Consider the following 64157-nt stretch of genomic DNA (forward strand, 5'->3'; position numbering starts at 1 on the left):
GGATGGTGGGAGGATGGGTGAGGGCAGACATGGATGAAATGGAAGAGATGCAGTTCAGGATAGCATTGATGGTAGAGGAAGGAAAGCTCCTTTCTTTGAAGAAGATGGTATCTCATTAGTTCAGGACTGAGAAGCTTCTCTTGTTCAAGAAAAGGAAATAGCGTTTTTACAGGAGACAGTGTGGAAAGAGCTGCTTGTCTTTTATTAAATAGCACTTTCTTTTGTTCTGGCTTGTTGATGCAAGAAAATCTCCACCACTGTTGTTAGGTTTTCGTGGTAGTTGTTTCTAGTTTCCACCTCTTTAAATAGTGTAACATTTTCAGTGTTTTAGATCTTCCCATTTTGAGGAGAATTTAGGAGCATAACCAGAGCCTCAAACTTGTGCAGTCTAATTTTCCTCAGTGATTTTATGTATCCTATCTGGATGGAGTGGCTTTCTACTTTGGGGACTGACAACCAGTTAAGACATTTTTCTATCTAAGTTCATCTGCCCTGATATTCCTACTGACCTTTTACTGCTACATCAAGAGCACCCCCTTTCCAGCAGAGACAAAAGCTGCAACTCTCTGGGAAACCTCGATTCAAGATTCAACATTCAAGACTGTTTATTGTTATTCTTCAGTACATGAGTGTAAAGGAGAATGAAATGATTATTACTCTGGATCTGACATAGAATCCAGTAAGAATCATGTTCAGAATCAGGTTTATAATCACCGGCATGTGTCGTGAAATTTGTTAACTTAGCAGCAGCAGTTCATTGCAATATGTAATACAGAAGAAGAAGAAAAATAAATAAATAAATTACAGTATATGTATATTGAATAGATTAAAATTATGCAAAAACATGAATAATATATATTTAAAAGGTGAGGTAATGTTCACGGGTTCAACGTCCATTTAGGAAACGGATGGCAGAGGGGAAGAAGCTGTTCCTGAATCGCTGAGTGTGTGTCTTCAGGCTTCTGTCCCTCCTACCTGATGGTAACAGTGAGAAAAGGACATTCCCCGGGTGCTGGGGGTCCTTAATAATGGACGCAGCTTTTCTGAGTCACTGCTCCTTGAAGATGTCCAGGGTACTTTGTAGGCTAGTACCCAAGATGGAGCCAACTAAATTTACGGCCCTCTGCAGCGTCTTGTAGCCCTCCCCATACCAGACAGTGATGCAGCCTGTCTGAATGCTCTCTACAGTACATCTATAGAAGTTTTTGAGTGTTTTTCTTGTCATACCAAATCTCTTCAAACTCTGAATGAAGCATAGTTACTGTCTTGCCTTCTCTATTGCTGTATTGATATGTTAGGACCAGGTTAGGTCCTCAGAAATCTTGACACCCATGAACATGAAATTGCTCACTCTCTCCACTTCTGATCCCTCTACAGGGATTGCTATGTGTTCTTTTATCTTACCCTTCCTGAAGTTCACAATTAGCTCTTTTGTCTTACTGACCATTGAGTGCAAGGTTGTTGCTGCGACAGCACTCGATTAGTTGGCATATCTTGCTCCTGTACACCCTCTTGTCTCCATCTGAGACTCTACTAACAATGGTTGTATCATCAGCAAATTTATAGATGGTATTTGGGATAAAAAACATAAGAATAAAAAACAATAATTATAGTACAAATATAAAAACAATCCTATAAAACACAATGTACTAGTAACCGTTAAACCATTACATACATAGACTAATTGTATGTACAATGAAATAACACTAGATGATGTGTATGTAATGGTGCTAGGGGTGGTGGGGTGGGTTAATGAGTGGAGGTGTTGGTTTGTCTGATGGCTTGGGGGAAGTGACTGCTTTTGAATCTAGTGGTCTTGGTGTGGATGCTGTGTAGCCTCTTCCCTGATGGGAATGGAAATGAAACTCGTGAATTAAACAGAAGCCCCTTAATCCACTGGGACCTCAACGGTCACCACTCAGCACCATTGAAGTTGTGTAAGTCCTCCTGGACCAGTTCAGAAATATGGACCTCAACAATGATGAATCTAAACCGGGTTCACAAAAAATCAGAAGAATATCCACAAAGGGTACAGATGTAGAAGATCCTTGGATTATAACCATATAACAATTATAGCACAGGAACAGGCTATCTCGGCCCTTCTAGTCCGTGCCGAACGCTTAGTTTCAACTCGTCCCACCGACCTGCACTCAGCCCGTAACCGTCCATTCCTTTCCTGTCGATATAGCTATCCAATTTTACTTTAAATGACAATATCGAACCTGCCTCTACCACTTCTGCTGGAAGCTCGTTCCGCACAGCTACCACTCTCTGAGTAAAGAAGATCCCCCTCATGTTACTACTAAACTTTTGCCCTTTAACTCACAACTCATGTCCTCTTGTTTGAATCTCCCCTACTCTCAATGGAAAAAGCCTATCCATGTCAACTCTATCTATCCTCCTCATAATTTTAAATACCTCTATCAAGTCCCCCCTCAACCTTCTACGCTCCAAAGAATAAAGACCCAACTTGTTCAACCTTTCTCTGTAACCTAGGTGCTGAAACCCAGATAACATTCTAGTAAATCTTCTCCATACTCTCTTTGTTTTGTTGAAATCTTTCCTATAATTCAGTGACCAGAACTGTACACAATACTCCAACTTTGGCCTTACCAATGCCTTGTACAATTTTAACATTACATCCCAACTCCTATACTCAATGCTCTGATTTATAAAAGCCAGCATACCAAAAGCTTTCTTCACCACTCTATCCACCTGAGATTCCACCTTCAGGGAACTATACACAATTATTCCTAGATCCCTCTATTCTACTGCATTCTCCAATGCCCTACCATTTACCATGTATGTCCTACCAAAATGTAGCACCTCACATTTATCAGCATTAGACTCCATCTGCCATCTTTCAGCCCACTCTTCTAACTGGCCTAAATCTCTCTGCAAGCTTTGAAAGCCTACTTCATTATCTACAACGCCACCTACCTTCGTATCATCTGCATACTTAATAATCCAATTTACCACCCCATCATCCAGATCATTAATGTATATGACAAACAATATTGGACCCAGTACAGATCCCTGAGGCACACCACTAGTCACTGGCCTCCAATCTGACAAACAGTTATCCACCACTACTCTTTGGCATCTCCCATCCAGACACTGCTGAATCCATTTTACTACTTCAATATTAATACCTAACGATTGAACATTCCTAACTAACCTTCCATGTGGAACCTTGTCAAAGGCCTTACTGAAGTCCATATAGACAACATCCACCGCTTTACCCTCGTCAACTTTCCTAGTAACCTCTTTAAAAAATTCAATAAGATTCGTCAAACGTGACCTTCCACGTACAAATCTATGTTGACTGTTCCTAATCAGACCCTGTCTATCCAGATAATTATATATACCGTCTCTAAGAATACTTTCCATCAATTTACCCACCACTGACGTCAAAATCACAGGCCAATAATTGTTAGGTTTACTCTTAGAACCCTTTTTAAACAATGGAACGACATGAGCAATACGCCAATCCTCCGACACCATCCCCGTTTCTAATGATGTTTGAAATATTTCTGTCAGAGCCCCTGCTATGTCTGCACTAACTTCCCTAAAGGTCCTAGGGAATATCCTGTCAGGACCCGGAGAATATTCCTCTTTTATATTCCTTAAAAGCGCCAGTACTTCCTCTTCTTTAATCATCATAGTTTCCATAAATTCCCTACCTGTTTCCCGTACCTTACACAATTCAATATCCTTCTCTTTAGAGAATACCGAAGAAAAGAAATTTTTCAAAATCTCCCCGCATAGGTTCCACACATAGCTGTCCACTCTTATTCTCCAAGGGACCAATTTTATCCCTCACTATCCTTTTGTTATTAATATAACTGTAGAAACCCTTTGGATTTATTTTCACCTTACTTGCCAAAGCAACCTCATATCTTCTTTTAGCTTTACTAATTTCTTTCTTAAGATTCTTTTTACATTCTTTATATTCCTCGAACACCTCATTTACTCCATGCTGCCTATATTTATTGTAGATGTCTCTCTTTTTCTGAACCAAGTTTCCAATATCCCTTGAAAACCATGGCTCTCTCAAACTTTTAATCTTTCCTTTCAACCTAACAGAAACATAAAGACTCTGTACTCTCAAAATTTCACCTTTAAATGACCTCCATTTCTCTATTACATCCTTCCCATAAAACAAATTGCCCCAATCCACTCCTTCTAAATCCTTTTGCATCTCCTCAAAGTTAGCCTTTCTCCAATCAAAAATCTCAACCCTGGGTCCGGACCTATCCTTCTCCATAATTATATTGAAACTAATGGCATTGTGATCACTGGACCCGAAGTGCTCCCCAACACATACCTTCGTCACCTGACCTATCTCATTCCCTAATAGGAGATCCAACACTGCCCCTTCTCTAGTTGGTACCTCTATGTATTGCTGCAAAAAACTATCCTGCACACATTTTACAAACTCCAAACCATCCATGCTCTTTTACAGGATGGGCTTCCCAGTCTATGTGTGGAAAATTAAAATCTCCCACAATCACAACCCTGTGCTTACTATAAATATCTGCTATCTCCTTACAAATTTGATCCTCCAATTCTCGCTCCCCACTAGGTGGTCTATAATATACCCCTATAAGTGTTACTACACCTTTCCCATTCTTCAATTCCACCCAAATAGCCCCCCTAAACAAGCCCTCTAATCTATCCTGCCAGAGCACTGCTGTAATATTTTCTCTGACAAGCAATGCAACACCTCCCCCTCTTGTCCCTCCGATTCTATCACACCTGAAGCAACAAAATCCAGGAATATTTAGTTGCCAATCACACCCCTCCTGCAACTATGTTTCACTAATAGCTACCATATCATACTTCCAGGTATCAATCCATACTTTAAGCTCATCCACCTTTCTTATAATGCTCCTAGCATTAAAATAAATGCATTTAAGATGCACTTATGCATTGCATTAAACTAATAGTCTCATGCTCTGTCTGTCTGTTTGTGACCTTCAATTAGTGCAAAAGGTGCATCCAAGCCCACAAGATTATGATAAGTTCATTCAAGCAGAAATGCTAAACCCAAATGAAGATCCAGAGCTGCATGAATTGGTATGGAAGCACATGATACATGGTCCGTATTGCACCACTAAATCACCATGTTGGCAAAATGGTACATGCAGTAAGAGGAACCCGAAGCCATTTACTGAGCACACAAGGTGTGGGGTGATCATATCCTGTGTGTAGGAGACGGTCTGTGCAAATGGGAGGATTTGAAGGTCATCAACTAGGACGACAAAGTCAAAATATAACTTCTGAATTGATGGTTCCCTATAATGCCCAATGATTAAAGCTGTTCAATTGTCATCTAAATGTAGAAATATGCTCATCTGTCAAGTCCATCAAATACGTGATCAGGTGTACCATGAAGGGGAGTGATCGGGCAATTTCTGGAGTGGATATAGAAGACGAAATCACACAGTATTTGACAGACAGATATATCGGGCCCTCTGAAGCTGTCGGATTGATACTTGGATTTCCAAATCACGAGAGGGAACCAGCTGTTGTTCGCCTTCAAGTGCACCTTCCCCAACAGCATCAAGTATTCTTTCGAGATAGTGCTGCTGTACAACTGAATAATGATATGTCAAGAAGCACTTTCACGGAATTCATGGATCTTTGCACTCACAATCCATTTGCAAGAACCCTGTACTATGCGGATATTCCCAGATTCTACACGTGCACTAATAAGAGATGGGAAAGAAGGAGAATGGGCAAAAGAGTGGAGGGGTACTTTGGCATTTTTGAAGCAAATGTTCTGGGTCGAGTGTATACTGTTTCTCCATGAAGTGGTGACCTCTACTATTTGAAACTTCTTCATCACACAAAGGGAACAGTGTCTTTCCAATCATTGAAAACACATGCTGGAGATATACTTCCATCATTCAAAGAGGTCTGCAGAGAGAGAGGAGTGTTGCAAGCTGACGATCATTGGCAGCAAACTATGGAAGAAGCAGCGAGAACAAGAATGCACAGAGCAATGAGAGATTTGTTTGTTGTCTTGCTAACAAACACTGAAATCAACAATCCACGGCAATTATGGAACGGGTTCAAGAATGCAATGTCTGAAGATTGCTTACAAATCGACGACAGTGCGCGCGGCCTCTTGGGTGATGAATATCTGTTATCTGTCAAGTAGGGGACTGTGCACAATCCTGATTTGATGGAGACAGACGTGAGAGCACAGCGGAACATCTGGAAAACTTTTGAAACGGCTGCTTTGCGACCACTGCTACTGTGTGTCGGCTTTGCGTGTTTTAGCAGCCCGGGAGAGGTCGAAGGCGCTTGGAAGAGGATGGCTCTCGGGAGGTTGTTTCGGGAGAGGCTGCTCGGAAGCTCGGAGTTTTCGGACAGATGGACTCAGTGTCGACTGTGGTCGGCTGCTTCCAAGGTATCGGCAAGTTGACGGTGCCCGGAGGTTTATGGCAGGGAGTTTCTCCCTTTTGCCGCCGCTATCAGGGACTCGGAAGTCGATTGACTCGGGACTTTGAGACTATTTTTTTTACTGTGCGTATGGACTGTTCTTCATCAAATTATGGTATTGCTTTGCACTGCTGTAACTATATGTTATAATTACGTGGTTTTGTCAGTGTTAGTCTTTGGTCTGTTCGTTTTCTGTGATATCACGCTGGAGAAACATTGTATCATTTCTTAATGCATGTATGCATTTCTAGGACAATGAAAGAGGACTGAGTGTTCTCATAATCTAAATGGAGAGGAGAACTGTCAATGATCCTAACATCATGATGGATGAGAGGCATCATGAACAAGCTCTTCTGTATTTCCAAGAGAAGCTTGAGAATTTGGGCAAAACACTTGAAGAATATAACTTGCCGACACCAAAAAACTATACAATTCCTCAAAGTGCTGGCAATCTGGAATTATTGCGTGAACTGCAATACAACAGAGATGAACGGCAGGAATTTGTTTCACAGAAGGAGCCCCTATTGAATAATGAGCAAAGAGAGGTATATGAATATGTGTGTGACTGCTTGGAAAGGAATCTTTCTTCAATGGTTTTCATTGATGCACCAGGAGGAACGGGCAAGACATTTATCATCAACTTGATCCTCGCTAACGTTAGGGGAGATGGAGGTGTTGCTATTGCTGTAGCATCATCAGGTATTGCAGCAACATTGATGCCTGGTGGTAGGACAGTGCATTCATGATTCAAAATACCCCTCAAAGTCAATGAGGATGCCCTTTGTAACATCGATAAAAACACTGCAAATTTACTCCAAAATGCAAAGCTTATTGTCTGGGATGAGTGCTGCATGATTAGGAGGGAGAGCTTTGAAGCCGTGGACCGCACTGTTCGTGATGTATGCAGCAAGAATAAGGCCTTCGGGGGTATTTTAACCATTTGCTGTGGTGATTTCCGTCTGCTTCTAGCAGTTGTGAAACGCGGGAATGATGCTGATGGGGAGAATTCATGCATAAAAAATCCTACTTATAGGGAAGCTTCATCAAGTTTCAATTGAAAAGAAAGATGCGATTGAGTGAGGGGGAAGGATGGTATTCTCAGTTCTTATTGGATGTTGGAGAAGACAAGATTGAGAAAAATGAAAACAATGAAATCAAATTACCTGAAAATATGATTCTGCTAGCAACAACTATGGAAGAATGCATTGATTTCATCTACCCGACATTCGACAATCCTGCAGAACTCTTCTCAAGGAATTCTATCTTGGTTCCTCTTATATGAATGATGTGAAAAATAAACTTCACATGTATTAGACACTTCCCTGGAATCATGAAAGAATACTGCTCCTTCAATGCTGTAAGTGAAGGAGCTAATGCCGCGCATTTTCCTACAGAATTCCTTGATTCCATCGAACCCTCTGGATTGCCACCACATAATCTGGAATTGAAGAGGGGATCTCCCATCATTTCAATGAGGAACTTGGATCCACCAAGGCTTTGCAATGGAACGTGAATGATGGTGAAAGAACTGCACGACAATCACATCGTAGCAAAGATAAACATTGGTGCGTTCAAAAATGACATTGTTATGATCCCAGGAATTACTCTCAGTTTATCAGAAGGGGAAGATGTCCCTCTTCGGCGGAGCCAGTTCCGGATACCGTCATGCTTTGCTATGACTATACATAAGGTGCAAGGCCAAACCATGGAGAATGTGTTGATTTATCTGGAGCAACCGGTATTCCCGCATGGTCAGCTGTATGTGGCTTTAAGCCGGGGAAAAAGAAATGAAAATGTTCGCATATTCCTGAAGGGTGGCAGATCAACCAGAAATGTGGTCATAAAAAGTGTCCTTCGTTAAACGAGGAGGAGCAATATTTGTCTTGTTACACGTCTTTCTTCTTTAATACACTGAGTTCTTCTTCGTTAATTTGCAAAGCACATCACATCAGACTGCACTACCTTTCTCTCAAAATGTGCCCCAATGGGTCACCCGTTGTCTAGTAGTCAACTGTAATTGGTATCAGCAAGATCCATATGAGATACAAATATAGAAAATTCAAGAAAATCTCTTATCCATCAGAACATATGCACGACAGGAAAATATGAAGGGAGAATTACAGTGAAATCTGGTGCATTGGGCATTTTCTGCCTCAGCTATCTATATATAACTTTATGGTTTTGCTCTACAATCCCCATCACTGATAAGAAAAAAAACACACACAGTTGTCATTTAATACCTCAATTTCATTCTAATGTTTAATTATTATTTCTTTTCCTTTCAATAGATTGTTACTATAAGCAAGTTTGAGTTTGCTCTTCTGGGAACTATTCTCATACTCTCTGTTCATTTGTAGCTCTCCTCTTAATTATGTTTTGATTTGATTCACACTGCTTTATGAAGATTGCAATTGTCGTAAACCTTATTTAGCTATTTTATTTTAACCTCTGTGAATGTTGTCATTCAAGGGGTGCTGACCCTGGATTTTCATCCTTCCTATCTCTCATAATGTGTCATCTCTGCACTGAAAACATCTCTTTAAAGGCTTCCATTGGTTTGGCTACTAGTGTTTGATTTCAATCTACCTTCAGCTGTCACATGAATTTTACCCTCGTCTAATTATCTACTTTAATTTTAGTTGGAAACATTTCTGTTTTCTTAACTACTTTGATATTTTAAAAGACAGAGATGAATTTAAAACAGCTTTTCATGAGTCAATCATGATTCTAAGTATATTGTTAAGTGTAGAGAGAGCACCAAATTTTGGAAAGGTGCAAGAGAAAATATTTTGCCTTTGAGGATGAAACACTGAGAGAAAGCAGTATTGGAAATGAATGAGAGAGAAAGTGAGGGATGAAGAAACTGGCAGGAGAGCGGGAAGGAGATTTAAGGAGGAGTTTGGATCAATAAAAAGGGGAGGGAAAAGGAAGAGTTGATCAGAGAGAATTGGAGAGTGGGCTCATAATGAGAAAGCATAATCTGATTCAGTAGCCAGATAGAGGGTAGAGATTCAAATCCATCCCCAGCTTTCAACTGAGGAATTGCCTTCGGGTGTCTCCTGTCTCCATGCCTGGGAGAGGTGTGTCTGATCCTTACTGCACATCTCCTTCCTTTTTACGGGACATTGCATTTGGTAACCTGTATCATGATAAGGCACGTTATTGCATGTTACATCAGAAAAATGTTTTCTTTTTCTTTATTTTGTGTCACAAACCATAAGAGGCACATGAGGCAATGACGGCAGATTACCATATACTGTATAAACATGCAAACAAGCATTTTAGAGATTCGTTAACTGTTTCATGACTCCCTCGCTTTTTTAAAATACAGTATTTCTGGTTTTTGCACATTTTAAAACTCTATTCAATATACACATCTGTAATTAATTTACTTATTTATTGTTATTATTTTAATTTTATTTATCATTTCTTTCTCTTCTATACTATGCATTGCTTTGAACTGCTGCTGCTAAGTTAATGAATTTCACGTCACATGCCAGTGATAATAAACCTGATTCTGATGAATCTTCTGCTGCCTGGGATCTCAAGTTTGTGGCCACAGTCCCGACTTGCAAGCTACCCGGGTCGCAAATAGCTCACAGGAATTAAGCACCATTCTAAGCTGGGAGCACCTGATCTGGGGAGCAGTTACACATTGTTTGCTATTTGAAGATGCTTCTCCACAATTCCTGGCTTTACTTCACTGTCTTAGTGGATATTGGATGTAAGAGTGGGGATGGGGCTGCAGGCCAGAAGAAGCCTGAATGGCTTCCTGGTGGATTTACTCAGGTTTAGCCAAGGTATTAATGTACTGCCCAAAGGTGGGTGTTAAGAGAGGGATTGAGCATTCCTTGCCTCTCTTTATGAAGGTATGGAGGAGATCAGAAATGGAAGTTACTTGCAGCCTTTGTCACCATCTATAGAAACAATACTAACCAAATTTACTGTTACCTTCCTTAAATATAATTTGGGTTTTATCGACAATGAGCCTCATTCAGGACTTGCTTTATTAAGTCACAATAAACGCAATATTTCAGGTTGATATATCCTGGACTTTTTTTTTTGAGTAATACATTAAAGTCAAGATTCTTTCTGACCCTTCAGAAGGAAGTAAGCCCTTGGCCCGATGTCTATTAAAGTAAAAAAAGGAATTGCTTTTGTCTCCTGGTCAACATTTATTTCTCCATCAACAGGACAGAAATTGATTATCTGGCCATTGTCACATGAATGTTAATGGGAGCTCATTGTGTACAAAATGATTTTCACTTTCCTCACGTTCACTCAGTACAGTAAATACCCTTCGGAGAAAGACGAACAAAACAATAAATAAAACACCCTGTGCTGCTGGAAGATCTTAAGACATGTGGAACTCACACTTTAACTGCCCCAATCTTCCTGTGCACATTCCAGCTTAAAGGATACACTGAAGCTTGGTGCAGACAATTCAAAGACTTAGCGACGAGGATCTGCGGGCCAAGGTCTTACCAAAGGCTGAGTTCTGTGCATCAACTTTTTAAACACTTTTCAAAAAGGCCACCCGATGCTTTGTAAATAGAATTCATTGACTTGATGACACCACGGACTACTGACTGGATGGCTCAATGAACGCAGACATCCCACCTCTCCCAGATGTTCCGTTAGACTCCCGCATATCGATAGCAGCTCCCTGATGCCTGCATATTATATACAATATCCCGGAAATCGATTTTTTTGAGAGCCAGCTAGTGAGAGGGGGTGGGGGGTGAGAGAGAGAGAGAGAGAGAGAGAGAAAGAAAATCCTGATCCTGATTGGTCTCTCTTTGTGCTAAGTAGACTTATCAGTTTTCTCTGTGGGCAGGCTTTACAGTCGACATCTCTCTCTCTTTCATTGTCCATCAGTTCAGTTTAGTGTCCTGCAGCGCCATGACAGACTATTCCAAAAAAAGAAAATAGAAATCGTACTTCACCCCAGACTAAATTAAAGTGTTCCCCTGCCTAACAGGGGTCAAAAATAATTACAGTGTTGCTCACTGCACTGTTTACAACAGTGACTTTTCCATTGCCCATGGTGGGTTAAATGACTGTAAAAGATATGTTGAGGTGAGTTTAACAGGTGTCATTCGTTTATTAGCATAGCTAACGTTATTTAAACTAGCAAGCGAGCTGCTAAGGAGCTGCTCTATTGATGTCTTACGTGATGAGGCCAAGATCCCTGTAGACTTGCTTACAGTTGTAATAGAATAGAATTAAAAAAACCGACTCCATGATAATATAATATAATTATGTATTATGTCCTGTACATACACCCTTGGAGGTCGACGGGGGGGGGGCGGGGGTGAAATGAATTTCTGCAGGGTGGGGTGGATGTCTGTGAACGTAACTAAAGGCATGAGGTATTTTATTGCATTTTAAATATATCTCCACTAATAAAGTTGAAACAAAACATTATTATATGTAAAACGCCGAGGTTTGTATTGAAATGAGCAAAATAAATCGAGCGCGCTTCCTTGCATTGCAAACTGGACCGGATGGATGCAGCCCATTCCATGACAAGCGAAGTCTTATGGTGTTCCTTTTAAATCTATTGTAGTTCTTTATTTTCCTGTAAATGCCGGCAAGAAAATGACTCTCAAAGTATTACGTGGCTGTATGTTTGTACTTTGATAATAAATGTACAGGTATTTGTATTTTGCAACTGCTGATGTCAGCCCTCGCGTCGAATCACGTTCCATTTTGGTAGTTATAAAAGGCAGAAGTCCCGCCTCTTGTTTGGTTTGCCGTCAACAACATTCGCGGAGCGCGTTCGTGTATTCAGCCATCGATCCCCGAAACTTGCGAGATGCCCGTGTTCTCGGAGTGCTTGGGGACTATCGGGGCCACTCTGTCCTCACCGACGTGGGTCCTCCTCGTCACTTTCCTCGTCCTGCTGAGCTGGTAAGTGACTGACCAAGTCATTCTTCCAAATCAAAGGAGGAAGTTTGCTGCAGTTGGAACTAAGAGTGAAAAGTCTAACTTTCTCTGGATGTTTTGTTATTGATCTAGTGTATATTAGTGTGGAACCAAAGTAATCAGCGGGAAGGAAAGTGCCTTTGCAATTTAGTTCGAGATACTGTTGAGCCAATAGGGTCTAGTTCAGTTATTTGAAATCGAGTTGATCTGATGGGTTGGGGTTCAATGTGTAGGGACTGAGCTGATCTGAGAAGGATGAGTTCAGTGTGGGGGAATGGGGTTGGGTTTCAATGTGTAGAAATTGAGCTAATCTGATAGGGTTAAGTTCAGTGTGAGGGTATGGGGTTGGATTTCAATGTGTGGGGAAGGGGTTGCGTTTCAATGTGTGGGGAAGGAATTGGGTTTCAATGTGTGGGGAAGGGTTGGGGTTCAATGTGTGGGGAAGGAGTTGGGGTTCAAGGTATGAGGAAGAAGTTGGGTTTCAATGTGTGGGGACAGGGTTGGGGTTCGATGTGTGGGGAAGGAGTTGGGGTTCGATGTTGGGGACGGGGTTGTGGTTCAATGTATGGGGACAGGGTTGGGGTTCAATGTGTGGGGACGGGGCTGGGTTTCAATGTGTTGTAACTGAGCGGATCTGATGGGGTTGAGTTCAGTGTATGGGAACTGAGCTGAATGTATTGGGGATTCCAGTTTCAGCTTGAGAGAATTGTACTTCTTGTGACTGAATGCACTTCCTACAGGGTCTTCTCACATCCTAAAGATATGCAGATTAGTTGGCTAATTGACCTTTGTAAATGATCCCCAAGTGTGTTGGAGGCCCTCTGTTGGTCAAGGTTGACCATAGATGTCTGTCACAGCTGTCCGCCTACATGATACACAAGCCAGGGCAGTGCGATTTGGAGAGTAAGCACATGCAAAAGCCCTTCCCCCATCTTCATGCAGCTGATGAATCCAGAAGGATGGCAGAGACCAATACAGTTTGGCACCAGCTGCGCCTCAGGAGTTGCCAGTCAGTGTTGAATTTAAGATAGGGCTGTGTTGGGGGCTCGATCTCCAGATTGTTTTTCAGGGATTACTCACAAAGCCTTCCCCATGAGTAGGTAAAACCACAAGCAGTGAAGGTTTGAGATCAGTTTTGCTTCCAGATGAGCTGCCAACCATCTGCCAGAACTGACTGCTTTTGGAGCTGCAGTAACCCGCCCTTGCCCCTTCACCTGTCAGTAGAAATAGTTCCACAGGGCTAAGCCTCACACAAAGGCCAGGAGTTGGACTTGGTTGTCAGAGGCTATTTGTGATTCATGTCCTCGGGAGCATTTCACCACAACCCCCAACGCAGTATAATAACCTTCAAGAACCTGGTGTGTAAGTGGATGTTAAAACCCTGGGGAGAGTTGAATAGATTGTGGGGAGAAATCTTTAAAAAAGAATTAATATAGAATCCATACAAAAGAATTGTTGATGGTCTGTATAGACTCAATGGGCTAAAGTGCTTGTCTCTTTGTGACGAATGAAGTTTAGATTCAGTGAGTTGGGATCAAGCTGATTCCAGTGGGGTCGGTTTTGGTTGTGCTGGAAAAGGGATGTATTTCTGGATGAGATAAAAACTAATTTTAATGGGAGGCATTTGAAGAAATTACACATGGACTTCACCTTTCAGTTTGCAAAGTACTACTTTGTCTTTTAGCAAGCTGACATTTAAATCTTACTACTTTATTGTTGCTTGCAATAAAGTCCAATGGTTATAAAATGATTAGATAGAGCCAAGAACAGAAAGTATTTTGAGCTGTGTGAGTAGTTGGAGATGCCTGTTGAGGCTGGTGATCTAAACCTGCTTACAGCTTCTTTGTTTTCTTAATTTACTGCTTCATATTTTTTCTGCATGATGCTCTCAATATTCTTTTCAGATGTGAACTATTGGAGCATTCCTTCATTTTAATGCTTCAGTCTGTCTTTGTAAATCACTTTTCATTAAAAACAGATCATCAAATTTGGATGTTATTGTTTTTTCTTCTGATCCCATTCATAGACCAATAAGAATAGCCATTGAGCAGGAAGTACACATGTTGAAGGCAGTGCTATTTTCTTCCAAACAAGTAATGCGGAATTATATACCAAACAACTACCAATTATCTAGTCCCTTTCACAGTTATGTCCCAATATACTCGAATTACGATCATTGGAAAATCGGGTGATCACTATGCACCACAAAAAAACTCTCATAGACAGCATGGTGATAATGAGAAAACTTCCCTGTGGTGTTGACTGAGAGATAAATATTGGGTGTTAAATTTCCGAAATAGTGCCAGGGATCTTTATATTTCTATATTAGGAGTTGTGGAGAGAAAGATGATACATATTTTCAAAAAACACTTTATTCATAAAATTTGCAAATATAACTGTATTTTTGTGCCACCATTCAAAAAATACTGATTTCACTTACAACATTCATGATATTTGCATTACATCAATTTTTCTTTTGCTTATATTCTATGAGGAAGACCTTGCATTGATTTCAGTGTCTCTGTGCAAAATCAAGAGATTTGTTCTTTGTTTGGAAGTTCTGGTGATGAGCATTCTACCAAAGGAATTTGACAGACTCTTCCAAAACCATCCGTCAGAATCCAGTTTTTCTCCCGCAGAGCTCTCAATGTTCAATGCAAACCATTACCTATTTGACTTTTGCTCTGAGGTGTTTGTGCATTTCTTTGTCAGGGACAGGTGGTATGACATAGTTCAACAGTATGGGAAGTTTTGCAACAATGTGACCAGAATCCTCCTCTGTAGTACTGATGATAGACACAGCCTCTGTGGTAATAATACTTGATATTTGTGTCCTTAATATCTTTGCACAGTTTATGCAGCTAGGCAATGATACCCGTCACAATTAGAGTCACAGTTGGTACATTCTTCCTCTTTGTGCATGATGTCTTTGAGGAAACAATCAATTTTCAATCTCCAAATAAGATGGAATATGACCTTGAATGTTGCAGCACAGAAGTTGGGTATTGACTACGTCTATGGCATGTATAGCAACATCGAGAGCATCTAGTAGCTGATGAGTAGGTTCTTTTCTGATAACAACAGAGATACCAATAGAGACAATGTTTACACAGTGCCAATTTCTGTTTCCCCCGGCTATACATTCCTCCTAGCTCTTTGTTCCTGAGCTGTTACCCTTGATTCCAGTTTGAATTTCAAATTCCACATAAAGTGACCAGAGCAGCATTTCAACAGTAGAGAACTATTGCAAAGGTACATCTGTTTCTGTCACATAATAATGCTGAATTAACAAATTCATGCCTTTATGTTGAATAGACTAAATTACTGCAATGCACTTTTTACCGGCCTTCCAAAGCAATCTGTTGACAAACTTCAACTCATTCAGAACAATGCTAGACTTTGAACTTAAACCAGAATGATGGAGCATATCACATCTCTGCATCAGCTTCATGTATCTTTTAGAATTAATTTTAAGGTTCTCTTAGTTGTTTTTAAAACTCTCAATGGTTTGAGATTGGAGTACATCACAGAATCGCTTTCTTTTTATAATCATGCTCGAAGTTTCAGGTCTTCTTCTGCTGGTCTCTTCAATTTAAATAATCTCCCTCAAAAGATGATTGGTAGGTCAGCGGTTTTGAACTATGGAACTCAGTTGATTTTGACACTTTTAAAAGGGAGCTCAAAGCCTATTTACTTAACCTTGCTTTTAGCTAACACCATTTTTATTTTCACATTTGCACTATATCTCACTGTAAAGCACTATGAACTACACCCATTTCTACAAAGAGTGCTCTATAGATAAGTTACATTATAATTATTATGCCATCTGAACCGTATCTGCAGTACATTAGATTTGTAATCAGGCCTACCTGTGAAGAGGATAAATGATCCATTTGCCCAAAAAAATTGGTTCATATTTGCTGCCATACATATTGGCCCCCAGGGCCCTTTGAAACTGATGGCAGATGGCCAGTGATCTGCAGACTGACAGTGAACTTGAGTAGAAAATGGCAATATTACCCATGTGTTGTAAGGGCTTAAGTTGCCCTTGTCAAGACAGAGCACCCTTCTGCAAGCAATCAAGAAAGTATGGGGCAATTTATGTTAGGACCGGTGGACTAACTGCTTCTAGATTCATTGTTTTCTTAATTTCATTCTTGGTATTTTTCTGTAAGACTCTCTCAGCATTCTTTTCAGATGTGAACTATTGGAGCATTCCTATCTTTGCACACAGGAAGAAACCATAACTTTCTGTATCAATAGAAGATCGAAGTTTGAAGATCTGAATTTATTGAAAAGTGATATGCAAAGATAGGTTAAAGCATTAAAATAAAGGAATGTTCCAATAGTTCACATCCAAAAAGAATACTGGGACACAGTTACAGAAAAATACCAAGAATGAAATTAAGAAAACAACAAGAGGAGCCTTCCTGAGCCTGCTCAGAGACAGTCCAAGTATGCTACAAGATGTAAACTCATTATCTACTCAGCAGTGGCCTGAGAAATAGAATCGACCTCCTGGTTACTGGTTTAAAAAAAATCCAGCATAGGATAGTAATGAATTTTCTTTCCAGAAGAGTGGAAATGCGTTTTCGTGTCGTAGATGCAGTTCCCTGTGGTTCCCCCGCAACCCCCACCCTCCCATTTTTGTGACCAACTGCTCTTGTTGAGCTCAAAAACATGGTTTCAAAGAATCTGCTGGCACCGAGCTTAGGCATACAGTAAACAATGAGCATGATTGTCATATATTTGAGGAAGTTAACTGATGTGAATCCTTCACGTAGAAAGAACAGGGAGAGAAAATGCAGATGAAATGGTGCAGTGTTAATAAGCGTGCAAGAACCCACGGACGTCGGAGAACAAGTATCAGAGATTTTAACTGTTGGGAAAGGAGACTGGATAGGTGGGGCGGGGAGGAGTGCTGAGAGCACTCAGCACCCCAGGCATTTCCAGTGGAGAGAACAGTAAAGCTGATCTTTTCAGGTCAAGAGCCCTTCATCAGAACTGAAACGATGAAAAGACAAGCATGTTCAAGCTGCTTGGAGGCTGAGGAATAGAGAGAAAGGGCGCAGAACAGAGTTAATGAGATTACAATTACTTTAAAAATCAGAAATTAGAAGCAGAACAAAACCAAAATATCAGCTTTCCTCATTAGAGAGTGAAGGGAAAAATGGGTAGTTAATTAAAATGATTAAGTTTAGTATAAATTCCCAAGGCCTCTAACATGCCCAGAGGGAAGAATGGATGTTGTTCCCATGATGAAGTTGAAGGCAGAGAGGTCAGCGAAGGTGTGGGATGGAGATTAATGGATGGGTGGCTGGAAGTTCTGAGTCAACCTTGCAGACTGAACTGAGGCGTTCGGTCAAGCAGTCACCCAATGTGCTCCTAATTTCCCCAAGGGAACCACATTGGGCAAGTCAAATACTATGTACTTTGTGTAAAGGAACACAATACGCAAGTATATTTGATAATGTTTGTGCTAACCAGTTTTAGATTTTTATAAGACTATAACCATTTAACTTAAACTTGCAGGTACAGTGTTTCATCATTTGGGACTTTTAAACGGCTTGGAATTCCAGGGCCAAGGCCAGTACCATTCTTCGGAACATTCTTGCATTACAGAAAAGTATGATTTTTTTTATTGTGTCAGCAGTACTTCCTGTTAGTGCTTCATCTGTTATCAAACAATTCTTTAATTGGTTAAAAGAAGGTACAATATAAGATCTGAGAGGGACTTTTCTGAAATTCTTTGCTATATTTGAGTGAGAGAAGATGTGGGAGTGTTGACTTTCCATATGCTCCAGTGTAAACATTTCATTCAGTGTTGTCAAGCATTCAGAAAGTTTGGTGATTGAATATCTGCCCCTGTGAATAGCACAATCAAAGCTTCATCTTGGAGTAAATACATTAGAGCAAAATTAACATAACAACTTAGTTGAGAATTATTATTTTTTTAAATTAAATTTAAAAAAACCTTTCTATGGGAAAGGATTCAAAACAAAAGTTATTACGTCACTGTATGCACCAGCCTACCACGAGGGAGCTTTTCAAAGGCCAAAATAGATTCCAAATAGATAATATCCACCATCCTACCCTTGTCACTCATCTTTGTGGTTTCCTCAACAATCTTAACTGAATTTCCCCAGGACTTCCCAAAAAAGCCAAGCCAACTGTATCTAATCTGTCCATGCTTATTCAAACATGATAAATCCTGTTCCTAAGAATCTTTTCCAATAATTTCCATACCACTGATGTAAGATTCACTGAATTATAATATCCTGATTTGTTCCTGTTGCCCTTAAATAAAGGGGAAAGGTTGGATATTTTCCAGTCTTCTGGGATCTCACCTGTGGCTAAAGAGGGTACAAAGATCTCAATTAAAGTCCCAACAAAGTTCCTTGCCTCCCTCAGTGTCCTGGGGTAGATTCCATCAGGCTCTGGGGATTTAACCACCTCAAAGTTTTTCAATAAACCAAATATCGATTCCCTAATATCGATATGTCATAGAGTAGAACATCAGCAAACCCCTCCTTGATCTCACGATCATCAATGTCCTTGATTTTGGTGAATACTGATGCAAAATGCTCAGTTGGGACCTCAGTCACTCCCTGCCTCACGGTGTCCTTTGTTCTTCAGTGGACCTACATTTTCCCTAGCTACACTCTTTCAATACCTTGGGATTCTCCTTAATCCTACTTGCCAAGGACATTTCATGGCCCCTTTTAGCCCTGTAAATACTTTCTTCAAGTTATTTCCTGTTTCTTTTGTGGTTCCTCAACGTCTTTGTCTGATTTGAGCTGATGGATTGGTGTGTTGCTGCACAACACTTTAGTCAAAGAAAATAGTTTACTTAACTGCAAGCACTGCAGGTTTTCTTTAGTGCAGAATGAAATAGGGTGATTTCTAAATGACTTGCTGTATGCCAGAAAGACTTCTGCCCATGCAAACTTTACCCTTCAGATAAAAATAGCAGAGACCTTCAGCAGCAGAGCTTTTCAGACAGGTGTATGTAGTGGATGGTTCACCTGCAGGAGGTCCTAGGCTTGTCATCATTGACATGGTCTCTGGATATATTGTTCAATGAAGAGGAATTGGGTACTTATCACTCTTGGGGCATAGGCTCTCCTTCAGCTTCTTTTATGCTGATCTATCATTGACTGTCTTGTACCAATAGATGCAACATATTTACCAAAGGAATGCTCAGAGCAAGATATAATAATTCCTGTATATTTTAGCTGCTTGTGTGCCCACATCATGACTCAATAGTATTATATGAATATCGTTTGTTTTCTTCTTGGCAAGGGTTTTTTTAACTTTGATCAAGAATGCTACAAAAAGTATGGAAAATTCTGGGGGTGAGTACATCCTTCTTTTGCAAGCTACAGTAAATTAGTTTGGCTCAACACTGGGCTGAAGGGCCTGTTTGTTTGCTGTACCTTTCTGTGTTCTCTATTCTATACCACAATGCTAAACACCACTGTTCATGTTGACATTATTCATTCATCTATTTGTTTGGATTGTTATTTAACTTTGATTTATCTGTTTCTTTTGCATTTATGCAATCAAACTGTGGAAATGTCTCCATTTTGCATTCATTCTATGGTCCTGAAGATGTCCTTCATTGGACTGAGATGCAAGAGGGGAGTTCATTTATGGGACAATAGATCTTTGCAATGAATAATGAAGTACTGAATGTTTTCCTTTCCTGGGATTCGGTGCATTTTATCCATTCTTGGGTTGTTGTGAGGATAGGCTGAATCTACTATCCATTAAGGACTATCTACTAAGGAATTTCCAAAGCTATTGTCCAGAATTTGACCATTTGACAACTTCCTACGAGTTGGATGAGTCTGGGGTAAATGTACTCAAATAGTGCAAAGACAATTGATCCTGGAAGTGATATTGTTAGGTGGGGAACTCTTGAATGTCTAGAATCTTCCTTTATTTTTGACATTGGGAAAACAATGGGAAACCTGCCAAGTTAATAGGGTTTTATTGTAATTGATGCAAATCTAGAAGTCAAATGCACTCAGAGTATGTCATTAAGTTTAGATCTGCACGACCTCTCCAAATCAATCCACAGGCAGATAACTAGATGTTAGAACAAAGGGATCTGGAAATATGGGTCCATAATTCATTGAAAGTGACATCACAGATAGATAAGGGTTGTAAAGAATACCTTTGACACATTGGGCTTCATAAATCAAAGTACTGAGTACAGGAGGTGAGATGTAATGTTGAAGTTTTATAAGATGTTTATGGGTTGGAGTATTGTGTGCAGTTTCGATCACCTAACTACGTGAAAGATGTAAAGATGCAAAGGTTGAAAGAGTACAGAGATTTACAAGGATATTGCCAGGATTGGAGGACCTGAGCTATAAAGAAAGCTTGAATAGGTTAGGACTTTATTCCCCAGAACGTAGAAGATTAGGGTGAGATTTCATTGTGCTCATTAATGAGGGATAGTGCAGGCATACACCAGGAGGCCAGCATGTAGGATCGTCAACTAAGCTTTATTCATAAAGTTGCTTGTACAATATGTGAACTCCTCCCACTTGGCACAGGAATACCACAACATCTCCCTTCTCGGAAAAAAAGGAGAACTAGGTATGTACTTCTTGTCCAGAGAACTGCATTGAAATTAATAGGCACTGAAATTGAGCGATTCAGTTCACTTTACCCATAGCTTGTAACTTGTGCTCCTTACATAAACATAAAAAACAATTGCCAAGAATTATAACTGTCTTTCTCTTTGTTTTTAACACTCTCAATCACTTGTTTTCCTCAACCAACACACATCAAAGTTGCTGGTGAACGCAGCAGGCCAAGCAGCATCTATAGGAAGAGGCGCAGTCGACGTTTCAGGCCGAGACCCTTGTTTTCCTCCTTTTTTTCCTACCAATTTCTTTTTTTAAAACTCTTTTTCTGAAATGTTTTCAGCATTAAATCTCTTTATATTAAAAAAGCAGGAAAGCTAATGGAGATCAGGGTAGACAACTTGAACACTCTGAGAAACCGGGAGGATTATCCTGACTCTGCAGTTACTTTCCCTAAGCTATTAGGCTATGGAGAAAATCTCTGTGGTGGAACAGATAAACAAGCATATCTGGTAGATAGGTTCCCGGAAGTGTTGGAGTGGATGGAGGTCCTTGAACAGGTGTATCCACTTCAGGTAAGTGGTTCTCTTCATGAGGATCAGGACACTCTATTTCTTCCTTTACCTTTCGTGGACTTTAAAGGCACAGGAGTGCCTGATTTCACCTTGTGATGTTCTGATCACAAGTGATCGTGGTGCATGCTGCTGGACAATTGTTCATATTTTGAATTGGTCTGAAACCCTAACAGCTTCACTACTCCTGAGCGGCGGCAAAGACTTTGCTCTGTGTCTGAGACCATGCATGACGTTCATTTTCTCACGCCATGTTGTCTCAAAATGTGGTAAGTGAGGTTGGAGAAAGGAAGGAAGAACGGGCAGGCTTCTTCTCAGTCTCTGGCCCATTGACAGCTCTGATAGACCATAGCCATTCGTAAGAGGAGTGGAACGATCAGCTAGCAGTGCTTTGCTGGCGTCTTTTTGCCTTCAGTAGGACACTTTTAACGGTTTGCACTGCTCCATTTGCCTGTGGGTACCATGAACTACTTGTCTGGTGGTTGAACTCTTGGTCCCTAGCAAAGGCCTTGAATTATGGACTGTTTTCTGACACACATTCTCTGGTATTCCATGTTGAGCGAATACAGCTTTCAATTGCTGTATAACTGTGGGTGAGGATGTAGAGGATGGCTTGGACACCATAAGACATAGGAGCTGAATTAGGCCATCTGGCCCATCGAGTCTGTTCCACCACTCAATCATGGCTGATATATTTTTTTTATCTCCTCTTGAACTTAACTCCCTGGCCTTCTCCCTGTAACCTTTGATGCCATGTCCAATCAAGAACCGATCAGTCTCAGCCTTAGGTACACCCAGTGACCTGCCCCTCCCCCCATAGCTGCATGTGGCAACAAATTCCACAAATTCACCACCCTTTGGCTAAAGAAATTTCTCCGTGTCTCTGTTTTGAAAGGGCGCCTCTCTATCCTGAGGCTGTGCTGTCTTTTCCTGGACTCTCCCACCATGGGAAACGACCTTTTCCACATCTACTTTGTCCAGGTCTTTCAACACTCGAAAGGTTTCAATGAGTTCCCCCCTCATCCTTTTGAATTCCAGTGAGTACAGATCCATCAAACGTTTGTCGTATGATAACCCCTTCATTCCTGGATTCATCAGGACACCTCAACATTCCATGAGTAGTAATCTACAGTGAGAACATATTTATCTCTTTTCAGCTCAACAATGTCTGTGCCTGCAATTTTCCATGAGAAGTCTGGGAATTCTGTGGGACAGAGAGGTTCAGCATGATTTTTGTGCTGTTTTCTGCATGCTTCACATTGCTTTATGTAATCTCCCAGCTGTGTGCTCAGACCATGATACCACATGGATTACCTTGCTCTTAAGAGACATTTTTCGATGCCTTGATGTCCCTGGTAGATTTGACTCATAATTTTGGCATGCAGAGAAGCAGGAATGATGAGCCTGGAGCCCTTTAGCAACAAACTGTTAAGAACGGTGAGTATGTCTCTTTCAGGCCAGTAAGGTCTGAGTTTGTGAGCTCCTTTTGGGAAAAGCTGGCCATCCATGCTCACAGTTTTGCATTACCTTGCTGTAGATTTGGTCCTTTTCAACTCAGCACAAATTTCATCCAGTTTGCTCTGTGATGTAGAAAAGCTTTCACGTACCTAAGCTGAGTAGATGTTGAATATTCCTTGAGGGAGGAGTCAGCTTTCATCCACTCACATTTGCATGTTTTGCATGAGCACTCCTCCAGGCCAAAGGAAAAGGCATCTGCTGAGACCTTGGTTGCTTTGTTGGGTTCAGAGATCACCAATGTTGGAGGAGAGAGAAACTTTGCTTTAAGTGATGAGAATGACTCTCCCGTGGTCTGTCCCAGGTCCAAACGTCTCTCTGAGAGAGAACATCACATAGTGACTTTATTTTCTCTGCCAAATCTGGAATGAACTTTCCCAGCTGGTTTACCATGCCCAGGAAACTGTGAATCTCCAATATATTCATAGGTTGTTCCATGTTCTGAACTTCTGCCAGTTTGTCCGAGTCTGGTTGCACTCCCTCTAAGGACATTTGGTGGCCTGAGAATTCACCTCCAACTTTGCAAATTCACATTTCTTTTTGTTCAGGGCAATTCCAGCCTGTTTCTGCCACAACCACGGATACAGCAGCGCAGTGGATACGACAATTATGCTTGTGTACAATACACGTGTCAGCTAATTATTATTTAATCGTGATAGTATCTAACTCCATACTTGTTGTCGTAGTGCTTGTCAAGACTTGGACAGAGCATGGCAACGCTTCACTGCCTGTTTGCGTTCAGCCTTCTCTGAGAAATTGGACTGTCAAGTCAACTGACTCTGCGACTAGCGGTATTCGTTTAATGTTTAGATGTTGTTTTCAGCCGTAGTGTTTTCTATTTCAGAGTTTTAGTTAATGGCTCTGTTTGGCCTAGTGTTTATTGTTTTATTTTCCCTTTTGACATTGTTCACATTGACGTCTGTGAACTATCAGCGTGCTTCAGCATCTCTCACTCCGCACTCGGGCCATATCGGAACCAGGTAACAGCAAGTCTCGAACACACAGAGATGCGCCCAGCAGAGAGAGAGCAGCTGACCTTGGCCGTGAGATTCATTGATCAGGTAGGAGACAAGCTACAGGCAATGGAATATGTTCTCAGTGAAGTTACGGAGGGCAGTGAAGCAGTTAATTTCATACCGACAAGCCCAGTCTCACTTGAAGGAACAGGTATTGTCCCTAGCCACAACTGTTCAACAGCTCACCACAGATGACCAGACTCAGGTGTCTGCGATTTCCACACTCATGGCTGCCTTTCACGAACTTGCTGTGAACAGCCAGCATTGGCTGACAGTCATTAACGTTCTCACAAACTCAATTCAGCAGCTTCAGGCCACCTCAGTCCCACTCCCAGCATCTAGCAGGTCATCCTTTTCTGCTGCCCCGACAATCTCTGCTACTAACGCTCCCGCACCCGGACCAAAGCCGACTCCCACGACTTTACAGGAAGCGAGTATTCCACCACCAGGCGGATCCCGATGGTGCAGGTATTTTATTACCCAATGCGAGCTGACATTCCAAGCCCAGTCTGGTCGTTTTGGTGTTGATGCGCGAAAATTGGCGTACATGGTTAATCTTCTGACAGACAACCACTCAGCCTGTTCAACACTTTACAGGAGCAAGGATACTCCGCAGTCCAGTCGTTCCAACATTTCGTGGTGGAGTTAAGGAAGGATTTTGATCTTCCATATGTGTTTAGGAGGCTGCTCACTGACTCTTCGACCTGCGCCAAGGCAGAGGAACGGTGAGAGCCAATGCAGTTAAATTCCATACCCTTGCAGTAGAGACGGGATGGAATGAGAGATATTTCATCACTGCCTTCCAGTGTGGACTGAATACAGGGGTCCGGCATCTGAGGCAGTTTCTACTTTGTTCTCATGTTCCTCACTTGAGCCTCCGAAGATGAGTATATCATCCATGTGGTCTACTACTCCTTCCATTCCCTCCAACATTTGGTTCATCCTCATCTGAAAGAGTTCAGGGGCTGATGAGATACCAAGCGAGTGTATCCTGAAGGCATAACGTCCATATGGAGGTTGTGAGCTTCTGTGATTCAGCATCTAAATGGATCTGCCAGAACCCTGAATTTGCATCAAGTTTGGTGGAGAACTTTGCTGCATCCAGCATACCTACTGTGTGCTCCACAGAGAGCAGAATAAACTTCACCTGACTCACTACCTTATTCAGTTCTGTTAGATCAACACTGATCTTCACTGTGCCATCTGGCTTGGGAACAGGAACAATGCCCGCACAGCAGTCAGTAGAGACATTCACTCAAACACCTCCATTCTCTCAAGTTCAGCTTTGACTTTGTTCATCAATGGGACCAGTGTAGCCTTGCTCTGGTTGGAGAGCAGGGCATCACTCCTAGCCTCAGTTGGATAAGGTGCTCTTCCTTCAGCACCGCGAGGCTTGTGACCAACTCCTGGTACTTCTGCTGCTAAACATCACTTAGTGAATTGAACCTTGCCACGTGGTTCAGCTTCTTGATGGCATGTCGTCCCAGTAGTGGTGAGAAGTGATTTTTCACTGTTTCTCATTTTTATGAACAGAAGTAGTAAACGTTCCTTTCTCACTGAGCTGATGGTTCCCTGGCCCCATGAGCAGTTTCTTTGATGGGTTTAGCATAATGCCTGTTTTGAACTGACATTCAGGGATGGCTGTGACATGTACCTCAGTGTCCATTTTGAATGTCACTGCCTCATTTTGCAACTGAACCGTAGTACATCAGCCTTGTCTACTTGAATCTAGAGTTCATTCCCTTTGCCTGAATCACGGTCTTCTTTGACCTTCTGGACTGTTTTTGAGTGATGCTGGCTTTTATAATGGCGAACGCTATTGTGTTGGTGGACAGGGCTCTTTGACATGGAATGAAAACTTGCCGCATCTCCTGCAGTTGGACATTTTACCTGCTTTTTGTTTCACCTGTCTGTTTTGTTTCAATTGAACTCTACTCTCACTGCTTTCTGACTGCATCTTGTTTGTACCCTTCTTGTACAGCTTCTAGATTTACCATAGCATCATTTTCATGCCTGAGTTCTACCTGTGCTGGTGAACATTCTCACTCACCCTGACCATAGTAATAGCTTTGTCTGGTATGAATGAGATTTGCACTCGAAGTCTCGCTGACAATTTAGTGTCTAATAGCCCGGCTCCAATCCTGTCTCTGAGCTCATGTCTCGGACTTCCATATGCACGTTTGTCTAACAGGGCATACAAATGCTGTGATGAAGTTATTTACACTTTCATCTGTCTCCTGTTCTCTGGAGTTGAACTTTGCCCTTTGATATGTCACATTTTGCTTTCCTGTGAAATATTCTGCACTGTTTTGCATTCCCTTTTCTAAGTATCTGTCAGTTCGAATCCCCCGGTGAACGTCATCTTCTTTGTCACCCGTGCAGTATATCAGCGTGCTTACTTGATGCTCTTCTGGAGCCTGAGTGAAATTGCTTGCAGCCCTAAATCTCTCAGAGCATTTAAGCCATCTCTAAAAGTCCCATGGTTTAGGGAAATCAAATGTATTGAGGGACTTTATAATGTAAGTAGATGTATGCACTGCAGGTATTTGCTCCATTTTCCTGTTGATTTGTTTATTTCTTATTTACTTGGACTATAATTTTTTCTCTCCATGAGAGTTTGACTGACCTCTCTGGCTTCTCCACTGTATCTGTGTCTCTGTGCACTCTGCACTCTGCAAGGCTAGTGACCCACACACAAATTATTACCATGTATCCACTTTTGAGTACAGCCTGAAGGCATTGCCTAGCAACCCTGGCCAGTTCTCAGCTCCATTAGCAAACTAGCGTAGGCAGTTTAGGTTGATAAGTCTTTGGACAATTTTCCACAAATATAAGCAAACAAGAGCAGTCTTATTGTAAATTCTTTCTTGATGGGGATCTCCTTTGGTCTTTAGCCCAAATTAAATGCTCAACCACTTCTGACACCATGTTGTGCTCATTAATGAGGGAGAATGCAGAGCACACCAGGAGGGTAGCATGCAAGATCTTCCACTGATCTTTACTGGTAACACTGTTTGTACAATATGTGAACTCCTCCCTTGTGGGAGTGTCTAACTGAATGACATAGGAACAGCATTATTAACCACCACAACAAATTTGATAGAGATATTCAAAATTGAGGGGGGATAGATAGTAAATGAAAGCAAGTTTTTTCCACTAAGGTTGGGTGGGACTACAAATAGAGGTCATGGGTTAAGGGTGAAAGTTGAGAAGTTGAAGAGGAACATGAGGGGAAGCTTCTCCACTCAGGTAGTGAGAGTGTGGAATGAGCTGTCAGCACAAGTGGTGCATGCAAGCTGAATGTCAATGTTTAAGAGAAGCTTGGATGGGTACATAGATGGTGGGGTATGGAGGGCTATGGTCCTGGTGCAGGTCGATGGGAGTGGGGAGACTGAATTTTTCAGCACAGACTAGAAGGGCCAAAGAGCATGTTTCTGTGCTGAGCTTTTCTATGACTAATTTTCTTTGGTTGCCTCCCCTAAATGGCTACATTGTGCACCCTGGCATTTGATTCCAAATGTTGGAAGAGATAGAACATAAGTGGCTAAACCTTTTCACCTGTTTATTGCAACTGATTTTCTATTCCTGGATGTTTTATTCCCTCATTCACTTACTGAAAAAAAAATTGCTTTCCTTCAGGATTTTTGATGGGCGAAAGCCTCTTCTCTGCATTATGGACCCTGACCTGATTAAATCGATCTTTATAAAAGAATTCTACACATTGTTTACCAACAGGCAGGTTAGTATTTATGTGCATTGATAGTGGTTTCTTTTGTAACTCTGTTCTTGTTCCATTTTCTTCATTTCAATATTTAGATTAGCTTTCCTCGTCCCCCTTTAAGCCCCTGCTTACATGTGCGATACATGTTTAATGGAACTGCCAGGGATCACTTAAGCTAGAATTGCGATGCTTAAAAGGTAAGAGCATCTCAAACATGCCACTTTGGTGCTTGTTCCCCAAGCTCCCACCCCTACCTGCTCCTGCACACTCCTGTATTGTGATTGAAATGCCCCCTCTACTTACAACGTCCCTCGTTCTGCCTATCTCTGCAGTTTTAGAATCCAACATGTCACTTTGGCAAAGAATTTGATGCTTAATCTTTATTTCATTCAGAATTTTGGTCTGAATGGTCCGTTTGAGGAATCTGTCCTGGTTATCCAGGATGAGCGATGGAAGACAGTCCGAAGCATTCTTTCACCAACATTCAGCAGTGGGAGGCTAAAAGAGGTAACAATAAGGACTTTCTATTAATCAAATCTATTTTAGATTATGAGAACACTCAGTCCTCTTTTATTGTCATTTAGAAATGCAGACATGCATTAAGATATGATAGAATGTTTCTCCGGAGTGATATAACAGATAATAGAGAATAGGTGCAGGAGTAGGCCATTCGGCCCTTCGAGCCAGCACCGCCATTCACTGTGATCATGGCTGATCATCCACAATCAGTATCCAGTTCCTGCCTTATCCCCATAACCTTTGATTCCGCTATCTTTAAGAGCTCCATCCATCACTTTTTTGAAAGCATCCAGAGACTTGGCCTCCATAGCCTTCTGGGGCAGAGCATTCCATATATCCACTGCTCTCTGGGTGAAAAAGTTTTTTCTCAACTCCGTTCTAAATGGCCTACCCCTAATTCTTAAACTGTGGCCTCTGGTTCTGGACTCACCCATCAGCGGGAACATGCTTCCTGCCTCCAGCGTGCCCAATCCCTTAATAATCTTATATGTTTCAATAAGACACAGAAAACACGATAAATATCACAGAAAACAGGAGAAACCAAAGACTGAACACTGACAGAACCACATAATTATACCATATAGTTACAGCAGTGGAAAGCAATATCATAATTTGATGAAGAACAAACCATGGCTACGGTAAATAAAGTCTCAAAAGTCCCTGAGTCAATCGACTCCCAAGTCCCTGATAGCAGGCGGCAAAAGGGAGAAGCTCCCTGCCATAAACCTCCAGGCACCGTCAACTTGCCGATGGCTTGGAAGTAGCCGACACTGAGTCCATCCGTCTGAAAACTTCGAGCTTCCGACCAGCTCTCCGATACAGCCTCCCAAGCGTCATCGTCTGCCAAGCGCCTTTGACCTCGCCCCGGCTGCTGAAACACGCAAAGCCGAGGATTTCAGGGCCTTTTGCTCTGGAGATTCCGGTTACCACACACTAGCAGCTGCAGCGAAGCGGGCATTTCAGAAGTTTCCAGATGTTCGTCCGTACTCTCACATCCATCTCTCCATCAAGTCAGAATTGTGCACGGTCCCCTACTTGACAAATAAGAGACATCATCACCAAAGTGGCCACATGTGCTGCCATTGCGCCGCCATCTCCAAATATATGCCTCCAAATTCTCCTGCACGTATGCCTTCTGTGTCCTTTATAACAACTGGCCTATTGTGCAGGTGAGGGAGATTATGACTCATAGAAAACTTAAATACAGATTTTAACAGGGTGTTGAAGAGCAACCCGATAACATCTATACTGTTCCAAGGTTACCATATACCGAATACCTTAATTTACATCCGTGTTCCCTCTATAATTTGATAATTCCCTGCCTTTTTTGAATACATTAAAGCGGCACCTTTATTCCAACAGTTGTGGAGAATATCTTGGCCTAACAACAATATTCTTTAGATTCCTAAAACTTTTCCATAATATCGAAGGAATTATGATTGCCTGTTTACACAGAATGCTTGGAGTACAGGCTTGATCAGACAAAATTTCTTATCTTTTCCATTGGAGGTTGTATTATAAAATGGAAGCCCACAGAAGTATTTTCCTTGTGAAGGATGAAAGACGGCAGATATGGAAACAAGGGAATTGAGTACTTGTGTTGTCCTTAAGACATTTATTTAACTTTATTAATTCTCCACTTTAAATAATTTGTTCGTAACTATTTTCTATTTAAGTTAAAGGTTGATAACTACGTTACAGTTTAACAAAGGTAAAATTCATTGTCTATGGTATATCGCAGCACGTGATGACGTCACCTCTGGTTTCGCCACGTGTTGTGGGTAACTCTGGTTCAGAGAAAGAGGAAAGGTGGGGGTCCGTGCATGTTGCATGAACATGAAAAGCTCCATTTCTACCCACAAAGAAACATTGTAGAAGCAACACCGTGAGTTCATATGACAGTAGGCATGTTGAAGTAAAAATATTAATGAGGATTCTATTAAAGGAAGTGGCGGTTGAAGCGGCGCGCGTGGCGGCTTTTCAATTTCAAACGTGGGGTCAGCTGGAGCCTGGCGGCGGCTGGATGCGATCCGCCCCATCCCTTCCCTGGGCGGCTGAAGACACTCGCTAAAAGAAAAGAGCGCGCGTCTCCTTTTCACCATACGATGTTAATGTGGAAGAGTGAACAGTACATGGTTAACCTTACTATGACTCTGTTTTCATTGCTCCAGTTTAACTTGGTGTTTAGTCAGAGTTTCAACACACTGCACGAGAATGCTACAGTACTGATAATCCATTTATCAATTTTAGAAGACAGAACTTAATAAACAAAAACAAATGCAGATGGTGGAAAACTGAAATAAAATGAGAAAATGCTGGAAATACTCAACAGGAGAGACATTATCTGTGGAGAGATATGGAGAGAGTTAATGATTCTTTCTTTAAGTTTTAAAATTCCACAAGAGTGCTTTGAGTAAAGATCAACATTATGCAATACAGGTTTCCCCCACCATCCGAAGATGGAGCATTCCTATGAAACGGTTCGTAAGCCAAAATGTCGTAAAGTGAAGAAGCAATTACCATTTATTTATATGGGAAAAGTTTGTGAGCATTCGCAGACCCAAAAATAACCTACCAAATCATGCCAAATAACACATAAAACCTAAAATAACAGTAACATATAGTAAAAGCAGGAATGATATGATAAATACACAGCCTATATAAAGTAGAAATACTTTTCTACAATCATTACTGCACTGTTCTCCGTAGCGAAAATCTCACGCAAGCGCCGTCGGCAGAAAATCTCACGCAAGTGCTGTTGGCAGAAGCACGGCACAAGCGCTCTCCAGTAACCTTTAAGCTGTGAAGCTGCCAAATCATACCAAATAACACGCAAAAATACATAGCCTATATAAAGTAGAAATAATGTATGTGCAGTGTAGTATCACTTACCGGAATCGGGACAGCGCCAAGCAAACTGATGATGGTGTGTTAGTCTGAGTCGTCGCAGGTTGGGGTGGTGCAGTGGCCCCCACCCTCTGGGCCACCAACCGATACCGATCCGCGAAGCATGCAGTGGTAGCCGGGAGGCACACAGCACATCTTTAAGAAAAAAGCCGAAACAAACATGCTATTTAATTAGGTGCCGCCCGGCACGGAATTGTCGGCCCCGATCAGTGCCGATTTCCGATTGCGTCGTCTCTGATCTGGGCCGACAATTACGTGCCAGGCGGCACCTAATTAATTAGCTCTTTTCTTAAAGATATGCTGTGTGCTTCCCGGCTACTGCTGCATTCTCCGTGAATCGGTGTCTGTCTGTGGCCTGGGGGTTGGGGTGGTGGGACACTGGGGTGTCATCTCGTGATTGCCTATTTCCATTAGGGCAGGCAGGTCATCTTCTATCTTTGCCCGCCTCAATGTCGAAGGTTGAGGTACCTCGTCTACTGTGGCTGATGTGGAAGGCTTGCTTGACTGCTGAGCCTCGCGCATTTTTTCTATCACACAGTTCTTTGTAAGGACTCAAACCATCTTGCAAATATCCCCTAAACCTACATACCCTTTCAAAATTAAAGTCGAACTTTATCATTGCAGCGAAAATCTCACGCAGTTGCTTCACGTTCAGTTCGCTACTGCATTCGGTTTTGATTGTTATCCTTTTTTCTTCCAATTGCATCAGCTCTTCATCTATCAGATCTTGGTCATGGGATGTTAAAACCTCTTCAACGTCATCTTCGTCATCTTCTACAAGCCAAACTCACTTTGTCCTTACTTTGTTCACCACGATCGAAATGCTTAATTATGTCTAATTTTACACTAAGTGTAACACCCTTACGAGCTCTTTTAGGGTTTTCCGATACCATAGAACTCATCTTACTAACGGCTGCTCACAGGCACGTGTTAAAGCAATGCCGGTGAGAATGCAGTTCTGAATCCGAGGAGAGCGGCTCTTCGGGGCGTGCGCTGCCTTTTATCGCGCGCTGATTTTTTTTCGTAACAGTGAAAACACCTTCTGAAAGCGAAAACAGGGTACTAATATAGGCGTAACAATGAGATTTCGTAAAGTGAACGTTGGAAAAGCGGGGGACACCTGTATTGGAACAAGTAACTAAATTACAAAATTCGTAAGTCATCAGGATTTTAAAAAGTGTTTTAAAATACTGTTAGGATGTTACACTTTGCTTTAGAATAGTGCATCTTGAAAGGAAAAGACAGGGAATCATAGGTCTGAAGGAAGGAACTCTGTGAAAGGCATGGCAACCAAATATGCAAGGGCCCTGCATTGTAGAAACAAGAGACATTGTAGGATTGTAGAACAGAGGACCTTAGAGCAATGAAGAGTATTGATATGAGCAATATGAATTTTAAATTCAACCATTGATGTCACTAGTGCAGGTAAATGAGGAAATGTTGGGTTAACGGGATTTAGTGGAGTGTCTAATTCATTGACATTCTACTCTTTTGGAATGTATTGAATTTTTCTGTATGGCCATGTATTTAAGAATAAACCAGAATTGAAATTGTGATTTCTACATTGTTTTGGTCTGCATTACTAAAATTCACCAAATTCTGCAGGATTTTGTAATTAAACTGCTAGGACATTATATCCAGGACAAAAATTCTAAGGGCATTTAATGAACAAGCCTTTAATTTAACTTGTTTGTTTATTGGCTACATTGGTCATGTTTTAATGAGCTATTTTCCTGAAGGTCATAAAATGTCTTATCTGGAAATAAAGTCAATATTAATTTTCAAATTGATATTGGGAGGTAGTGTATAGTTAATTAGGATAGATAGGTCAAATGATTGATATCAGGATGTTTTGGGGAGGTGTTAACCAACTGAAAATCTCTAAAGAATACCTAATTGGTCCAGTACCTAGTTGTTTTGTACATTTTTAATTTTGGCTGTCTTTATTTTATCCCTTTCCCAGATGCATCCAATAATTTGTCATTATGCAAACAATCTTGTGAAATTGGCTGAAAAAAAGGTGAAGATGAATGAAGTTGTCCAACTAAAGGAGTGAGTAATTCGTCTGGTTGTTTCTTTGGCACAACTTTTTCCTTTTTAGAGTCATAGAGCCATTTTTTATCCCATTTCCAGCTGCTCCAGATCCCACTACAATCCACAATAGTCTTCCTCGTTATCAACCACACCCTCAATCTTGGAATTATCTGCAAATTTGTTTCTCCAGTTAACCACAGTATCATCCAGATTGTTGATATATTCGACAAACAACCATGGACCCAGCACCAATCCCTGCGGCACTCTACTAGGGACGGGCCTCCAGTCAAAGAGGCAGCCATCTTATTACCACTCTCTGGCTTCTCCCACAAAGCCAATGCCTAATCCAATTTATTACCTCATCTTGAATGATGAGCAACTGAATCTTCCTGATCACCCCTGCCCCCCTCCATACAGGACCTTGTCAAATGCTTTACTAAAGTCTATGTAGATAACATCTGCTGCCTTGCCTGCATCAACTTTCCTGGTAACTTCCTTGAAAAATTCTGTAAGATTGTTTAGATATGATCTGTCATGTTGAAAGCCATGCTGACTATCCTTGATCAGTACATGTCTATCCGAATACTTGTATCCGGTCCCTTGGAACAAACTTTTCCAGTACTCATGTCAGGATCACCAGCCTGTAATTTCCTGGTTTATTTTTAAAGCCTTCCTTAAACATCGGAACAATATTGGCTATCCTCCAATCCTCTGGTGCCCCATCTATCGCTAAGGATTTTTAAAATATCTCTGCTAGGATCCTGACAATTTCTGCATTTTTACAAAGGTCCGACAGAGCACCTTGTCTGGCCCTGGGGATTTATCTACACTAACTTGCCCCAAGGCAGCAAACACCACCACCTCTGTAAATCTGTATCAGGTCCATGAAGTTGGTGCCACTTTGCCTCACTTCTATAGACTCTGTGTCCATCTCCTGAGTAAATACAGATGCAAAAAAAATCATTTAGGATCTCTCCATCTCTTTTGGCTCCGTGCATTGATTATCATTCTGATCTTACAGAGGACCAGTTTTATCCCTTGTAATAATTTTTCTCTTAACGTAACTGTAGAATTCCTTTGGGTTCTCTGTCATGGATCACGTTCCTATTTATCCAAGCACTTTCAACCTCTTGGTGTTCCCACAGAGGACGAATATAATATCTGACTCCTCATCACTTAATTGATTATCCTGAGTCAGGGATCAATATATTTCTGAATATGAAGGGTAAAGTGGGACTGATTGGTAATTGATTTATCGCTTTAGGTTATTCGGCCCATTGAGTCTGCTCCCACATTCAATCATGGTTGATTTATTATCCCACTCAACACCATTCTCCTGCCTTTTCCCTGTAACCTTTGATGCCTTTATTAAGAACCTATCAACCTCCACTTTAAATATACTAAATGACTTTGCTTTCAGAGCCATCTGTGGCAATGAACTCCATAGATTCACCACCCTCTGGCTAAAGAAAATTTTCCTGATAGCTGTCCTAAATGGATGTCCTTCCATTTTGAGGCTGTGCTCTTTGGTCCTAGACTCTCACACTGCAAAAAACATTCACTCTATGTCCACTCTAGCTCAGCTTTTAGATATTCAACAGGTTTCAAGGAGATCCCCTTTCATTATTCTAAACTCAGCAAGTACAGCAGCAAGTACAGGCCAAGAGCGGTCAAACACTCCTGATACGTTCTGTCTTTACAATCCCAGAATCATTCTCATGAACTTTCTCTGGGCCCTCTCCAATGCAAGCACCTCCTTTCTTAGACAATGGACAATGGACTACTCCAAGTGCAGTCTGACCAATGCCTTATATGCCTCAACATTGTGTCCACCTTTTATAATCTAGTCCTCTCAAATTGTCCTTATCAATGACTCAGCCTGTAAGTTAACCTTTGGGGAATCCTGCACGATGATCCCCAATTCCCTTTGCACCGGATTTCTGAATTTTCTCACTGATTAGAAAATAGTATATGCCATTATTCCTTCTCGCTGACTGCAAGGCCATTCTTTTCCGTACACTATATTCCATCTCCCACTTCTTTGCCCATTCTAATCTGTCACATGTACTGGGGTACAGAGAAGAAAATTGTTTTGTATGACATCCATACATATCATCTGACAACATCAGTATATCAAGGTAGTACAAAAGAAAGGAAACAGCACAAAGCAGAAAGATCAGTCAGAGTTACAGAGGCAATGCAGTGCAAGCGGACAAAAAATTGCTAGCCCATGTTGAGATGGACTGTGAGGCCAAGAGGTCCATTAAATAGTCTTAGAACAGCAGTACAGAAGCTGAAACAAACAAGAGAATATCTGCAGGCGCTGGAAATCCAAGCAACACACCATGAAACACTGGAGGAACTAAGCAGTCTAGGCAGCATTTATAGAAAAAAAAGTACAATCAATGTTTTGAGCTGAAATCCTTCAGCAGGACTGGAGACAGAAAGCCGAGGAGTAGATTTAAAAAGGTGGGCGTAGGGGAGAGAGAAACACAAAGTGATAGGTGAAACCTGAAGGGGGAGGGATGAAGTAAAGAGCGGGAAAGCTGATTAAAAGAGACAGAAAGGTATGGAAGAAATAAAAGGGAGGAAGAGCACCAGAGGGAGGCAATGGGTGGGCAAGGTGATGAGGTGAGAGGGAAAAGGAGATGGGAAATGGGGAAGAACGGCGGGGAGGGGGGAGGTGAGGGAGCATTACCGGAAGTTCGAGAAATCGATGTTCATGGCATCAGGCTGGAGGCCACCCAAATGGAATATAAGGTGTTGCTCCTGCAGTCTAAGTGTGGCCTCATCACGACAGTGGAGGGGCCATGGGTAGACATATCGGAATGGGAAGTGGAACTAAAATACTTCCCTATGAATTTTACCTTTTTGTATTTTTCCCCATTTGAAAGATCAAAGTCTATCAAGACTTGATGGTAAATTCCTACTCTTGGGTCTGACTCCAGCTTAGCTGAAAAAACCATGCTAAAGGATCAATATTTCATGCTTTTTTTGAAATTAATCTTAATAATATTAACATAATTAGACACATCACATAACGAAAGTGGATGCAATGCATTTTCTAGGCAGATATTCTATGTTTTGTCCAAATGAGTGTCCCAAAAGAAAACAAAGTGCTGTTGGAGTGGTTTACTCTCTGAAGCCTGTCACAGAGGAGCACCTATACACCTGGCTCTGTGCATCTCCCAACATGTTGTTGTGTAGCAAACTGCGCAGGACATCAGTCATCAATAGTGCAATTCCAGTGGCAATCTCACAGCAATAATGCATATTTTGGTTGCCATGGATGCTGCAGAGGGGATGCCTGAGACTTCCCACCTTTATTCTAAAGGACATGAACGTTGCGGTCAATCAGAGGCATGTCTGTAGGAAGGAGAAGGTGCACGCACTGGGGGCGGACAGGGATTCTGCTACTATCAGCAAAGCCTGGCAGGAGGTGGTTCTAGTAGTCACTTTCCAATAGGAAAATCTCCACACATGGAGGAATGCTCAAAGATGTGTCATGACTTTGCAAGATTTGCCAGTGATGTTTACATTGTGAAGTTGGAAGTGCGGATTATGGAAGAGCACGTGCTGGCTACTTTGAGGTGCATTGGGGTAGATGAATCCCCAGGACCTGACAAGGTCTCCCCTTGGACTTTGTGGGAGGATTGTGCAGAAATTGCAGGGGCCCTGACAGAGCTATTTAAAATTCTTTAAGAACTATCTAGTGCAGCGGTCCCCAACCACCGGGCCACAAAGCATGAGCTACCGGGCCGCGAGGAAACCTTTCCTCATTCCCTGTCACGCGCACTGTTGAGCCATTACGCACGCATCATCCGTGTCAGCACGGGAAGAAGATCAACTCCTTGAGCTTGCAAATGATGGCGGGCTGAAATGTATGTTTGACATAACATCTCTGCCGGCATTCTGGATCAAAGTCGAGGCTAAATATCCTGAGATAGCCACAAAAGCACTGAAAATATTGCTTCCATTTCCAACATTTTTCTGCGAAGCGGAGTTTTCCGCAATGAAAACTAAATTGCGGAATAGACTGGACATAAGGAACCCCCTTCGAGTATCGCTCTCCCATCACCCCTCGATAGGACCGTCTTGTTACCGGAAAACAAGCCCAGGGCTCCCACTGATTCAGCGATGTTGGTGTATTGAAATGATTTTATATGTTCATACGGGGAAAATATGTGCTGTGTGTTTAATATCCAATCGTTACTTAAAATGTTATGATGCTATTGTCTTATATAACCATATAACAATTACAACACGGAAACAGGCCATCTCTGCCCTTCTGGTCCGTGCCGAACACTACTCTCACCTAGTCCCACCGACCTGCACTCAGCCCATAACCCTCCATTCCTTTCCTGTCCATATACATATCCAATTTTTCTTTAAATGTTAATATCGAACCTGCCTCTACCACTTCTACTGGAAGTTCATTCAACACTTACTTCAAGCTCCTCTGATAATTGACTTATCACTGTATTCATGCGAGAAAAATATGCGCTGTGTTTAATATTAAATTCGTTAGATAAACCCTTTTAGAAACGAAAGTGAGTGTATTAGCTACTTATCACCTATATTCTGATCATGATTAACACCCCCCCCGAACAGAATCGCCAAAAACGATTTGCAGGGAAAAAAAAAACGGCAGGTACATGCATGCGCAGGTCACACATGCGCACTGGTGCCCGCGCAAGGCTTCATGGTCATTGTAGTCTTTCTCTGGGTAAACAAAACATATTTGACTGCTACTCTTGTCCGTTGGCAACCAACCCCCCCGCCCGGTCGGCTGGTCCGCAAGAATATTGTCAATATTAAACCGGTCCGCAGTGCAAAGAAGGTTGGGGACCCCTGATCTAGTGTATGTTCTGTTTAAAGGCCCAGAAGATGTAGGGGTGAACAAGACAGGGTTTTAAAAATTCATTAATTTTTTTTTAGATTATGAGAACACTCAGTTCTCTTTTATTGTCATTTTGAAATGCATACATGCATTAAGAAATGATACAATGTTTCTCTGGAGTGATATCACAGAAAACAGGACAGACCAAAGACTAACACTGACAAAACCACATAATTATAACAGATACAACAGGAATTCTGCAGATGCTGGAAATTCAAGCAACACACATCAAAGTTGCTGGTGAATGCAGCAGGCCAAGCAGCATCTGTAGGAAGAGGTGCAGTCGACGTTTCAGGCCGAGACCCTTTGTCAGGAGTTACTTACTCACTCTTCCTTCAGTTAGTCCTGACGAAGGGTCTCGGCCTGAAACGTCGACTGCACCTCTTCCTACAGATGCTGCTTGGCCTGCTGCGTTCACCAGCAACTTTGATGTGTGTTGCTTAATTATAACATATAGTTACAGCAGTGCAAAGCCATATCATAATTTGATAAAGAACAGACCATGGGCACAGTAAAAAAAAAAGTTCTCCAAGTCCCGAGTCAATCGACTCCTGAGTCCCCGATAGCAGGCGACAAAAGGGAGAAACTCCCTGCCATAAACCTCCAGGCACCATCAACTTGCCGATACCTTGGAAGCAGCCGACACTGAGTACATCTGTCCGAAAACTCTGAGCTTCCGAGCAGCCTCTCCGATACAGCCTCCCGAGAGCCATCCTATGCTGAGCGCCTTCGACCTCTCCCCGGCTGCTGAAACACGCAAAGCCGAGGATTTCAGGGCCTTCAGCTCCAGAGATTCCGGTTACCACACAGTAGTAGCGGTAGGAAAGCAGTCATTTCAGAAGATTTCCAGAAGTTCCGCTGTGCTCTCATGTCTATCTCCATCAAATCAGGATTGTGCATGGTCCCCTACTTGACAAATAACAGATATTCATGACCTAAGTGGCCGTGCGTGCTGTCATCGCGCCGCCATCTTCTCCCGGGAGGAAATTTATTTCATGGAATATATATTGAGATACTCAATCCATTTGTCTGGTGGAGAAGAGACATAGCCTAGTAATATGGACAATCCTGAGTCCCAAAGGAAACTTTAGAGAATTGCTGTTACTCTGAAAATTATGAGACCACGAATCAATGGAATAAAGGAGTATAAACATCAAAATGCATTTGAAAGAAAGCTAGTCTGTATCTGTGGTGTAAACCTATATAATAATTACATTTTCTCATGCAGCAAAAGATTGCTCAGTTATCATTCATTTCTTAACTAACACATTTTTCTTCTGTCAGATTTTTTGGAGCATACAGTCTGGATGTGGTCACTAGTACGTCATTCAGTGTGGATGTTGACTCCATCAACAACCCCAATGATCCATTTCTCAAAAATGCCAGGAAACTTTCTGATTTTTCCTTCTTCAATCCGCTGATACTTTTGATTTGTAAGTGATGTGAAATATTTATTTTACGTAAAGGAAGATAAGGGTTTTCTTTTAGATAATAGAAATCACTGATTAGTTGCTGACTATCTTGCTCTGTTCCATGTTTTGGATTTTCTGCAAATTAGTTGACAAAATACTTTTGTACCCTGGGGTAAGCGCAGTCCTGTTTCTGATGTGCATAGTTTAAGGCAGGAATGTATCTTTCAAGCACAATATCTTCACAAATTACTACTTGTGACCTGGCTTCCTCTTGGCAGAGAATTTCAGAGATACACCATCCTCTAAGAAAATAAATTTCAACACACCTCATTTTGGAATTACTGGCTGCTTATTTTGTAACTATGTCTCCAGGTAGCCCACCAACTTGGTGCTCTCCTCCCCACATACATTCACCAACCCAACTATTTGTCTTCTTTTTTTTTGTTCATCCCTCTCTTCCACTCCACTTCCCTGGTTTCATCTACCATCATTCCCTTCACATCCAGTTCCCCCTATCACCTACTAAGCCTCTATCCCAACCCTTACATACTGCTCCCATTGGCAATCTTTCCTGTCCTGTTGTAGTCTTGATGCAGGGTCTCGATCCAAAATGTTGACTACCACCTTTGCTACCAGAGATTCTGCTTGACCTGCAGCCGTTTTCCAGCTTTCTGTTTCTATTCTAGAATTCGGCATTTGCAGCCTCTCTTGTCGTCTATCCCCTTAGAATCTTACATATGTGAATATGGTCACCTCCTCAATCTTCTGAACATAAAGGAATACAGACCCAAACTGTCTGACACCTCTTGACAGAACATCCGTCTCATCCCAGTGAATCTCTTCTGGACTGCCTCCAACACTACTTTATGCTTTTTTTTGTGTGCAGCATTCCCGATACAGTCTCAACAATACTAGTGCAACTATAACAAAATATCCTTATTTTAAAATTCCAATCCCTTCACGATAAAGACCAGAACGCTGATTGCCTTCTTAACAACTTGTTGGATCTACCTGCTAACTTGCTGTCATTCATGCATCCGAACATCTGGATCCCTTTTAAAAAGAAAAATGTGTGATAATTAGGATTAGAGGGGCTCGTATAGCACATGAAAAAATTATGATGATGGATTTGATCTTGGATATTCCAGCAGAGGGTAGCAAAGACATAGTTAAATGACATCTTTCTATGATCCTAATGTAGCTTATTAAATACAAAGTGGATTGGAAACATTGTGCACTGTCTACGCATGCTTAGATTCTGCCCAACAGGTGAATCGAAAGGTTGTGGATACAAGTTACACTATAGAGATCTGAACAAATGATCCACACTGACATTTCAGGGCAGCAATGGGAGAGCATGCTGCTGAGAGAAGTGCTGATAAGATGTGAAATTGAGGCTCCATGTGCTGTCCTGGGAGGGCAGAGGATCCTATTCTTCCATATGACAACTGGAAACTTCTTTTGGATATTTGGCCAATCTAATTTTGAGGGAGCCCAGCTCACACTTGAATCAGGAGATCTTTTGCTCTGTGCTGTTTGTGGATCCTTGCTGTTTGCTATATCCCTACATTACAATAGGAGCTACATTTCAACAATTGGCAGTGCAGCCCTTGGATACCCAGAGTCTGTGAAAATGCCACTGAATTCAGTCTTTGCTTTTACCTCTCTGGCCCTTCCCCAATCCACTTCATCTTCGAACTAAAACTAATTACTTACTTTGCTTGGAAATGCTGCATTCACCAGCAACTTTGATGTATGTTACTTACTTTGCTTCTCAATTGCTCTTTGTTATTTCTTTTCCATAACCCCACTTACTTTCAAATGAGCAGGTACATGGCTACTCTCAACAGTAATTTCTATGTTTTTGTATTTTTTTCAGTGCTGTTTCCTCCACTTACTCCAATCCTGGATAAATTCGGTATCTCTCTCTTCCCAAAAGATGTGAATGACTTTTTCATGAGAGTCATACTAAATATGAAGGAAAAGAGGCAGAAAGGTGTACACAATGTGAGTGTTAAATTGACCTATTTACATTTCTGCAACCATTTTGTCTCTTTCATTCCACAACACTGACAGTAATTTCGTAACTGAGAAGGAGGTGACTCTAGCAATATTGTTTGACCAAGGAAGGGTGTCGGGTGGGCGGGGAGTCCTTGAAAATATGGTGAAATTCTGCAGTTTCTTAAATTTGTCTTTTATGCATGCAATATAAATGTCCAACCTGGCTGCACCTGCAATCACTGTTGAAATTTATTGACCTTCTGCACTGGATAACAGAAGCTTGTGTTTGGACAGTGTTCAAGATTTGCAAGACATGGAATTTGTAGAACACCTATGAAATAGCCTTTTAGAGCAGCTTGTGGTTGAGCCCACTGGGGGAGTGGCAATTCTGGATTATTATGTAATGATCCAGTTTTGATTAGGGAGCTCGGGGTAAAGGAACCCTTAGGAGGCAGTGATCATGATATGATAAAATTCACCCTGCAGTGTGAGAAGTAGAAGCTAAAATTGAATGTATCAGTTTTAAAGTGATGTAAAGGGAATTACTGAGGTATGAGAGGAGCTTGCCAAAGTTGATTGGAAAGGGACATTAGCAGGGATGACAGCAGAGTAGCAATGACTTGAATTTCTGAGAGCAGCCCATAAGGCGCAGGAAAGATACATCGCAAAGATAAAGAAGTATTCTGAAGGGAGGATGAGGTGACCATGGCTGACAAGGGAAGTCAAAGACAGCACGAAAGCAAAAGAGAGAGCATAGATGTTGCAAAAATTAGTGGGAAGGTAGGGGATTGGGAAGCTTTGAAAAACCAACAGGAGGCAATTTAAGAAGCCATAAAGGGAGAAAAGATGATATATGAAAGTAAGCTAGCTAATAATATAAGAGGATCCAAAAAGTTTTTCTTCAATTATATAAACAGTAAAACAGAGACAAGAGGAAAATAACTCTGGAGCGGTAGTTATTGGGGGGTGGGGGACATAGAAATGGTGGATTAACTTAAGTATTTTGCATCAATCTTCAGTGTGGAAGACACTAGCAGGATGCCAGAAGTGCAGGAGTGTGAGGGGGCAGAAGTGAGTGTTGTTGCTATTAATAAGGAGATGGTGCTTGTGAAGCTGAAAAATCTGAAGGTAGATAAATCATCTGGAAGCCATGGACTAGACCCTAGAGTTCCAAAAGAGGTAGCTGCAGAGATTATGGAGGCATTAATAATATATCAAGAATCACTAGATTCCGGAATTGTTTTGGACTGAAAATTTGTATATGTTACTCCACTCTTTAAGAAGGGAGGGAGGCAGAAGAAAGGAAATTTTAGGCCGCCACTTAGCCTGACTTCAGTGTGTGAAAAGATGTTGGTCTATTATTAGCTGTAAGCTTTCAGGGTACTTGGAGGCACATGATAAAAGAGGACAAAGTTAGCAAAGTTTCTTGAAGGGGAAATCTCGACTGACAAACCTGTTGGAATTCTTTGAGGAAAATTCTTTTGGCCTTTTTTCCTTGGAGCAGCGGAGGATGAGCGGTGACCTGTTAGAGGTGTAGAAGATGAGGAGAGGCATTGATTGTGTGTATAGTCAGAGGCTTTTTCCCAGGGCCGAAATGGCTAGCATGAGAGGGCAAGTTTTAAGGTGCTTGGAAGTAGATACAGAGGAGATGTCAGGGGCAAGTTTTTTTTACGCAGAGTGGTGAATGCGTGGAATGGGCTGCCAGCGATGATGGTGGAGGCGGATACGATAGGGTCTTTTAAGAAACTCCTGGACAGGTACATGGAGCACAGAAAAATAGAGGGCTATGGGTAACCCCAGCTAATTTCTCAGATCAGGACATGTTTGGCACAGCTTTGTGGGCCGAAGGGACTGTATCGTGCTCTAGGTTTTCCATGTTTCTAAATAACAGGCAGGAAAGACGAAGGAGAATTGGTGGATGTTGTGTACTTGATTTTCAGAAGGCCTTTGACAAGGTGCTGCAAATGATACTGTTTAACAAGATAAGTGCCCGTGGTAATGCAGGAAAGATACTAGCATGGATAAAAGATTGGCTGACTGGTAGGAGTCAAAGAATGGGAATAAATGGGCCTTTTCTGGTTGACTGCTGGTGTGTCGCAAGAGTTGGTGTTTGGGCCATCCCTTTCATGTTATATGTTGATGACTTGGATGAAAGAATTGATAGCTTTATGGCCAAGTTTTCAGTTGATACAAAGAAGATGGAGGGGCAACTAGAGTTGAGGAAGCAGGGTGTCTGCAGAAGGACAGACGCATTGGGAGAATTGACAAAGAAATGGCAGACAGAATATAGTGTAGGGAAGGGCATGGTCATGCAGTTTGGTAGAATGATTAAAGGCATGGATTATTTTCTAAAAGAGGAGAAAATTTAAAAATCCAAAATGCAAAGAAACTTGGGAGTCCTCGTGCAGGATTCCCTAAAGGTTAACTTGCAGGTTGAGTTGGTGGTATGGAAATCAAATGCAATGTTAGTTTTCATATCAAGAAGATAAAAGTACAGAAGTATGGGTGTAATGCAGAGATATTGGTCATACACACTGGAGTATTGTGAACAATTCTGTGTCCCTTGTCTAAGAAAAGATGTGCTGGCATTGGAGAGGGTCCAGAGGAGATTAATAAATGATCTCAGGAACGAAAGGATTAACATATGAGGAGCGTTTGATGTCTCTGGGCCTGTATTCGCTGGAGTTCAGAAGAATGGGTTCGGGGTGCGGACATCTCATTAAAACGTATCATATATTGAAAGGCCTAGAGAGTGGATACAGAGAGCATATTTCCTACAGTGGGGGAGTCTAGGACCAGATTGCACAGAGAGGGACATCCATTCAGAATAGAAATGAGGAAAAATTTCTTCAGTTAAAGGATGGTAATTCTGTGGTATTCATAGCTACAGATGGCTGTACAATACGAGTCCTTGGGGATATTTAAGGTGGAGGTCAATAGGTCCCTCATTAATCAGGGTGTCAAAGATTAGAGGGAGAAAGGAGTAAGAACGCTGGAGTGTGCATAGCATTTTGAACATCTTGCTACAAATTGGTTAAATTGACCCAAGCTGAAGAATCGTGAATTTATTCTATTTTTCCTAATGTGGAGTGAGTGTGTAACTCCACAGCCTGTTTCCCAGCCAATGCTGAGGTTATAGGAGAACTTCATTGGACCAATAAATCACTAATTAGAGGTTTGGCTATAAGGCAAGTCAAATGAAAGAGTGCTGTCATTGAAGTAAAAAACAGCTTTGAAAATTGTAATGCTGAACTTTTCCATTGTTTGATGAGTAGATAAGTAGGTAAATGGGTAGGTGTGTATATATTTGAAATCCTGAAAGAGGAATTGGGCTATTATTCAACTTCAAATCATTGTCAGGGACATACATATCCAGTATATAAATGTCAGAAAATGTGCAGAAGTAGCACAGAGCTTTACAAACACGATAAATATAAATTACAGAAAAATGAAATTTGCATAAATTATACATAACATATACAACAGAATAAACAAACATAAACAACAGTGGATGGCTGAGAGAAATACCGTTGGAGGTAGAATTATGGTTTTCTAGTTCAGCTCAAGAACCTGATATTAATAGGGAGGATTATGATGCGGAATACCACTAGAATCACCAGTCACTTCTCAAGGGTTGTTGATAAATTAAGTACATGTGGTGGGTGGAACAAAGCAGACAGATGAATTGACTCTAATATGTTAAAGCTGAATGGGCTTCTGTGTTGTGAAAGGCTTTGGCTTGGAATTCCAGGCTTCTTGCTCAACTCTGTAAAGAGTGTGACTGCTACCCATGTCCATTATTGATGGTCCTCTCAATATTGTGAAGGACAGAAAAAAATTCCATTGTTGATGTTGTTGGGCTTTTTTGCTTACAGGCTCTAAAATGAAAGCTGACCTTTCATGTTTCAGACAGATAGGCTTTGAAGGCTAAAGAATGTAGACTCGTAGGTTTTGTCTTCTCTCCAGAGACACACAAGATCTGACTTCCAGTGTTAAATGCCATTCTTTTTGGTGGTTAGATTTATAATTGGGCTGGAGGTAGACAAATTATGGTGGATACCCAACATAGATTTGGAAATCTCTGGAAAACACCCTGTACTTGCAGGGTGATAGAGTTTGCTTAAGATTGTAGTGAGAATTGATGTGAGCTTTGGAGTCCATGTACATGGATTTACAGAAGGGAATTGATAAGGTGTGATGTAACTGGCTTATTAACAGAGTTGAAATCCATGGCATAAAAGAAACATGGATAGCATGGACTGGAAGTTGGCCAAATAGCAGAAATCCGGTGAATGGATGTTTATTTGAACTGGAGTAAATAGTGGTGTCATCCAGACCCAGATTGTGATTTTGTTTTCTTCAACTATCTTAATGAAATAGACTTGGGGATTCAAGCTCCATTTCCAAATTTTGCAGATGACACAGAAGTTGTCAATGCTGTGAATCATGAAGAGAAATGGGTTGGAATATGAAGCTGAACAGTAGCTTTAAATATGTGAGAGCTAGCACAGACATGACATAGATAGTGGAGGTGTCAACTGTCCTCCTCCTGTAGGCTTCGGCTTGATTCTGTTTTTGGTCCTGCTGGAAACAATAGATTGTTTTTTATCCCCTTTCACACCTTGGATTTTCAGGATCCATACTTAATTCTAAGTGACTTGCCCCTGTGCCCATTTGGTTGAAGCTGACTATCTTGTTTATTTAACTTTTAGGATCGGGTGGATTTTCTGCAGCTGCTGGTTGATTCTCAAGCAACAGCCACTAACTCAGAGCAGCAGAATGATGCCAACAATTCAGCGCATAAAAGTATGGCCAGTACATCTTTGAGTTTTATTTCCTTTTATTCCTGAAGTTGACGCCCCCTTTTCAGTCACCAGCATTCTTTGATTAGTCGACTAGTTTGCATTCTGATAGAAATGGTTGCATGAAAACAATGCAGGGAGTAATCTCTCTGCTACAATTAGCCCCTCCACTGGTGGAAGTTACCTGACCTACAGTCACAGGTCTAGTTGGGAGTTGAGCTGTACAGGGAAGTTTTTGACGTAGTGTTTCTGGGGCTGGAATTGCAGTGAGCACTTTCAACATTTAAACCGTTTGCGTGCTGATTAGCTTTTATTGTTCTGATCATTAAAGACCAGAAAAGTTGTGATTTACCCCAGCATTGGAATGCAGGTTCGACGTCACTTCACTTGTAATCGCCTCTCAGAGAACATCAGTTTGTAATCACAGCGATTTAGAAAGGAATCCTCCAAAGAGTTTAAACAACGTGGCTCTGAAATTAAATAACTAAGTAGAGAATTGGATTCTATTCAGGAAACCTTAACTGAGCACGATAAACAAATAAAAGAGAATGAAGAAATCCTGTCAATTCTGGATGAGAAAATGGACGACCTGCAAAAGCGTTATGAAAAACAATCCAAGGTTAACGATGAACTAAATCAGAAGATTACTGATTTAGAAAACAGAAGTAGAAGGAACAATGTACGAATTCTTGGTCTGGAAGCATTAACTGAAGGTCATCATCCTATGGAATTGTTTGCAAACTTTCTGGTTCAGTTCCTTCCTGATATTTTAAAATTGACACCATTGATGGACTGAGTGCACAGAGTACCTGGGAACAGAATGTTTGCAAGCAAATCTCGTTCAGTAATAATCTCTTTTCATGAGTTTCAAACAAAGGACCGTATAATTCGTGAATCTCGTCAGAAAGTTATGATTGATTATTATGTTAAGAAGATTAGAACTCTTGAACATTTCTCGGCAGAGATTATGAGAAAGCGTGCTAAGTTTAAAAGCGTTATGTCAGAGCTCTACAACAAGGATTTTAAACCTTCTCTACGGTATCTGACGAAGCTCAGAATTAGATTGCAGGATGGATCGCAGGAATGGTTCCGTTCGAGTCTCCAGGCCCAGAAATTTTTAGGGTCAGTAAAGTGATTGCTTATTATTTGTTATGTGAATAACTGTCTATTTTACCTTTGCTAAACTTTGTACTTAACTCTTTCTTTATGAACTTTTTAAGGCTTTATTTTGAGAATATGATTTTAATGTGCTAAAACTTTGTCTGCTAAGTTTAAAAGTGTCATGTTAGAGCTGCTTAACAAAAAGTTGCATGAATAGTTGTGTATTTTGCATCTGGTGTATCTTGTAGTCAATTCTCTTTTTTGAACCTTTTAAGGTTTAACTTTGAGAATAAGATTTTAATGAGCTAATATTCTGTGTGTCCATATTATTTTATATTATACTTTTCTAGAGTTGATATCAGAATTAACTGTTTCTTTATCATCTGTTGTTTTGACTAGGTTGGAATATTTTGCACTTTGAAATTTATTTAGAGCTCAGCCAGCAAGGGGGATTTTGCTATTAGTTGTAGGCATCGATTCTTTTTGGTCAACTTTCTCTCTTTGGGAGGGGAGAAGGGGTTTGGGCATTTTTCTTGGAAGCTGTTTGGGATTCATAGTCAAGCCTGTTGTTTGGTTTCCTTATCTCATAGGTCATTGTTTAGTTTTATTAATCTTAAGGATTATCCTTTTAACTTTTTAAAAAAATAATAATAAAATGGATTATAATATTAATGTACTTAGTCTTAACGTGAAAGGATTAAATCACCCTTAGAAATGAAATAAGATTTTTGCCTATATTAAAAAACTTAAGGTCCCAATTATTTTTTTACAAGAAACCCACGTACGCAATTCTGATAACTCACGCCTTTTTAGCCGATGAAAAGGATTCACTTTCATTCTTGTTTTCAGGCCAAATCTAAAGGAATTTTGATTTTTATAGAAAATACTGTTCCCTTTGTTCAACACAAGGTTGTTCCTGATACTAATTGGTGACTTGTTATAGTATCAAGGATATTAGAGAATAAGTTGTTAGTATTTGCTAATGTTTATGCTCCAAATATAGACAATCCAGGATTCTTTGAGTTTTTTTTTTTAGTTTCTGCCTGATCTGAGTTTGTACTCTTTGGTGCTCGCAGGAGACTTTAATTGCTGGTTAGATCCAGTTTTAGATCGGTCTTCTCTTAAACCAGTGACACTTAATAAATCAGCTTTGTTTATTCATTCATTTCTAATGAAATGAGGTATTGTTGATATATGACATTTCTTAAACCCAGCAGATAGAGAATGCTCGCTTTTCTCTCATGTTCATCATGGGTATTCCAGAATTGACTTTTTTTATTGATAACCAAATGATTCCATTAGTTTGATCTTGTGAATATAAAGAGATAGCGATTTCTGACAATGCTCCTGTGCTTTTATCCATAAATCTTCCTGGTTTTCCTCAGACAAACAGATTCTGGTGTTTTAATTTAACTTCGTTATCTGACAGGGATTTCTTAAATTTCTTGGAGAGGCAAATTACTCTTTTTTGAAGAGAATATGGTGGAGGAGACTTCTCACCTCGTCATATGGGATGCCTTTAAAGCATATATTAGAGGACAAATCATTTCTTATACTGCAAGTGTTAAGAAAAAAGCTAATAAAGAGAGAATTAATTTAGCCAATCAGCTGAAACAGTTAGATGAAGAATATGCTTTGACTTCAGATCCTGTTTTATATAAAAGATGGGTTGAAATTAAAACTAAATATGATTTTTTATTAACATACCCTATTGAAACTCAACTGCTAAAGGATAAAAGTCAATTTTATATTCATGGAGATAAAACAAGTAAATTGTTGGCTAACCAAATTAAAACTTATAGTGCTAAATGACAAATTAAAGAAATATATAAAGTTAACGCTATTTGGACAACTGATCATTTAGAAATCAATGACACTTTTAGAGAATTTTATTCTAAACTTTATAGCTCTGATCCTCTTAAAGTTAATGTTGTAATGGATAATTTTTTAGACCAATTAAATATCCCTACGCTTTCTGTTGATAACCGAAAACAGTTGGATCAATGTATTTCTCACAAAGAAATAGCCGAGGCTGTACGCTCACTGCATTCAGGGAAAGCTCCAGGTCCTGATGGATTTTCTGGAGAAATTTTATAAAGCTTTTTCTTCTTTGCTTATACCTCATTTATGTTCAGTTTTCTCAGATTCTTTCAAGTCAGGTAGGTTGCCGCAATCTTTTTACGAAGCTTCTATTTTGCTTATCCTTTTAAAAAAAAAAAGAACCCAACTGAATGTTCTTCATATAGACCAATTTCCTTACTTAATGTTGATGCTAAAATCCTATCTAAAGTTCTGGTCTGTAGGATGGGAAAAAATCTCATCATCTATCATTTCTGATGATCAGACTGGTTTTATTGAAAATCCATATTTTCATTTTAATATTCATTGGTTATTAAATGTTATCTATTCTCCTTCTAAGGAGATATCGGAGTGTGTGATATCCTTAGACGCTAAGAAGGCTTTTGATCGAGTTGAATGGCATTATTTATTTAAAATTTTAGAAAAATTTAATTTTGCGTCCAACTTTATTCAATGGATTAAATTACTGTACCTGTCTCCTTTTGCTCGGATTCTTATTTTTCTTTTCTTTTCAAATCTTTTTATTGTTATATTATACAAATAAATAACGCGAGTTCATTGAAGTAACAACACTTGCAATGTCTCCAAAAAGATGTTATCTTAAAGATCGGAAAAATAATTTGTGATAACAAAAAAAAACCTACCAAGCAGAAAAAGTGAGGGAAAAAACCCCATTAGGTGTATAACCCCGGAGTCAAGCGTCATACAAAAAGCTTCTAAAAATAAACATCAAACCACCAGCAAGAAAAGAAAATATGCCAAAAAATTTACAATTAGATCGTGGGAAAAATCTATCAATTAGCTCAAATGATAATAACGAGCAAATGAGCCCCATCTTTTCTCAAAATCAAATAAAGTTTCAAAGGTTCGTCTTCTAATTTTCTCCAAACTAAGACATAGCATCACTTGAGAGAAGCATTGCGACAAAGTGGGAGCTGATGTATCCTTCCACTTCAACAAAGTGGCCCTTCTAGCTATCAATGCAACAAATGCAATAACATGTTGGTCAGACACAGAAATACCATGGATATTTTGAGGAATTATTCCAAAAAGCACAGTTAATTTATTAGGTTGTAGGTTAATTTTAAGTGCTTTAGAAATTGTTGAAAAAACTGACTTCCAGAACTGTTCCAATATAGAACAAGACCAAAACGTGTGTCAGTGTAGCTATCTCAGTTTTACATCTATCACAATAACTATCAACATTAGGAAATATTTTAGAAAGAGACTCCTTCGTCAGATGTTAACGATGTGCAATTTTAAAATGAATCAATGAATGGCTAGCACAAATTGAAGAAGAGTTAACCAACTTCAAAATCCGCATCCAGTCCTCCGTCATAAAAGTCAAAGAGGGAAATTACTCTCATCTTTGAAGAAAATATAGTGGAGGAGACGTACTAATTCTCAGAATTCTAAACCACTTAAACTTCAAAGTGGAACCAGACAAGGTTGCCCTTTGAGTCCTTTGCTCTCTGACCTGGCCTTAGAACCCTTAGCTATTGCTTTTCGAGAACCTAATGATAGCACTGGTATTTTACGGAAGGGTACTATCCACAAAGTTTCACTTTATGCGGATGACTTATTGCTTTACATTTCTAATGTCGAAACTTTGTTACCTTTTGTGCTTTCTTTACTCTCTTGTTTTAGTCCGGTTTTCTGGATATAAATTGAACCTACACAAGAATGAACTTTTTCCTTTGAATAATTTGGTATCAACTGATATTAACCTTCCTTTTAAAACTGTAAGAGTTGTTATTTGAGTGTAACAATTACTAAGAATTATAAATACCTATTTAAAGAAAATTTTCTTACTTTATTAAATTATATAACAAGAACTTTATCAAATTGTTCGCCCCTTTCGTTATCATTGATTGGTCGAATTAATTCTATTAAGATGAATCTTTTACCTAAATTTAGATACCTCTTTCAGGCTTTACCTGTTTTTATTCCTAAATCCTTTTTTGACTCTCTGGACTCTATTTTATCCTCCTATATCTGGAAAAATAAATGTCCTGGATTGAATAAAGCCCATCTTCAGAAAGTTAAAAAGAATAGAGGTTTAGCTTTACCAAATTTTAGGTTTTAATACTGGGCAGCTAATATACGGAATCTCACGTTTTGGTTATACTATATTAATCATGAGGACTGTCCTGGGTGGGTTTCTTTAGAAGCTAAGTCGGTTAATAAATTTTGTATTATCTCTCTTTTGGGATCTTCACTTCCTTTATCCTGAAGTAAGATACCTGAAAATGTGGTAGTCAAACATACTTTGAGGATTTGGATATAATTTAGAAAACACTTTGGTTTATTGAGATTCTCCCTTTCTAGTCCCATTTTTTCAAATTACCTTTTTAAGCCGCCTATGACTGATGTAGTTTTTAAACAATGGGAAGGATTGGGCATTACATGTTTCCGGGATCTGTTTGTGGAGGAAGTCTTTCTTTGCTCGAACAATTGTGAACTAAATATAATTGACCAAAAACCCATTTTTTTTGGTACTTACAAATTAGAGATTTTCTGTGATCTCAATTATATACATTTCCTAATAGTCCTGATAAGAACGTATTAGATGAAATTCTTAATATGAAATCATTTTATAATGGTTCGATATCCAATATTTATGATATGTTGTTGGGAATGAGAAATGATTCTTTAGACAAAATCAAAAATCTTTGGGAACAAGATTTACAAACTTGGAATGAAATTTTTAAATTGGTTAATAAGACCATAAGGCAAAGGAGCAGAAGTCAGCCATTCGGCCCATTGAGTCTGCTCCGCCATTTTATCATGAGCCGATCCATTCTCCCATTTAGTCCCACTCCCCCGCCTTCTCACCATAACCTTTGATGCCCTGGCTACTCAGATACCTACTAATCTCTGCCTTAAATACACCCAATGACTTGGCCTCCACTGCTGCTCATAGCAACAAATTCCATAGATTCACCACCCTCTGACTAACAAAATTTCTTCGCATTTCTGTTCTGAATGGGCGCCCTTCAATCCTTAAGTCATGTCCTCTCGTATTAGACTCTCCCATCATGGGAAACAACTTTGTCACATCCATTCTGTCCATGCCTTTCAACATACGAAATGTTTCGATGGGGTGTCCCCTCATTCTTCCAAACTCCAAGGAATACAGTCCAAGAGCGGACAAACGATCCTCATATGTTAAACCCTCTCATTCCCGGAATCATTCTAGTGAATCTTCTCTGTACCCACTCCAACGTCAGCACATCCTTTCTTAAATAAGGAGACCAAAACTGCCAACAGTACTCCAAGTGAGGTCTCACCAGTGCATTATAGAGCCTCAACATCACATCCCTGCTCCCATACTCTATTCCTCTAGAAATGAATGCCTTCATTGCATTCACCTTCTTCACCACCGACTCAACCTGGAGGTTAACCTTAAGGGTATCCTGTACGAGGACTCCCAAGTCGCGTTGCATCTCAGAACTTTGAATTCTTTCCCCATTTAAATAATAGTCTGCCCATTTATTTCTTCTGCCAAAGTGCATAACCATACACTTTCCAACATTGTATTTCATTTGCCACTTCTTTGCCCATTCTTCCAATCTATCCAAGTCTCTCTGCAGACTCTGTTTCCTCAGCACTACCGGCCCCTCCACCTATATTCGTATCGTCAGCAAACTTAGCCACAAAGCCATCTATTTCATAATCCAAATCGTTGATGTACAATGTAAAAAGAAGCGGCCCCAACACGGACCCCTGTGGAACACCACTGGTAACCGGCAGGCAACCAGAATAGGATCCCTTTATTCCCACTCTCTGTTTCCTGCCAATCAGCCAATGCTCTATCCACGTATGTAACTTTCCCGTAATTCCATGGGCTCTTATCTTGTTACGTAGCCTCATGTGTGGCACCTTGTCAAAGGCCTTCTGAAAATCCAAATATACAACATCCACTGCATCTCCCTTGTCTAGATTACTTGTAATTTCCTCAAAAAATTGTAATAGGTTTGTCAGGCAGGATTTTCCTTTAAGGAATCCATGCTGAATTCTGCCTATCTTGTCATATGCTTCCAGGTACTCTGTAACCTCATCCTTGACCATTGACTCCAACAACTTCCCAACCACCGATATCAAGCTAACAGGTCTATAATTTCCTTTCTGCTTCCTTGCCCCCTTCTTAAATAGCAGAGTGACATTTGCAATCTTCCAGTCCTCCGGAACCATGCCAGAATCTATCGACTTTTGAAAGATCATCGCTAATGCTTCCGCAATCTCCACAGTTACTTCCTTCAGAACACGAGGGTGCATTCCATCCGGCCCGGGAGATTTATCTACCTTTAGACTATTCAGCTTCCTGAGTACTTTCTCTGTCGTAATTGTGACTGCGCACGCTTCTCTTCCCTGCCACCCTTGAATGTCCGGTATACTGCTGATGTCTTCCTCAGTGAAGACTGATGCAAAATACTCATTCAGTTCCTCCACCATCTCCTTATCTCCCATTACAATTTCTCCAGCATCATTTTCTATCGGTCCCATATCTACTCTTACCTGTCTTTTACTCTTTATATATTTGAAAAAGTTTTTAGTATCCTCTTTGATATTATTTGCTAGCTTCCTTTCATAGTTAATCTTTTCCCTCTTAATGACCTTCTTAGTTTCCTTTTGTAAGCTTTTAAAAACTTCCCAATCCTCTGTCTTCCCACTAATTTTTGCTTCTTTGTATGCCCTCTCCTTTGGTTTAACTTTGGCTTTGACTTCTCTTGTCAGCCACGGTTGCATCCTTTTTCCATTCGAAAATTTCTTCTTTTTTGGAATATACCGTCTTGCACCTTCCTCACTTCTTTCATAAACTCCAGCCACTGTTGCTCTGCCGTCTTTCCCACCAGTGTCCCTTTCCAGTCAACTGTGGCCAGTTCCTCTCTCATGCCACTAATTTCCTTTACTCCACTGAAATACCAACACATCAGATTTCGGCTTCTCTTTTTCAAATTTCACAGTGAGCTCAATCATGTTATGATCACTGCCTCCTAAAGGTTCCTTCACCTCAATCTCTCTAATCACCTCCGGTTCATTACACAATACCCAGTCCAGTACAGCTGATCCCCTAGTGGGCTCAACAACAAGCTGTTCTAAAAACTCATCTCGCAGACATTCTACAAGAGATCCAGTGCCGACCTGATTTTCCTAATCCACTCGCATGTTAAAATCCCCCACAATTATCATAACACTGCCCTTCTGACAAGCCTTTTCTATTTCTTGTTGTAATTTGTAGTCCACATCCCTGCAGCTGTTTGGAGGCCTATATAAATAGCTGCCATCAGGGTCCTTTTACCCCTGCGATTTCTTAGCTCAACCCATAAAGATACTGCACCTTCCAATCCTATATCACCTCTTGCTAATGATTTAATATCATTTCTTACCAATAAAACCCATGCCTCCCCCTCTGCCTACCTTCCTATCCTTCCTATTCCTAATACTTCATCGTTATGTGCTCGTCATTCCCTCCTCCAATTTAAAGTGGTTCATAGGGCTTATATGACCAAGGATAAGTTATCTCGGTTTTATATGGATATATCTCCCTACTGTGATAGGTGCAACAATGGAGAAGCTTCATTATTTCTTACGTTTTGGACATGCCCAAGTCTTGGAAAATATTGGAAGGACGTATTCCTAACTTTTTCTGTACTCTTTGAAGTAAATTTTAAGCCTAATCCTTTGACTGCCCCATTTGGTATTGTTGGAAGGAAAGATATCATCTTGAAGAAATCTGATTTGCACATTCAGGCTTTTACCTCTCTTATGGCTAGGAGGGCGCTTTTGTTTAAATGGAAGGATGCTGTTCCGCCTAACCATGCTCCGTGGTTACGGGATGTTATGGCATGCCTAAATTTAGGAAAGATTCGTTGTTCAGTTTCTGAATCTGACCCAGATTTTCAAAATTTGTGTGGGCTGTTTTTAAATTGTTTTCATAATCTTTGACTTCTCGTTAAAGTACAGAAGTTGGTTAATAGCATATTTTATTTTCTGATAAGGTTTTTTTTTCCCAAAAAGCTTCGACTTTGGCAGTGGGTATAGACTTTTTTTTAATAAAACTGTTTATATTCTAATATGCAAATTAATCTAATCTATATGAATATAGGATAAGGAGTTCGTTAATGTGATTCAATACACTGTATCTGGTATTGTATTTTTTCTTTTATTTTATAATATGTATTCTTTTGGCCTCTGTATCCTTCTATATAGAAATCAATAAAAATATTGAAAAGGAAAGAAAGAGCCACATATAATAAAGACTCTTTATTAAATATGACACATATTGGGAAGACATGCCTAGAAATTCCATTCAACCATTAGTAAGCGTTAGATAGACTTGGCATTGGGTGCCAGTGACTACTTTGCTCCTTGTCTGCAGCTGAAGTTTACAGCAGAAGTTTGATTAAGCATTTAAATGCTGTTTCCTCCTTTCCAAGGTAAGTAGATAGGCAACCACAAGTGAGAAGAGCCTGTGGTGTAGTCCATGGGTATTGGGAAGGGGAGAGGGACAAAGATGCACTAGAACCCATAATTTAGCGGAATCATGAATGGAAGACTGGCATTGAAGACTTGGGTGGGAAGAGACTTGGAATAGTGAGATCTGAGGACTGGGGTAGAAATTGACACTGGCTTGGAAAGGTGGGAATAGGAGGAGGTGGAGAGTGGCATGATTGTCCAAAATGAATGGGAAAATTGTACAGTCATGGGGGCTACAGTTTAGGGATTTTTAGATGGCAACTGGAAAGAAGAGGAGAGTTGTGGAGATGTTCAATGCAGTATGTCTGAGCTCTCCCAAGGAAAAAGGTAAGTAATCTATCTATTTAGAGTTTATATGTTGAAAGTGTTCACTGCAACTCCAGTTCCATAAACACACAAGTATGTCTACAATTTTGATGGACTGTTCAGCTCCCAACTAGATCTGTGACTGTAGGTCAGACGACTTCTATCTGTGGAAGGGCTAATTTTACATAACAAGTATCTAATTTGGCACTGCTAGGAAGACTAAATTGTGTAAGGAATTCTAACCACTGTACTCTCCCAGAATAATGTGACCCAAGCTCTCCTGCAATGCTGTGAAAGGATATAGTTGTTTCCTTTTGGAGCAATGTAGAAGATTTGTACTTGGGATGAGAGCTGAAAATTCAGTTGCTGATAAAATAGCCTTTTAAGAACCCAGAGTTAAAGGGAAATATTTAAAAACTATCACGTTAAATTTTGTTTTAAAATGAGATTTGGAGAATAAATTCTGGCTCTCCCCGTTTTCTGCAGCTCTGACTGACTCGGAGATTATGGCACAGTGCATCACCTTTGTCCTTGCTGGGTATGAGACTACCAGTAACACGCTTTCATACGTGGGATACAATCTGGCCATGCATCCAGATGTGCAGAAGAAATTGCAGCAGGAAATAGATGAGGCTTTTCCTAACCAAGTGAGTCCTTGAGAGAAAAAGACTTGTTTACATCAGTACCTTTTTTTTTAATTACCATAAAGTCCCCCAGCACTTTCTGGCCATTAAGTTTCAACATTTCTGAAATGGAGCCATTGTTACAAGGTCATAAGAGCAGACTAAACAGCAGCATGAATAGTGCAATCAGCTCCTCCTGTCTGCTTCATTCAATAAGGTCATGGATAATCTAATTTCGATTCACACACTTCCTTACTTTCTCAAACTATCCCCATTCCCTTGCAGTTTAAATCTTTGTCAAATTCTGCCTTGAACATGCTCAGTTTCTTCATCTTCAGAGCTCTCTTGGTTAGAGAACTTAAGAGGTTCATGGCTGCTTGAGGGAAGATGTACTTTTCCTCCTCCACATCCTCCTCTCTCCCTTAAATATCTGACCCCTTATTCTGAAAAAATGCCCCCTGGGTATAGCTTGGCAAAACATAATCCCCTCAGAATCTTGTATGTTTCTAAAAGGCCACTCCTTATACTTTTTGGGTATATTTTTCTATGCTCCAGTCAGCTCAAGTTTCATCTAACAGCTTCATCCAAGGAACCACTTTTGTGAAACGGCTGTGCACTAGCTCTGTGGTACTGTCTATGAAGACCAAAAATGTATGCTGTACTGCAGATGTTGTCTCAGCAGTGCCCCATGGACTTCGTGACAATGAGCTACTATTTTATACTAAAAATTCTAATAGCCTTCCTAATTAGTTGTTTTATCCTACATGAACCAGGGCTCCCAGATCGCTTTGCACTGCAACATTTAGTCATCACATTCTTTTTAATTAACAATTGATTTTTCCATTCTTACACATTATACTCCAGTTCTCATTTTCTTGTCTGTTTAAATAATGTATCTATATCCTGTTGTGTGCTGTTTGTGTTCTTCCCATTACTTGTTGGACTGCAGGACAGATGAAAGATCTCGATCCAAAATGTCAAATGTCCTTTTCCCTCCACAGATGCCAACTGCCCTGCTGAGTTCCTCCAATGCTTTGTGTGTTGCTTCACATTCCAGCCTCTTCCATTTCTTATATCACCTTTTCTAATAGAGTTCATTAGGACTGGAGGAATTGTTGGCTTCTGCTCTATTAGTTTCCATCTGTGGTCTTATCTGCAAGTGGAAATATTTTCACTAACAATGCACAGTAGGAAGTACATATTTCCTGCTCTATGACAAAATATTTTAGCCTTATCACTTAGTGATGTCAATACCCATCTCCCATCTGTATTAATGTCCTGTTGTTAAGAGTGTTTTTGTGTGTGAAGGCTCCGCCCACATATGATGGTGTGATGCGTCTGGAGTACCTGGAAATGGTGATATCTGAAACACTGAGGTTATATCCTCCTGCACCCCGTTTGGATAGAGTCTGCAAGAAAGATGTCAAACTCAATGGAGTGACAATTCCAAAGGACACTGTAGTTGTGGTGCCTGTTTACGCCTTGCACCGTGATCCAAAGTACTGGGAAGAACCTGAAGAATTCAGACCTGAGAGGTACATATTAATTGTCTTTCTTTTCACCAGTACCAATGATCTTTCCCCACCCACCCCAACCTGCCATGACAACCAGATCTCCACTTGTGGGTTTTGCTGTAGTTTTTTAAAAAAATGGCAATTTCCTATTTAGTACATAAATAGGTGTTTGGGCAGATAACCAAAAGCTGGGTCAAATTGATTTTAAGGAATGCCTTTATATCAATGGAACTAATTTGTCTTCCAACCTTCACCTGGGTTGATAACTGACCCACAGAAGACGGTCTCCTTGTTGTGGTCACAGGCTGAGGGTAGCAGACACCAACAGAATCAGCAAACTCATTCGTAAGGCCAGTGATGTTGTGGGGATGGAACTGGACTCTCTCATGGTGGTGTCTGAAAAGAGGATGCTGTCTAAGTTGCATGCCATCTTGGTCAATGTCTCCCATCCACTACATAATGTACTGGGTGGGCACAGGAGTACATTCAGCCAGAGACTCATTCCTCCGAGATGTAGCACAGAGCGTCATAGGAAGTCATTCCTGCCTGTGGCCATCAAACTTTACAGCTCCTCCCTTGGAGGGTCAGACACCCTGAGCCGATAGGCTGGTCCTGGATTTATTTCATAATTTACTGGCATAATTTACATATTATTATTTAACTATTTATGGTTCTATTACTATTTATTATTTATGGTGCAACTGTAATGAAAACCAATTTGCCCCGGGATCAATAAAGTATGACTATGACTATTCGGTGACTTCTAAAGAATTTCGGAGGACAACGGAAGATCGATGGCATCAGCTTACCTGAAGAACTAAACGTCTGTCTCTCTCTCGGCTAGGTGGTTGCAGTTTCTCGGTGTTGTATGTCACATCTATTTCTTCTAACCAACCTGACAATGGTGTGTTTCTGCCCTTGTAATTAGGTTCAGTAAAGAGGAGAGTATGTCTCGGAATCCTTCCACCTTCCTGCCATTTGGGATGGGTCCTCGAAACTGCATTGGGATGCGGTTTGCTCAACTTATGATGAAGGTCATCGTAGTTTTACTCCTGCAGCGGCTGACTCTTGTGCCATGTGACGAGACACCAGTGAGTATTGCATAATAGAGGAATTGCATGAAAAAGTGGTTCAAGTATTGCATTAAAATGTGGGCTTTTTGTGATGGTGGGTAGGTGGGGATAGTGGTGATAGATAATAGCGGACAGGAGGATACTGAGATGAAATTTAAGTCATTCATCTCTAGTGAAACTCTCTGTTAATTTATCACCATTGTTGTTTCTTTTCCAGATCCCATTGGAAATAGATATGAAAGGAACCTTGTGTCCAAAAAAGCCAATAATTCTGAAATTTGTGCCACGAGTAGATACTGATTCAAAGGAATAAAACTGAAGAATTATTAGCAGCTATGAAATATTTGGAGTATGTATATCTCCAAGTACTGAAATTATCTTCTTTATTAACTCTTTAAAACAAAATATATAGAAATGTAATGCACCTTTAAGTATACTGTATGTAGTATTGTTAAATAAAGCTAAGCATCTAAATTGTTGTTGAGGCTGAATATTGAGGAAAATGCTAATGTTCACAGGAATGCTATTACTGTGATTGTTCCATTAATTATTGCTGATGGTTGAATAGAATTTTGCATAAAATGTTTAAAAATTTCAAAATTGAAATGAATCATCTCTGAAACTTTTAAAACTATTTTTACACTTAAACTTTTCCTATAAAAACTGTATCAGTTAATACTTTTGGCAAACTAATTTTTGATTATAAGTAAATAAAATTAAAACATAAAAATGGTGGTGCATTGCATTCTGTTTTGAATGCTTTTGTCTCTTTAACTTGAGTAATAAGCTTGCTTATCGAACTTGGGTTGTCCGTTCACTGATGAACAACTATCCACCAGCAAAATAAAATGTGGCAGATAATGAAAATCTAAATTAAAAATAAGACACTGCATAGTATCAGTGGGTTTGGTAGTGTCTGTAGAAAGAGGAGCAGAACTAATGTTCGTACATATTTTATTAGAACCAGGTTCTGAAAAATAAACATTCAATATCTCTGATGTGGTTGGATTGAAGGCTGATGGGAAGGTCAGGCTCACTCCGAGAAACATAGAAAACATACAGCACAATACAGGCCCTTCGGCCCACAAAGCTTTGCTGAACATGTCCCTACCTTAGAAGAGTGGTCCCTAACTACCGGGCCGCGAGGAAACGATATGATTTGACGATATGAGTCAGCTGCACCTTTCCTCATTCCCTGTCACGCACTGATGAACTTGAACATAGGGTTGCCTACTGTCCCGTATTAGCCGGGACATCCCGTATACAGGTTTCCCCCGCTATCCAAAGGTAGAGCGTTCTTATGAAACGGTTCGTAAGCCAAAATGTCATAAGGCGAAGAAGCAATTACCATTTATTTTATATGAGAAAATTTTGTGAGCATTTGCAGACCCAAAAATAACCTACCAAATCATGCCAAGTAACATAAAGCCTAAAATAACAGTAACATATAGTAAAAGCAGGAATTATATGATAAATACACAGCCTATATAAAGTAGAAATACTTTTCCACAATCATTACTGAACTGTTCTCCGGAGTGAAAGTCTCATTCAAGCGCCGTCGGCAGAAAATCTCACACAAGCACTGTTGGCAAAAACACGCGCAAGCGCTCTCCAGTAACCTTTAAACTATGAAGCTGCCAAATCATACCAAATAATACATAAAAATACACAGCCGATATAAAGTAGAAATAATGTATGTACAGCGTAGTATCACTTACCGGAATTAGTTCAGTGCCAAGCACACTGATGATGGTATGTCAGGCTGAAGCGTCGGAGTTTGTGTGGTGCAGTGGCTAGAGCGTTCCTATGAAATCTTTCGTAAGCCGAAATAGCGTCAAGCGAAGAAGCAATTACCATTAATTTATATGGTAAAAATTTTTGAGCGTTCCCAGACCCAAAAAATAACCTACCAAATCATACCACATAAAACCTAAAATAACACTAACATACAGTAAAAGCAGGAATGATATGATAAATACACAGCCTATATAAAGTATACATCTTTATACAGTGTAGTTTCACTTTAACAGAATCGGGAAGATTAAGACAAAACCGATTTGTAAAAAAAAAAAAATTGGCATGTACATGCATGTGCACACAGGTGCCCTCGCAAGGCTTCATGGTTATGGTAGTCTTTCTCGGGGTAAACAAGTGTCCCGTATTTGACTGCTACAGAACCTTTGTCCCTTATTTGGGAGTGAGAAAGTTGGCAGCCCTACTTGAACACTGGTCGACCGGTCCGCAAGACTCTGTCAATATTAAACCGGTCTGCGGTGCACAAAAAGTTGGGGACCTCTGCCTTAGAACTACCCAGGCTTTACCCATAGCCCTCTATTTTTATAAGCTGGAAATCCAAAGCAACACTCTCAAAATGCTGGCAACAGTCTAAAGTTCTCTGAGCTCTTTCAGAACACAGTTTTCAACAGCAAAGTTAACCCCCACAAACCCGACCACCTTTGTCAGGAGGGGCAAGATCCAAGAAAGGCAAGTGTTGGACCTGGTTAATGAAGGTGTGGGCCAGATCAAAGTGGCAGGGTTGCGTGAAATTGAATCTCAAGTGAGGAGATCAAAAAGCACAAGAGGGCTGATTTGCCCACTGCCCGCATACTCTCAACCCAACCTTACAGTGACACGCTCTTCATTATCCCGGTCGATAAAATGCCAATAAAAAAGCCCAGATACCCAAAAGGTGAGAGAGAACCAGTAAGTTAAATGCAAGCTGGGTCCACAGAAAACAAGTTACCACTAAACTCAGGTGGACTGCTACTGAATACCCTGTAAACACGGTCAATTTAACCCATGCAATCCCAGGCATACAGATGCCAGGTAATGATCTTTAAAAATATCATTACCCTGAGAACAACATGCCTCTCATTATCCTGGTTCATGGGAAAAGCACAAGCTGGGCCTGATCAACCCATGACTGGGTCACCTCAGGGAGGATATCTAATGATTAAAGACCCGAAACATCTGATGATCCGAGGATGCATTACTGATGATGTGTCCCAGTGCGCAGCCGGGCCATTGAACCAAGTGGTGTCGGACCACGATAATGAAAGGCATGGGCCAGATTAACCAGGCTTCACCACACGAGCCTATCCGCCATAGCACCACATACCTCACCACTCAAAACTCTGCAGCCTTACCTCTCCCAGTCACAGATATACATCGACCAGCCCAACACTCAAACCTAATCCATCATCATATAACTTGTTTGCTGGTCAAAGAAATTTTACCTAAACAAAGTCTGTGCTGCACAGGTGGCTGTGGAGGCCAAGTCATTGGGTATATTTAAGGCAGAGGTTGATAGATTCTTGATTAGTCAGGGCATGAAGTGATACAGGGAGAAGGCAGGAGATTGGGGCCGAGAGGGAAAATGGATCAGCCATGATGAAGTGGTGGAAAGACTTGATAGGCCAAATGGCCTAATTCTGCTCCTATATCTTATGCTCTGATAGTCTAATCATAAACATGAGAAAGTCTGCAGATCCTGGAAATCCAAAGCAACACTCTAAATGCTGGAGGAAGTCAGCAGGTCAGGCAACATCTATGGAAATGAACAAACAGTTAACGTTTCAGGCCAAGACCCTTCTTCAGGACAGAAAAGGCAGTGGTGGGGGGGTGGGGTGGGAGGGGGAGATGCCAGAATAATAAAGTGGGGGAGGGGAAAAGGCTAGCTGGAAGGTGATAGTTGAAGGTGGGTGGAAAGGTAAAGGGCTGGAGAAGAGGGAATCTAATCGGAGAGAAGAATGGACCAGAGGAGAAAGGGAAAGAGGAGGGGACCCAGGGGGAACTGAGAGGAGATGAGAAGAATTAAAAGGCTGGAGTAGGGAATAGAGGGAGAAGGGAGGAGGAAGGAAATTTTTATTACCAGAAAGAGAAATCGATATTCATGCCATCAGGTTAGGCTACTCAGACGGAATATAAAGTGTTGCTTCTCCCCCTCGAGGGTAACTTCATCTTGGCATGAGAGGAGGCCATGAACTGACATGTTGGAACATGAATGGGAATCAGAATTAAAATTTTTGGCCACCAGGAAGTTCCACTTTTGACGGAATGGAGCAGAGGTGCTCAACAAGGCAGTCCCCCAACTTATGACGGGTCTCACCAATATAGAGGAGCACTGGATACAATAGACAACCCCAGTAGATTTGCAGGTGAAGTGTTGCCTCACCTGGAAGGATTGTTTGGGGCCCCGAATTGGAGGTGAGGGAGGAGGTGTATGGGCAGGTGTACCACTTTGACTGCCTGCAGAGATAAATATCAGGCGGGACATTAGTGGGCAGAGATGTGTGTTCGACAATCATCGACGTCAATGAGGACCTCAACACCTGTGGTGTTGATGGTGTCGAGACTAACACGTGATTTGGATTTAAGTGAGGGAGAGTTGCGCAGCGTCAGCCTCATTCTCTCTTCCCAATTCCCATCTGGATCCAGTGGCAAGACAGAGCCGAGGCGGCTGGAGATGGGACTAGGCGCAGTGGATGACCAGGACGTCTTCTGTGTTTTGTCCTGCTTGACACGTTCCACGATGCTTGCAGAGGCCGCCTTCATGACCGTTGGACCTTCCATTGGTCTCGTCCGCTCAATCCGCAGGAGTCTGCCTT

The 64157-nt window shown here is 40.8% G+C and overlaps 1 protein-coding gene across 2 annotated transcripts; it reads left to right on the forward strand.

Moving 5' to 3' along the window:
- Positions 1-12192: 12192 nt before the first annotated feature.
- LOC134351975 (cytochrome P450 3A30-like) lies at positions 12193-60188 on the forward strand. 2 transcript variants are annotated; one of them, XM_063058956.1, is made up of 13 exons: positions 12193-12363; positions 17911-18004; positions 19681-19733; positions 27718-27817; positions 28193-28306; positions 33189-33277; positions 39444-39592; positions 41451-41578; positions 46285-46378; positions 56827-56987; positions 58272-58498; positions 59406-59568; positions 59768-60188. In XM_063058956.1, the coding sequence occupies exons 1-13, from the start codon at positions 12269-12271 to the stop codon at positions 59861-59863; spliced, it is 1563 nt and encodes a 520-aa protein (XP_062915026.1). In that variant the 5' UTR covers positions 12193-12268; the 3' UTR covers positions 59864-60188. The 2 variants fall into 2 exon arrangements, with proteins under 2 accessions (XP_062915026.1, XP_062915027.1); XM_063058957.1 differs by lacking the exons at positions 12193-12363; positions 19681-19733.
- The last annotated feature ends 3969 nt before the right edge of the window (positions 60189-64157 follow it).

This window comes from Mobula hypostoma, chromosome 9, assembly GCF_963921235.1.
Source record: "Mobula hypostoma chromosome 9, sMobHyp1.1, whole genome shotgun sequence".
Lineage (NCBI taxonomy): Eukaryota > Metazoa > Chordata > Chondrichthyes > Myliobatiformes > Myliobatidae > Mobula > Mobula hypostoma.

Excerpts from the sequence above, each read along its gene's own strand:
- LOC134351975 (XM_063058956.1), top strand. The coding sequence starts at position 12,269 with ATGCCCGTGTTCTCGGAGTGCTTGGGGACTATCGGGGCCACTCTGTCC. Across the intron at positions 27,818-28,192 it reads CATTGTTTACCAACAGGCAG|AATTTTGGTCTGAATGGTCC; the intron begins GTTAGTATTTAT and ends TATTTCATTCAG. Across the intron at positions 56,988-58,271 it reads ATGAGGCTTTTCCTAACCAA|GCTCCGCCCACATATGATGG; the intron begins GTGAGTCCTTGA and ends TTGTGTGTGAAG.